Source organism: Onychomys torridus, chromosome 3, assembly GCF_903995425.1.
Source record: "Onychomys torridus chromosome 3, mOncTor1.1, whole genome shotgun sequence".
NCBI lineage: Eukaryota > Metazoa > Chordata > Mammalia > Rodentia > Cricetidae > Onychomys > Onychomys torridus.
In genome coordinates, this window is record NC_050445.1 from 143,751,500 (window position 1) to 143,823,588 (window position 72,089).

General features: G+C 38.8%; 1 protein-coding gene across 1 annotated transcript; it reads right to left on the bottom strand.

Moving 5' to 3' along the window:
• Positions 1-15,364: 15,364 nt before the first annotated feature.
• LOC118580302 (killer cell lectin-like receptor subfamily I member 1) lies at positions 15,365-44,410 on the bottom strand. The gene is made up of 6 exons (XM_036181965.1): positions 44,194-44,410; positions 31,955-32,047; positions 31,738-31,806; positions 16,596-16,747; positions 15,982-16,085; positions 15,365-15,476 (listed from the first exon to the last, which is right to left on the bottom strand). Exons 1-6 carry the CDS (start codon positions 44,408-44,410, stop codon positions 15,365-15,367), a joined length of 747 nt encoding a protein of 248 aa, XP_036037858.1.
• Positions 44,411-72,089: the final 27,679 nt, after the last annotated feature.

Genomic DNA, 72,089 nt, shown 5'->3' on the forward strand with positions numbered 1-72,089 from the left:
TTGTGTATGTGAGAGAAGGAGTAGGAGGTCTTTGGGAGGTTGGGACAGGACTGTAGAGGATCTGGGGAATGTTGAGAGAAATAGATAAGTATGGTGGGATTGAGGGGAGGACAGGTAAAAAATGTTAGTGATAAATGTTTGATAGCAGAAGTTTGGAGGGATGTAATCTGAGATGGTGGAAGATATTGGAGCTGAGGAAGATATTTGTAGGAATGTGTGAGGAAACCAATAGACTGTGAGAAGGGATCCCAGAATTAATTTGTTAGATTTAGAGATGAGAATAAGGGGTTTGAAGATTCTGGAGGGTGAGAGATTCTACAAACTGAAGCTGAGGAAAGAAGGAGGAGGGATGTAAGGGTGTGCTAGGAGCTGTGGTCAGGGTACAAGATACAGTTTATGTCAGTTCTGGAGAGGACATCCTTTTGTAGTAGGGGAATAGGACATGAGGGAATGAGGAGAAAAAACGTTGAAAGGAACAAATTAAGGGAAGAGTAAAGATGGAATTCTGAAGGGCTGGTTGTGTATTCTGAGTGTGGGTGTAAGAGAGGTGTTAGCATAGACAGAAGGAAAGAAACATAAAACAACTTTTTATGTACCTTAAATCCCTTTTTCAGACATGTAAATGACTTTTGCTCAAGCTTTTATATCTTTAAACATTAACACATTTTTGGAATTTCAATAATTTTAGACTCATCTTAGACCCTGTATCACTTATTTTCCCTGATGTATATAACTTATTTGTCTGTTTCTTATAACCTTCAGAAACTTTAGATCTTTATTAGTGTGAAGTTGCCAGCAAGGCATTCTGTACATGTGAAATGGACTGACCAGGGGTCTGGGTGTTTACTGTTGTTAAAGCTACAGTTAGTCATTGATGTCCTCAGAGACTTATGAACAATAAGTCTGAGTATGAAATATAATTTAAATGGTTGTTAAATCAATATAAAATGGTAGAGACCTACTGGATACCTGGACAGTTACCCTAGGCTCCTCTGTGGTTGTTGGGAGCAGAGGTCCTGGGGGCAGCATCTGTATTTGGCTACAGGCTCAGAAGATCTGACAGGCTTTCCTTTGTAGTAGGGACTTGTGGGGAATCAGCCTACCTTATCTAGGCAAGGTGGGGCAGTCAACAGAGTTGTTTTACATATTGAAACTGCTGAATTTATTCCTGATAATACAAAATGAACTTCATTATTCATACAATTGCAAAAAATCATCAGAAAAAGGGAACATCATATATATATAACACATATCAGATCCCATACAGGTCTGCCAGAACCTCTAGCACAAGGTAATGATGGGATTGATCAGTTACTAATAGGTAATGTGCTAGAAGCCTCAGAATTTCATGAGAAACACCATGTAAATAACAAAGTTTTAAAGAAGGATTTCTCCATTACTTGGCAACAAGCTAAGGATATTATGAAACAATGTCCTACTTGTTCCTTCTATAACCAAACTCCATTACCTACAGGGAACAATCCAAAAGGTATACAAAAAAAAATGAAATTTGGCAGATGGATATGTTTCATTTGGAACATTAAAATATGTACACCATACCATTGACACCTATTCAGGATTTCAATGGGCAACTCCTATGAGTTCTAAAAAGGCTGATTCTGTGATTACACACCTATTGGAAGTTATGGCCATCATGAGATTACCTGTACAAATTAAGACAGATAATGCCCCAGCATATATCTCCAATAAAATGAGATAGCTCTTTGTTTATTACAATATAAAGCATGTTACAGGTATACCACACAATCCCACAGGCCAAGCAGTCATAGAAAGATCCAATCGAACTTTAAAGGATATGCTAAATAAACAACAACAGGTAACAATGACTCCTAAAAATAGATTACATAGCAGTCTAGTCATCTTTGTTTTACATCTCCTCCTATAAGTGAGTACATACCATTTTTGTCCTTCTGAGTCTGGGTTACCTCACTCAGGATGATTTTTTCCAGATCCATCCATTTGCCTGCAAACCTCATGATGTCATTGTTTTTCTCTGCTGAGTAGTACTCCATTGTGTATATGTACCATATTTTCTTTATCCATTCTTCAGTTGAAGGGCATCTAGGTTGTCTCCAGGTTCTGGCTATTACAAACAATGCTGATATGAACATAGCTGAGCAAATGTCCTTGTGGTATGATTGAGCATACCTTGGGTATATGCCCAAGAGTGCTACAGCTGGGTCTTGGGGGAGATGGATTCCCAATTTTCTAAGGAAGCACCATATTGATTTCCAAAGTGGCTGTACAAGCTTGCATTCCCACCAGCAGTGGAGGAGAGTTCCCTTTGCTCCACATCCTGTCCAGCATAAGGGAGGCTACCTAGAAAACAGGACCCTAGGAAAGACACAGGGATCACCCAATGACAGAGAAATGGATGAGATCTACATGAACAACCTGGATGACAGTGGGAGTAATGAAGGGCATGATTTGAGGGAAAGAAAGCTTAGGGGAGCAGGAGATCCCAGCTGGATCAAGAACAGAAAGGGAGAATGAGGAATAACAGACCATGATAAGTGAAGACCACATGAGAACAGGAGTAGGCAGAGTGCTCGAGAGGTCTCCAGAAATCCACAATGATATATCCTCTGTAGTCTGCTGGTAATGGTAGAGAGAAAGCCTGATCTGACCTAGTCTGGTGATCAGATGACTAAACACCCTAACAGTTGTCTTGGAACTCTCATCCAATAACTGATGGAAGTGGATGCAGAGATCCTAAGCCAGGCCCCAGGTGGAGCTCAAGGTGTCCAACTGTCGAGAAAGAGGAGGGACTGAAAGAGTGTGAATTGTTGAATCCAAGATTGCAAAAAGCACAGGGACAAATAGCCAAATGAATGGAAGCACATGAATTATGATCCAAAGGCTGTGGAGCCCCCAGCTGGATCAGGCCCTCTGGATAAGTGAGACAATTGAATAGCTTGATCTGTTTGGGAGGCACCCAGTCTGTGGGACCAGGACCTGTCCTTAGTGCATGAGCTGGCTGTTTGGAACCTTGGGCTTACACAGGGACACTTTGCTCAGTCTGGAAGGAGGGGACAGGACCTGCCTGTACTGAATCCACCAGGTTTAAATGAATCCCCAGGGGTGTCTTGTTCCTGTAGGACATGGGAATGGAGGGGAGGGGCTGGGGGGAAGGTGGGAGTGAGGGCAGGACGGGGGAGGACAGGGGAACCCATGGCTGATGTATAAAATTAAAACACATAATAATCGTAAAAAAATAAAAATAAAAAATAGATTATATAATGCTTTATTAACCTTAAATTTTCTCAATGCTGATTAGAAAGGAACAAGAGCTGCGGAGAGACTTTGGACGACAGACAAGACTCCTGAACTAAACCAACCAGTTTATTTCAAAGATATATTGACCTCAGAATGGAAACCTAGATATGTCCTACGTTGGGAAAGGGGTTTTGGTTTTGTTTCCACAGGAGAAGAAAATCTATGGATACCAACAAATCTAATAAAAATTGGATTTGAATGGGAGAAACCCCTTGATGAGGAGAAATAAAAGATCATCTACCAATGTGACATCTCTTCAAGTTGTAAAAGAAAATAACAATCAAAGGTTGGGGTAGGGTTCTGTTTTTGACTTTCCAGGATAATGGAAATACCCATCTTCCAAAAATCATAAGGCCTGGGATATCTGGATGTTTACAACAAAAAGAAAGAATCTATTGGTACCAATCTACACAGGGTAAAATATCACTGTCTAACATCTATATCTCTATCAATCTAAAATAGTTATGGTTCCAATTCAATTATAAACCAAGCTGGCTTTGGAGATGGAATTGGCTCACTCCTTCTCTAAACCCAAACATATTGATTTAAAAAAAAGGTAGAGAGATTTTTCAGTCCCATATCAGAAGAGCCCTCTGAGATGAGACAAAAAAAAATATTAAGGGACCATTGTCTTCAAGATTCTAATTCTCACCATGCTTATTCTTGATTTCTTAGAATCCTTTCTTACATGTCATGTCATCTTTAAATCCAAACCTTCCATTCTGATAAAAAAAAATAAGTTTTTCCAATAGCAATCTCTGAAGTCTCAAAAAGGAAGATGGGGCCCCAACAACAACAACTCTACCCAATCCAGAATGATGCAATGGTAATCATCATCATACTATACTTCTTGCCAGAATTTCAGACAATCTTACCCATTACTCTGAGAGTTGCTACAGAATCTACAGTTAGTCTAACTGAGATTTAACTATCTGAGCTTTCTCACAATACCCAACAGAGATACCATCTCCCCCTAAAAAACAAGAAGCAATTCTAAAAAAATGACACTCCTTCTCCCTAAGGTTTCATATATCTCAGGATCATGGATAACGGTTCTAGGGTTGGGGGTGGAAAAAACTGTTAAACTCAATACTCTCCTTAAGAAAAAAAAAATATGTCTCAAAAAAAAAGGAAAAGAAGAAATGGAATGGATAGGTATAAGATATTATGGTAGACTATCATATACATTAATAAAAAATTTAGTAAAATAGCAGCCTTAATTTGCACTGTAATTTGCAGTGTTATGAATTCTTATATGTTGATACAAATATAAACTTTTTATATTCCTATTTAAGATAATTTGTATATTGATACAAATACAGAACTATGTTTATTATAATGTACACATATTTTTACTCTTATTTGAAATATTTGTATATTGATACAAATATAAATTTATATCTGTTATACTGTATGTATGTTCTACTTCTGTTTAAGATATTCTATATACTGATATATATTTAGGATTATTATCATAGTGCATATTGCACTATACATTCCTTCCTCTGTTAAAGATATTTTATGCATTGTCACAATTTAAAGTCATTGTCCTTTTACTGTACATTTGCTTACAGACTGTTTGCCTTATTTATATAAAGCCTTAGTCCTTAGGTTGTTTAGATAGATAAGACTTACAGATTTATTGTCACCTATGCTTGTTATCTCTATAATTATGTTAGTTAGGTTATCCAGATTTATAAATGCATAGGTCAGATGGACAGTTAATCTTCAAACTCTTCATGGACCTAGAGAATATGGCATTTGAATAACTTAGAATTCTGTTGATGTGAGACACAATTGCTCCTGGCAACACCAATTTGACATTTCCATTTGGACATTTGTCTTCTTGGCACAAAATGGCCTACTGGGCAAAGAACTGCCCTTGCCTCAACTGCTGACAGTACAAATGCTGTCCTTTCTGGACAAGCAGGCACAAGGAAAGTGACCACTGTACTTTGCCAAGACAGGGTAAGATGGTCTTTCAAAATTTCTGCTTCTGAAAATGGTCTGTCAGATACTCTAGACATGCAGCCAATTTGAATACACCAACGATGCTGAAAAACATTAGGTGACTGTCCAGGCTGCCAACTGTCTCTGTCTACTCTTACAAGTCTCCCAAAAGTTGCTTGCATCCTTCTCCCATTTCTCAGGTATTATTATATTCCTTCTCAGGTCTTTGATGAGGTTAAAGACTAGCAGTTATAGTTACAACTTAGTATATATACATATATAATATCTTAGATAGAATATATTAAATATTAGACTCAGGTTCTTTAGGATAGGACATCTTTTGAAATGATCTCTGTAACATGCCACCTGCCGATGCTTTAGACTTCCCTGGATCTTAGTATGTGTTTTTTGCTTGATATTGTTTGCATTTATTATCATTCCAACTTATCTAGGTCATTATCCCTCATTACTCCTGGACAATATTTGATAACCATTTCTTTGTATGTAGTCTTGTATTAGGTTAGAACCTTCTTATTTAGACAAAAGGGGGAGATGTTGTGGGTAGCCATCCCAGCCTTGGTCTGGAAGTTCCAACCCCCATTGAGGCTTTGGTAATGGTCACACACACAAGGCAGGGCTGAGGGAAGAAGCTGAAGACCCAGGATCAAGAGGAGAGGTCTTGCTTGGTTCTGGGACCCTGGGTGCTAGAGGTAGACCAAGCAGAGTTCTCCAGAGAACACCGCCGGACTGCGTCATACCTTTGCCAGACCCTACAACCTATCCCTTCATTTGTAAATTACCCCACAAAATAAACCTCCCTTTTAACTATGTGAAATGGCCTTAATAATTTCACCAATACTCCCCAGTGTCTTGCATGTCCACAATTTGGACAGAGTCATGGCAGCATTTGAGATAAAAGGCCATTTTACAACCAGTGGTGGCTTTGCCACATTTAAAGCAGGCTCCAGGTGGAGTTCTTTTGTGCCCATCATCTTCTTTGGAGGAGTTAGGGGTGCTGCTAGGAGCTGGCATATGTTTCTAATATAAAAAGCTTTTTTTAAATGAAACATTTAAAAAGCCATAATTATCAAATCTCTGAAGGGTTTGAGGACCATTGTCTACTAAATGTACCTGGAGTACACAAACTTTGTTTGTACTGGCTTGTTTTTAAGCTTAACTTTGAAAGGATATGTATATAAGTCTAAATGAAGTTTATTTCTGTAACTAATCATGACTGTAAATATAGTTGTGAACATTTTAAAGACTAGGATTATTTATGAAGTGACTGACAATTAACTGGTATGTTTTAATTATCTTTAACTATTTATACTGTAGGTAGTGTCAGGACAGAAAAGTATTAAAGCAGGAAAGTGACATGGAGGTGTTATCATTAGGCTGTAAATTGTACAGTTGTTTACTAGGTTATTTGTAGCTGGAAACCTTCTCTCCAGCCCCTGCCAAGCCCTGTTAGTCTGACAACCCACTTATAAAATAAACACACAGACGCTTATATTATTTAAACTGCTTGGCCATTAGCTCAGGCCTACAGTTGTCTAGCTCTTACTCTTCAGCCCATTTCTATTAATATATACTTTGCCATGTGGCTTGTGGCTTACCGGTACCTCACATCTCCCTTGTCATGGCGGTGGCTGGCAGTGTCTCCCCCCCTGCCTCCCTCTTCTCCCAATTCTCCTCTCTCTTAGTCCTGCCTATACGTTCTGCCTGGCTACTGACCAATCAGTGTTTTATTTATACAGAGTGATATCCACAGCACTTCCCATTTTCTTTTTTTTAAAACAATTATCAAGCAAGAATTACAGTTACAATATCTAGTCTATTTGTTTTGGCAAAATTAAACAAAATATTTTATCTATCCTATATTCATGAGTCTAAGGTTTCGTATCTAACTTATCTTTTATCATAACTAAGGAAAATTATACCTATCTAGTCTTCAACTACATCAAAGACCTCAGAAGGATATAATATTACCTGAAAAACAGAAGAAAGATGCAAGCAAATTTCGGGAGTCTTGCAGGGTTGACAGAGACAGCTGGCAGCCTGAAGAGCCACCTAATGTTCCTTTGTAAAGTTGGGGCATCTGTCTTCAGCCCACAGGGCTAGAGTCTCTCAGTCACTTTTCTCAGTGTCCTGAACTCAGTCAGTAGAGCATAAGACTCTTAATCTCAGGGTCGTGGGTTTGAGCCCCACATTGGGCACCAGATATTGGTGAAATTATTAAGGCCACTACACGTAGTTAAAAGGGAGGTTTATTTTGTGGGGTAACTTACAAATGAAGGGATAGGTAGGTTGAAGGGTCTGGGAAAGGTATGGTGCAGTCCGGTGGTGTTCTCTGGAGAACTTTGCTCAGTCTACCAGGGTTCTGGAACCAAGAGAAGCCTCTCCTTTTGATCCTGGGTCTTCAGCATCCTCTCTCAGCCCCGCCTTGTATGCGTGACCATTATAGAAGCCTCAATGAGGGTTGGAACTTCCAGGCCAAGGCTGGAATGGCTACCCACTACAGTTATTAACACTAAAGAATTTGGCTTTCGGAAGTGGGGAGTGGGAACAGGCTAAAAAGAGGGGGCTTTGTGGAGGGAGGAGTGAGGGAGGGTTTGCTGGAGCAGAATAACTGGAACAAGTGGTAGAGGAAGCAGGGGAGGAGGTATGGGGAGTTTGTGTTACAGTACCCCTGTAAGGGCTAGCAATGTTGTAGAGCTTCAAGGAGAAAATGGTGTGACTAGTTGTTAAGGAGTGTTGCATAGAAAGAAGCAGAGTGCTAAAGAGGTCCTCAAAAATCCTCAAAGATACCTCCACAATAGATTACTGGCAATGGTCGAGAGAAAGCCTAAGCTGACCTACTCTGGTGATCAGATGGCCAAACACCCTAACTGTTATGATAGAACTCTCATACAGTGACTGATGGAAGCAGATGCAAAGATCCACGGCTGAGCCCCAGGTGGAGCTCCAGGAGTCCAACCGGCAAGAGAGAGAGGAAGGATTATATGAGCAAGAGATGTTGAGCTAATGATTGGAAAAAGCACAGGGACAAATAGCCAAACTAGTGGAAACACATGAACTGTGAACCAATAGCTGAGGAGGCCCTAACTGGATCAGGCCCTCTGGATAAGTGAAACAGTTGATTTGCCTGAACTATTGAGGAGGCCCCCAGGCAGTGGGACTGGGACCTGTACTTAGTGCATGAGCTGGCTTTTTGGAATCTAGGGCCTATGCTGAGACATTTTGCTCAGCCTTGGCATGGAGAGGAGGGGACTGGGCCTGTCTAAACTGAATTTACCAGGCTGAGCTGAAGCCCAAGCAGAGACCTGGCCTTGGAAGAGGTGGGAATAGGGGGTGGATTTGGGGGAAAGGCTGCGGGGGTGGGAGGAGGGAGGACAGGGGAATCTGTGGCTGATATGTAAAATTAAATAAATTATAAAATAATAATAATAATAATAATAATAATAATAATAATAATAAAGTGCTGGAAAGGCTGATATGCTCTGTGCATTTGCACTGATGAACACAGGCAAAGAAGCTGGGACTTTGGCACCTGTGGGAAGAAGGCATGGTGACAATCACTGAAGTTTGGGCTAAGAGGCATGACCTGCGAAGTTGTGGGGTTAGGCCAGTCTGCAGCACTGTGGCCTGGACTGGAGGAAGCAGCAGAGGAGGAAGTGGGAGCCAAGGACATAGAGGCTGTTCTGCTGGGTCTTGGAGAATCCCAGATGCATGGGGGAGTGGGGAGGGTGGCAGATGAGGGAACTGACAGAGGAGAAGGGAGGAAGCTGGTAGCATGGACAGAGCAACAAGTGATGGGCCTAGAGTGCCTGACAGTCAGTATTCCTGCAGAGCATAGGAGATTAAATAGGGCATGAATAGCAGAACGGCCTACAACAGAATTTAGAGAAGTTCAGAGAGCATGGGAGTCATATAGATGGCTTGGAACAGACAGAAGAGAAAGCAGAGCCAGAAAAGATCTCTTTACATTTTCCTTTATATTTTGTGATTACAAAAGTTGTAAAGATCATAGATACTGTTAAGATCCAGAGACCTCTTGTGGCAGGGGGTCACTTACATTGGTTATCTAGTAGATACAGAGGTCAAGCCTGTGTACTATAGGGAATGAGCTTAAGAGATTTGATGTCTGAGTGTTGTAGCCATTTGAGATTCTGGAGGAGATATCCAAAAGTCGAGTTAGTCAGAATGGAGGAGGTAGAACCCATCACCCTTGGTGTTAGAGGGTCAAAGGGTGAAATACCAGGTGTTCCAAAGTATCTTGAGAGGCTGAGGAATGGTCTCTTGGAGACAGATGCCATCACCCAGCTTCTGGTCACCAAAAGAGGGAGCCCCAAAGATCAGAAAAGAAATTTGGGACCTGTGGACAGGATTTTTCAGAAAGGAGAAGGGCACTGGATTCTGGAAGTAGGACCACCAAGAGTGAAAGAGAAAAGTTCCCTACCAAACCACAGTGGATGGAATGTGCATGACTGGACAGTATGTGTATGGCTGGCAACCAGTCCTTGGGAGTCCACCATAATCAGTGGAGTTTGTGGTGGGGGATAATCTACCCAATCCCATAGGACAGAACAGAGACATTGGACACTCAATTTGTGTCATCTCATAACCTGAGGATGGTTTAGGACTGCCAGGGTGGTTGACTTACCAATTAGCCCCTGTTGGATGAGGGAATCAGGTGCCAGGGGGATTGGATCATGTGAAAAAGGTTTGAGGAGATATTGCTGGCCTATGTAGGTCATGGCACCAATGAAGACCACCTCTCCACCCACACAGTGAGGACTTCCTCTTAGATCCTGAATTATGAACAAACTGCACCCAAACATCTGTTTACACAGAGAGATCCTTTATTAAGGTGGGGAAGTTCTGACTCAGGCAGAAAACAGCAGCAAATGAACTTGCAGGTATACTTTTTAGGAGGAGAAGAAGGGGAGGTCTGTGTTAGAATGGGCTGTGATACAGTGGTAAAGGAGATAGATGGAGAAGAAGGGGATGGGATAGGAGAAATGGTGATGGGGTATTAGTCCTGGAGGACAAAGTCTACCTTTGGACAGATAGGAGACAAAGATGGCACATAGGCAAATGGCAGTTTATAAAGGTGGAGGGGAAACTTCATTTTAGGATTAGGAGTTTCATTTTAATTGGGCATCTTAATTAGGTGGAAAAAAAGGAGGCTTTTGATTGGTAGTCAGCCTCAAAAAGAGGAAGTAGCCAAATAAGGCAATTTTCCATTGTGACTAGCTTTAGGAGTGTAATCTAATGTTTTTTTTAGTAAGGCAGAGGGAATAAGGGAGAAGGGTAAGACCTGCCTGAGACATATGCTTGATTGGACTAGTGTCCCTTCACATGCAATATCCAGAAGACAGTTTCACAACAGTCCTCCCTTAAAACCATGGGCTCTGTGTACTTCTGTAATATTCCTTTGCTTCAAAGCATTTAGTGTCTTGTATCACAAATCAGAATGTGGTGATACTTTGTTTGTACTCTTAAGAAGTAAAATTTCTCTAAAGATCAGAGGACAGAGCCAGCCACTAGATTAACTACAGAGACCAGACAGTGGTGGCATACATCTTTAATATTAGTACTCCAGTGGCAAACTAAAGATCTGTCTGGATTTCTGTGAGTTCAAGGCTGTACTGTGCTACATAAGATTCATCTAGTTTAAAAGAGAATCAGAGCCAGGCAGTGGTGGCACACACCTTTAATTCCAGCACTTGAGATCACACACTTTATTCCCAGCACTAGGAAGGTTGTGACAGGAAGTGATATGGCTGGACAGAGAGAGTAATATAAAGTAGGAGGAGACAGGAATTTGAACTCTTTCAGGCTGAGGAGCTGGTGAGGTAAGAGGTGATGGCTGTGGCTTGCTCTGCTTCTCGAGTCTTTCAGCTTTCACCCTGATATCTGGGGCTTGGTTTTTATTAAAACCAATTAGGATTTATGCCATTCCAGAAGGCTGAATAGGTTTTTAAATTTACTAGTTTCTGATAGAAAATATCTATATTGTTGTTCTATTGACTATGACAATTTTCTTTGTCCATATGCCATATAGAGACATGATCTTTATCATCATCATCATCACCATCATCATCATCGTCATCATCATCATCATCATCATCATCATCATCATTTTATATGTATGGGCTTTTTGGTTTTGTCTGTACCACACATGTTCCTGAGAGCATCTGAAAGCACAGTGAGTGTTGGATCCTCTGTCCCTGTACTTACAGACAGTTGTGAGCTGTCATGTGGGTGCTGAGAACTGAAACCTAGACATCTGGTAGAGCAGCCACTGCACACAGGTATTGAGCCATTTATTTCTCCAGCCCCACATCCATCATCAGTAGTAGGACAATGGTGCTCATAGCTGTGGTTTTCCCTTCTAAAATTCTTGTTCATGTTTTCACAACTTACTTTAATAATTCAAACAGTAAATTTTAGAACTCCCTTTGGAGAACTGTTAGCCATTGTTTCTTCAAATATTTAAAATCTAGAATTTTAAATTTTCAGTTATAGACCTTTTAGCACAAGAACTTGCTCTTGTTTTTTTCTTTGTGGTTTTCATTCCTCTGCTGGGCTCTCTCGTCTCTTCTCTCATCATCTCTTATCACCTCGTCACCTTCTAAATGACTGAAAGTGCAGTCTTAGCTCCTCTCTAGAGAAGGTAATGACCTACAACTGTGGCCAGACTCTGAGTTTCTTTCTTAAAAATTAATTAATTACTGTATATTATAATAACTCATACAAGAAAGATACAGAAAACCATGCTGAGTAAGTCAAGTAAAAATATATGAGTCCTTTATTAGCTGAGGACTAAGAACAGGCTCATGCTTGAACATCTCTTGATACTAAAGATCAGGGGTATAGCATTTTTAAAGGCAAAAAAATCAAAGATCATGAATTACATTAATGTTAGATGAGGGTCAGAGTAAGCTTGAAACCTTCATTTCTGGCAGAGCATAGTAATTACATTAGACTCAGCATGACAGTTATTTTTGCACCATACCGTGTTCAGTTATTTTAACTTATGTTAGTTTGAATAAACATTAATTATTTTGGTTAATATTTCCAGACCATGGAAATCTCAAATTTTTTAAAGATAGATGGTGCAGATACATAAAGAGATAAGAACCGTCTAAGCAAACACAAAATGTAGTCAGGACAAGATGGTATTGCATTAGCTCCTGCAATACATCTGTGAGTGCATATATGAGTTTCTATGTGTATCATGCTCATGCAGGAGCTCAGAGAGATGAGAAGTTGGTGTCTGATCCAATAGAAGTAGTTACAGACTACTGTGAGATGACATGTGGTTGCAGAGAATTGAACCTCTGGCCTCTGAAGGAGCAGTAAGCATTCTTAACCTCTGACCCATCACTCTAGTCCCAGACTACAAATTTCTTAACTTTTCCAATATAAGTTGCATTTGTTATTTATTATTTTTCCATTCTTGCTGTCTCAAGCAGAATCATCAACATACTTTTTGAATAATCTCAAACAATATCTCCTAGTTTGGAATCTTACACTGGGTGAGGTGGGCTGCATTTCTGATCTATCCACTAGATACACTGAAACTCAAAAATGTTTGAGCCTTGGGAATACAGACCAGGCTGTACAACATAGTATGAGCATATTCCAAAATAAAAACAAAAACCAAAAATCCAACCAAGCAACATGGCTCACTGGGCAACAGCACTTGTCATGCAATGTAACCTGACTGAGTTAGATCCTGGAATCCACATAAATGTGGAAAGAGAAAACCAGCTCCAGCAGGTTGTCCTCTGACCTTCACATGACCTTTGCATGTGTACCTCCTGCTCCTTATATAGACAAATAACTTTTCAAAATACACTCAACTAATATGAGATCATTTTTTTTTAATTTTCAAATGTTTATATAGCTATTAATTGAATGAAAGGCCATTTCATCTCAAACCACCATCCCCTCAGTTCTTCTGGCAACCTGAGGTGGTAGAATTTCCTCACAATGTAATTTTTAAAGCAAAATGACATCCAGTTAAGAACAGCATGATTTTTACAACCATATACTTACAGATGGTTAGGGCAGCCTCCTAAATACCTCTGTAGTTTTAAAAACTGATCCCAAAAGACATTGGCTTCCCAATAGCTAGTTTCAATTATTATACATCTTTAAAAATAACAAAACTAAATTGTCTTTAAATTGCTGACAAATTTCTATTAAATTAGATTTTTTTTAAATGTCTTAGATCGTCTTAGGTCTTCTTTTTATCATTATATTTGTGTTCCAATTCTACACATCAGCCATGGGTTCCCCTGTCCTCCCCCCTCCTACCCCCATCCCCACCCTCCCCCCATTCCCATCTCCCCCAGGGCCAAGACACCCCTGGGGATTCATTTAAACCTGGTGGATTCAGTACAGGCAGGTCCAGTCCCCTCCTTCCAGGCTGAGCAAAGTGTCCCTGTGCAAATCCAAGGTTCCAAACAGCCAGCTCATGCACCAAGGACAGGTCCCGGTCCCACAGCCTGGATGCCTCCCAAGCAGTTCAAGCTATTCAATTGTCTCACTTATCCAGAGGGCTTGATCCAGCTGGGGGCTCCACAGTCTTTGGTTCATAATTCGTGTGCTTCCATTCATTTGGCTATTTGTCCCTGTGCTTTTTCCAATCTTGGTCTCAACAATTCACATTCTTACAGTCCTTCCTTTTTATCGATAATTGGACTCCTGGAGCTCCACCTGGGGCCTGGCCAAGGATCTCTGCATCTACTTCCATCAGTTATTGGATGAGAGTTCCAGCACGGCCCTTAGAGGGTTTGGCCATCTGATCACCAGACTAGGTCAGATCAGGCTTTCTCTTGACCATTGCCAACAGTCTACAGAGGATGTATCATTGTGGATTTCTGGGGACCTCTTGAGCACTCTGCCTAATCCTGTTCTCATGTGATCTTCATTTATCATGGTCTATTAAACAGAGAATTCTCAACAGAGGAAGTTCAAATGGCTGAAAGACATTTAAAGAATTGCTCAACATCCCTAATTATCCGGGAAATGCAAATCAAAACGACTTTGAGATACCGCCTTACACCTGTCAGAATAGCTAAGATGAAAAACACTGAAGACAGCTTATGCTGGAGAGGATGTGGAGCAAGGGGAACTCTCCTCCACTGCTGGTGGAAATGCAAGCTTGTACAGCCACTTTGGAAATCAATATGGTGCTTCCTTAGAAAATTGGGAATCCACCTTCCCCAAGACCCAGCTGTAGCACTCTTGGGCACATACCCAAAGAATGGTCAATCATACCACAAGGGCATTTGCTCAGGTATGTTCATATCAGCATTGTTTGTAATAGGCAGAACCTGGAAACAACTTAGATGCCCTTCAACTGAAGAATGGATAAAGAAAATATGGTACATATACACAATGGAATACTGCCCAACAATGAAAAACAATGACATCATGAGGTTTGCGGGCAAATGGATGGATCTAAAAAAAATTATCCTGAGTGAGGTAACCCAAACTCAGAAGGACAATTATGGTATGTACTCACTCATAGGAAGATACTAGATGTAAAACAAAGATGACTAGATTGCTACAAAACTTCAGAGAGGCTACCTAGAAAATGGGACCCTAGGAAAGACATAGGGATCGCCCAATGACAGAGAAATGGATAAAATCTACATGAACAACCTGGACTACAGTGGGAGTAATGAAGGGCAAGGTTTGAGGAAAAGAAAGCATAGGGGAGCAGGAGATCCCAGCTGGATCAAGAACAAAAAGGGAGAACAAGGAATATGGGATCCTTTAATCATTTTAAATCTATTGGATTTTACCAAGTAACTGAACATAAATGGTATTTGTTATTTCGCTAATTTATGAGAACATATATTTTATTAGAGAGGTGATCACCATCAAGATAAATAATACTCATTCTCAATACAATACAGAAAGTTAAAAAAAAGTTAATCTATACCTTCTCAATTCAGTAAAAAAAAGTTCAAAACTTAAAAAATTATCCCTTATCAGCATTCTAAAACTCAAGTGTAACAAGTATAGAACCAAAAAATAACAGACATATTTTTGTTATTTATATAGTTTAATAAAAATTGTGCTAATGAAATAGGTGTCAGAACATTTTAAACTTACAGGTATATGGTTTCTTAGTTGAACAGTCAACAGAATAAATTTGTGTTCCTTTTAGATAATGACAACTATGATTCTTTTCTGAGTCATTAATTCTGTGTAAAAAGAATAAAAAGAAAATCAGAAATCAAGAATTGATCACTGCAGATACCATTTTTTTGTTTCAAAGTTAGAATTAGCTATAACAAACACAAGTCAAAAAGAAGAATCAAAATATTGTTACAGGAAGAAAACAAAGACATGAGGGGAGTCAGGAGACGGCGTTTAGATGCAAAACTCTAAACATCAGACACAACTAATCCTACCCTGTCTGAAAAAGTGGGATTGTGATTCAAATGAAAAGGAAATGGTACAGGCTTTAGAGTTACAATTTTCCTAATGTCTCCAGGGAGTCTTGTAGAATAAAACACAAATATTCCAAAGGTGAAATTACTTAGGGCTAACGTGATTTCTCTTCTATGGTCTCAGACTGCTCCTTCCAAAGCAGAGCTCTTTCCTTCCTTCTGAATGCTCCTTCTGTGCCACACATAGGCAGGACACACATGCACAACAATCTCACTACCCTCAGCAAAGCCCACATTATCCAAACATTGTACTTACCGAGTTTTCTCTATTTTAGTGGTGTTTTCCCACAGCCAGGAAACCTCTGTTTCATCTGTTTTGAGGAGAATCCACCCATCAATTTCAAACAATAGTATGTTTTCCTGTAGAAAATCACAACCCATAACTGAGTATATAGTCCTAATCCCTTTTTCTTTTAATTTGTTTTTTTAAAAATATTTGTTTAAATGTATGCATATATTTAAAATTTGAGACAGAATTATTTCACCCCATAGTTCAAGCTGGCCTGGAAACTCACTGTAAAAATCAAACTGGCCTCAAACTCATGGTGGTCCTCCTGTCTCAGCCTCTCAAGTGCTGGGGTTCTAGGAATGAGTTATTAAGCTGCGTGATCTGCTCCCTTTACTAAATTTGGGTCTTCTAAGGGCCTGTACAGGACTGCTGTGCAGAACTTGCCACCTGGAGCTCATTTGTTACTTTTGTTTTCTAACACATTAAGCATTGTAATAGAATTTTCCTATTTTTCACTAAAGATAATAATAAATTGCCATAAGCAGCTATGTCCTTCCTTCTATAACATTCGGTTTTCTTCATGACCCATGCTTCTGTGCAAAAAGTTACAAAGATACAGAAAAGCAGAACACGTCACCTACCAGCTCTGCTTTGGAGTCAATCTCCAGAAGATGAGAATTCAGTTCCTCACATGCAGACTGACTATCTACCCAGCTTTTGAGTCCATGAAAACCTCGATAGAAATTGTTTCCAAAAGCAATCCAATCATGTGAGCAAAGATCACAGGAACTGTCTAGGAAACACACATGTGTGAAATGCATACTCAGCACTGGAATAACCATTAATAATTCAACTGTGAGAGCCAAAGTTACTTTTTGAGTTTCAATTACTATGCCTAAGAGATCCATGAAAGAAAAATGTCTCTGATCTGCAAGTCACTTGTTCATGGGCAGTTCCTGAAGTGCTGGAGGCTATGGTGTATGGATGATAACAGCCACATATTTTTCATTTTCTTAAACAGCTTTGTTTGACCCACCTGCACAGATGTGCTTGATCACATGTGGGCAGGAGGTTCACAGGCAGAAAATACGTCAGGATGTAAGCTTGTCCCCGAAAGTATGTAGGCTAGAGGTATATCAGGATGTGTGCTTGCCCCTGATCAGACCTAATGGAAAATGCAATGAATTATGACTTTTCCTTCTTATGCTGCTGCAAACTGGGATTTGGGCCATTTCCAGGGAACCAGTTATAGACATGGCCAGAGTCCATCTGCCTGGCCAGCATTTAATTAAAGCTTGCTTCAAATTTAACTTTAAACTGTTGTAGTGGTCTTGTTCTTGATTGGTGGGATTAACATAACTATTAGGCTTTTGTAAGTCTCATGAACACTACATAGAGAGACAAGTTTCATCAATGTCCTTGCTGGTGCTAGAGGTTGATAAAGGCCACTAGGATGCTCAGCCAGCCTCTTGCCCATGAGCTTCACTCTGGTCTAATCACTGTCTACAAATGCTGAGTAATATTTACACAATCCTTATATCATAAAAATTAATAATGACAAATTTTGTTTTAAAAATTTATACATAAAATCGATATAAATTGATTCTTATAAGGAAAACAAGTTTCAGTATTATTTTTGTCATAATATGTATACATATGTAAATGGTTAGTGACATATAACTATATGAATAGAAAAAGCAGTTACTGAAATGATTCTCAATCTGTAGTTGGTTTTATGAAGAATGGCTCTGAATACACAAAATTAAAATACATGGAAGCTTTAAACTAGTATTCTAAGTATTTAAGAAATGTACTTGTCATTTTTCATTTATGTAACATTTATAATCATTCAAGGTCCAGTTTGTTACATTTGTCCTAAGAAAAATGAGGGCATTTTACTTCTCTGTCTCTCATGTCATATGTTTATTTCCATAGCAGCATGTATTTATGAAACATAAATTACATTTCTTTATTTTGTTAGTTTATTGAAATAGCATTGTCCCACTCAAATATTTTGTGGGTAATATATGTCTAGGAAAATACATGAAAGTTGATAAAGCTCCCAGGTAAGACATCAGACATTAACCACTACCTACTAACACTCCTTAAAGCCTGCCCAACAGCCACAGACTGCACTCCTTCACCTGGCTCCATATTCTGGCTACAACTTCAGCAGAAGACTACTGCTTTATCCAAGGCCAGGGCGATTTTAGGGACCCCAGGTAAGCCACTGCCTACAGCCAGTGAACACTCCCTAAAGCTGACCCAAGAGCCCCCAACTGCACCTTCCTTGAGCTCCATCCCAGGCTACAACCTCAGCAGACAACTTCTGCTGTATGGGAGACAAACCATACTAGGAATTTCAGAGAGCAAACATGTCACAGACTGATCCCAGAGGCCACACAGGTATATAGAATCACAGAGGCAACACTGGCAACCAAAACTGCCAAAGTGTTACAGGATGTAAAAGCCCCTAGAGACACTGTACTGCACCTGAAGACTTGCTGGTCACCAGAAGCCCTAGCCAGCTAGGCCAGAAGACCAAAGAGATAACAGAAACTAAGGAACAAAACATCCATTGAACAAAGACAAACTCAGGAATCACACCTAGACCTATAATTAATGCTAGTATAAGAACACAATCAATAATACAAAAGTCAATATGGCACTACCAGAGCCCAGCTATCCTATAACAGTGAGACCTGAAAATTCTGATGCAGCTGAAACACTAGAAAATGATCTTAAACCAAATTTATAAAGATGGCAGAGGTCCTTAAAGAGAAAATTTTAAAAAATCCCTTATATCAATTGAAAATTTGAGAAACAAAAAAAAAAATCAATACATCCCTTAAAGAATGACAAGAAAGCTAATAAAAAACAAACAGGTAAAGGAAATTGTTCAAGACCTGAAAAAGAAAATAGAAGCAATTTAAAAAACAAACAACAGGGTTGGGGATTTAGCTCAGTGGTAGAGCACTCGCCTAGCAAGTGCAAGGCCCTGGGTTCGATCCTCAGCTCCACATAAAAACAAAATAAAACAAAAAACAGATGGAATTCTTTAAATGGAAAATCTGGGTAAGTGAACAGAAAATACAGGTGCAAGCCTCACCAATGGAATACAAGAAATGGAAGATTTATCTCAGGCATTGAAAATATGATAAAAGAAATAGATTCACCAGTCACAGAATATATTAAATCTAAAAAAAAAATTCCTAATGTAAAACATCCAGAAAACGTGGGACACCTATGAAAAGACCGAATCATAAGAATAATAGGAAAAGGAGAAAAAAACCTAGCATTAAGGGCCAGAAAATATATTCAACAAAATCATAGAACAAAAATTTCCTAAACTAAGGAAGAACATGTCTATAAAGGTATATGAAGCTTATAGAACACCACAAAATTTGGACTAGAAAACAAAAAAGTCCTTGCACCACATAATAGCCAAACACTAAACATACAGAATAAAGTAAGAATATTAAAAGCCTCAAATGAGAAAGGCCAAATAACATATAAAAACAGACCTATTATAATTACACCCGATTTTTCAATGGAGACTCTAAAAGTCAGATGGGGCCTGGACAGGTGTCTTGCAGACTATAAGAGACAATGCCAGCCCAGACTACTATACCCAACAAAACTTTCAATCATCAAAGATGGAAAAAAGATGTTCCATGACAAAGTCAAATTTAGCCAATATCTTTCTACAAGTCCAGCCACACAGAAGATACTAGAAGGAAAACTCCAACCCAAGGAGGTAAAATACACCATGAATACACAAGCAATAAATAACTTCACACCAGCAAAACCCAAAGAAGGGAAACACACACACACACACACACACACCACCACCACCACCACCACCACCACCACCACCACCACCACCAGGAGCAGCGAAATAACAGGAATTAACAATCCTTGGTCATCAATATCTCTCAATATCAATGGACTCTCTTTACCCCCCCAAAGAAAAGATACAGACTAACATAATGGATACAAAAACATATTCCATCCTTCTGCTGCACACAAGAAACATACCTCAACACCAAGGAGAGCCATTACCTCAGAGTAAAGGGTCAGAAAAAGATTTTGCAGTCAAATGAACCTAAGAAGCAAGCTGGTGTAAGCTATTCTAAAATTTACAAAATAGACTTCCAACCAAAATTAAGCAAAAGAGATGGAGAAGGGCATTTCATACTTGTTAATGGAAAACCCTACCAAGAGGACATTGTAATTCTTAACATCTATGCCCCAAAGGCCAGGGCATCCACATTTGTAAAAAAAAAAAAAAAAAAAAATCACTAAACTTTACATCATACATTAAACTGCATACCTTAATTTGGGGAGACTTCAATACCAGACTCTCACCAATGGGCTGGTCATCCAGACAAAAACTAAACAGAGAAATAATGGAGCTAACATACTTATAATTCAAATGGACACAACAGATATCTACAGAGCATTTCACCCAAGCACAAAAGAATATACCTTCTTAGTACCACGTGGAACATTCTCCAAAACTTGCCATATACTGGGTCACAAAGCAAGTCTCAACAAATACAAGGAAATTAAAATACCTCCTGTACCTTATCAGACCACCATGAATTAAGGGTGGATTTCAGAAACAACAGAAAGCCTGCCAACTCAAGGAAACTGAACAACTCTCTACTGAATCATCCCTGGGTCAAGGAAGGAATATAGAAAGAAATTAAAGACTTTCTTTAATTCAATGAAAATGATTGCACAACATACCCAAGCTTATTGGACACAATGAAAGTGATGCTAAGAGGAAATTTGATAGCACTAAGAGCCTTCATAAAGAAATTGGAGAGATCTCATACCAGTGACTGACAGCATATCCAAAAGCTCTAGAACAAAAAAGAAGCAAACACACTCAAGAGGAGTAGAAGGCAGGAAATAAACTGAGGGATGAAATAAAATAGAAACAGAGAACAATACAAAAAATCAATGAAACAAAGAGTTGGTTCTTCAAGAAAAATCAACAAAATCAACAAACCCTTATCCATATTAACTAAAATGCAGAGAGTGAATATCAAAATTAACAAAATTAGAAATGAAAGGGGATATATAACAACAGACACCTAGGAAATCCAAAGAATTTTAAGGTCATACTTCAAAAATCTGTACTCCACAAAACTGGAGAATCTAAATGAAATGGAAAATTTTCTGGATACTACTTACCCAAGTTAAATCAAGATCAGATAAGCAACTAAATAGATCTACAACCCACACGGAGATATAAACAGTCATTAAAAGTCTCCCAACCAAAAAAAAAAAAGACCAGGGCCAGATTATTTTAATGCAGATTTCTACCAGACTTTCAAAGAAGAGTTAATTCCTGTACTCCTCAAAAGGAACATTGCCAAATTCATTTTATGAGGCCACAGTTACCCTGATACCCAAACCACACAAAGATTCAACAAAGAAAAAGAATTACAGACCAATTTCCCACATGAACATTGATGCAAAAATACTCAATAACATACTTGCAAACCAAATCCAAGAATACATCAAAAAGATCACCTACGAGGATCAAGTTGCTTCATCCCAGGGATGCAGCAATGATTCAACATATGGAAATCTGTCAATGTAATCTGGCTTTAAAAAAAAAAAAAACTGAAAGAAAACAAAAACACATGATCATCTCATTAGATGCTGAAAAAGCCTTTGACAAAATCCAACATTCCTCCATTATAAAAGTCTTGGAGAGATCAGGAATACAAGGAACATACCTAGAAATAGTAAAGGCAATATACAGCAAGCCAGTAGCCAACATCATATTAAATGGAGAGAAATTCAAAGAAATTCCACTAAAATGAGGAAAAAGACAAAAAGACAAAGCTGTCCACTCTCTCCATATCTATTCAATATGATACTGAAACTTGAAGTTCCAACTAGAGCAATAACACAACTAAAGAAGATCAAAGGGGTACAGATTGGAAAGGGAGAAGATAAAGTATAGCTATTTTCAGGGGATATGATAGTATACATAAATGACCCCAAAATTCTACCAGGGAACCCCTACAGCTGATAAACACCTTCAGTGAAGTGGCTGGATAAAAATAATCTAAAAAAGAAATCACATTAGCCCTCTTATATACAAATGATAGATGGGCTGTGAAGGAAATGAGGGAACATCACCCTTCAAAATAGCCACAAATAATATAAAATATATTGGTGTAACTCTAACTAAGCAAGTAAAATATCTGTAGGATAAAAACTTCAAGTCTTTGAGGAAGGAAATTGAAGAAGATATCAGAAGATGGAAAGATCTTCCATGCTCATGGATCAGTAGATTAGCATAGTAATCTTACCAATTGGTCATCTTACCAAAAGCAATCTACATATTCAATGCAATTCCCATCAAAATTCTATCACAATTCTTTTCAGAACTTAAAAGAACAATATTACACTTCATATGGAAAACACACACACACACACACACACGCACATACACACACACACACATACACACACACACACACACACACACACACACACACACACACACACACACACACCAAAATAGCTAAAACAATCCTGCACAACAAAATAACTTCAAGAGGCATCACTGTCCCTGATTCCAAGGTCTAATAGAGCATGATATGGCATAAAAACACACAGGTTGATCAATGGGAAACAAATTAAAGACCCAGACATAATTCCACACACCTGTGGACACCTGAACTTTGATAAAGAAGCTAGAAATATACAGTGGAAAATAAAAGAAAGGATCTTTCAACAAATGATGCTGGTCTAACTGGATGTTGGCCTGTAGAAGAATGCTAACATCACCTGCACAAAATTCAAGTCCAAGTGGATTAATGACATCAAAATAAATCCAGTTACAGTGATTCCAGTTGAAGAGAAAGTGGGAAAAATCTCAAATTCATTGGTACAGGAGACAACTTTCTAAACAGAACACCAATAGCACAAATACAATGTTGAAAATTAATAAATGTGACCTCACAAAATTGGAAAGTTTCTGTAAGGCAAACGAAACCATCAGCAGGACAAAATTGCACATGACAGAATTGGAAAAGATCTTCCCCAACCCCAAATCCAACAGAAAGCTGATTTACAAAATACATAAAGAATTCAAGAAACTAGATATCAACAAACCAAATAATCCAACTAGAAATGGTGTACAGATCTAAACGAAGAAGTCTAAACAGAAGAATCTTAAATGTCCAAGAAAAACTTAAGGAGATATTCAACATGCTTAACCATCAGGGAAATACAAATCAAAATGATTCTGAGATTCCATCTTGCACCTGTCAGAGTGACTAAGATCAAAACTGGAGAGAATGTGGAGCAAGGGGAACACTCCACCATTGCTGTTGGGAGTGTGAACTTGTACAGCCACTTTGGAAACCAATATAGTGGTTCCTCAAATAATTGGGAATCAACCTACCTTAAGACCAAGCTATACCATTTCTAGGCATATACCCAAAGAATGTTCTTCCATATCACAAGGGCACTTGCTCAACTATGTTCATAGCAGATTTATTTATAATATCCAGAAATTGGAAACAGCCTAGATGTCCCTTAATATAGGATTAGATAAAGAAAATATGGTATATGTACACAATGGATATTACTCATCTGTTAAAGAGATGATACTGTGAAATTTGCTGTCAAATGTATTGAACTAGAAAAGATTATCCTGAGTGAAGTAGCCTAGACCCAGAAAGACAAACATGTTATGTACTCATTTATAAGTGGATATTATCTGTAAAGTAAAGGATAATCATTCTATAACTCACAGATATAGAGATGCTAAGTAACAAGAAAGGCTCAAGTGGAGGATACATGAATCTCAATGTGAATGGGAAATAGAATAGAGATCAGAGATAGATAGGGTGTGTGACTGATTGAGAGGTGGGAATGTGTCTGGTTAATTCTGATAACAAATAAGACTCTAGCATGCTAACTAGTTATGTGACACCCAAGCGGTTAGTGTCCCCCAACTTCTTAGGGGGACAAGTGGCATTCAGCCACCTGATATTGAGCAATAAAAGGTCTATGATGCCCTTAGATGTCCAGGGCTGCACACACACTACACTGACTAGCTCAGCATGTACCTACCTCATGCCAGCACATCCGGATCTCTAGTCTTAAGGGCTCCGATCTTGTCCCCCCTCCCAGGATAGGCATGGCACTTACCAGAAGCCTCACTGGGGTAGTATTTCTAGGTCAAAGCTGGAACAGATACCCACTACAGGAAAAGGAACAGGAGGGATCAGTTGTGGGGAGGATAGAGGAAAAGAGTACTGGGAAAGACAAGTGGAATTAGGGGGCATCTCTGGGAAGAGCTAGAAACCTAGTACAATGGAAACTGAAAGGAATCTATGAGGGTGACCCTAACTAAGACTTGTAGCAATAGCAGATATGGAGCCTGAACCAGTCATCTGTAACCAGACAAGACTTCCAGTGAAGGGACTGGCATCCCAACCCAGTCACATCATCTTTGACCTACAATTTTCCCTGTCTACAAGATATGCTGGGGCAAACATGGCACAGAAATTATGGGAATGGCCAACCTATAATTGGTCCAGCTTGAAACCTATACTATAAGAGGGAGTTAAACCCTGATAATGCCTGGGGAGCCACAACTCAGCGACTGGACAGCCCAAAGACCAGAGATAGAACCAAACATGACTAGCAAAAAAAGTCAATGAAATGATTCCTAATGTTATTCTGCTTTACTCATAGATTATTGCCTATCCCAGATATCATCAGAGAGGCTCAGCAACTGATGGAAACAGATTCAGAGACCTGCAGCCAAACATTAGGCAGATCTTAGGAAATACCATGGAAGAGGGGAAGGAGAGGTTATGGTAGTCAGAGGAACCAAGGACACAACGATACCAGAGTATCAACTAACCTGACCTCATAGGGGCTCACAGATACTGAACCAGAGAACTTGCATGGGACTGACCTAGGCCCTCTGCACATTGTGATGGCTGAGTAGCTTGGTCTTCTTGTAAGCCTCCCAACAGTGAGAATGGGCTGTCTCTGACTCTTTTGCCTGCTTTTGGGACCCTTTCTTACACTGAGTCACCTGGTTCAGCCTTAATAGGAGATGAGATGCCTAGTCTCACTGTAACTTGATATACCATGGCTGGCTAATATACATGGAAAGTCTGCCCTTTTCTGAAGAGAAAGGAGGAGGAGTGGATGAGGAGGTTGTGGGGGGGGACTTGGAAGAGAGAAGAGAAGGAGGGGAAACTGGGATTGGGCTGGAAAACAATTAATTAATTAATAAAAATTGATAAAGCTAATGCTTTCTAAGATAGTACATATATAGCACAAATCCCTCATTTTTAAATTTAGGGCTAATATAAAAATATATTTTGACCATTTAAATGAATACTATGTAAATATCCTATTAGGCTTTGCTAGTTTATCTCTAGAAGAATTTCTGAAAGTATATTTTGAAGTATGAAAAGGGAAAATGTAGTGGGTAGCCATTCCAGCTTAGATCTGGAAGTTCCAACCCTCAATGAGGCTTCAGTAACTGCCACATCTACAAGGCAGGGCCAAGAGAGGACCCTGAAGACCCGAGATCCAGATGCACCCCACTCTTGGTTCCTGGACCCTGGACGCTGGGTATAGACTGAGCAGAGTTCTCCAGAGAACACCTCCAGACTGCGCCACACCTTTCCCAGACCCTGTTACCGATCTCTTCACTTGTAAGTTACCCCACAAAATAAACCTTCCTTTTGACTACATGGAGTTGCCTTAATAATTTCACCAATAGAAAATTTTTAATAAAGTCATACATTGTGTAAATCACTATTTTACCAGGAGTATATCATTGTTTACCCGTTTATTTTTCTCACATTTAATTTTCCTACTTTAGAAACATCAGTTTTCTGGGTATGAAACGACATATCATTAACTTATTCTATGCAGATATGAGTAATTATGGCTGCTTTTACTGAATACAACATTTCAGTGACGAAGCAGCTTTAGGAAACATTAACACCCTATAAAAGTTTACATGATAGCTAAAAGAGTTTTAAGTCAGACACAGACATGAGCAGTGGAAGGCTATAAAAGAGACTCAAGGTAGCCCCAAATAATTTGGTTCTGAAATGGTAACAGTATAACTCTCAACAACCATAATGTTTCAATCAATTAATCCACTTCATAGAATGTATCACATAGATATGTCATTTTTTTTTTCCTGGAAACTTTAGTTTACCAAATATTTTCATGACTTTTGTATTTTGACTTTCTCTTTCATGGTTGATATATTCTTATCCTTTACCTGTATTTTCTTGTTTGGGGGGGCGTTTTGAGACAGGGTTTCTCTCTGTAGCTTTGGAGCCTGTCCTGGATCTCACTTTGTAGACCAGGCTGGACTTGAACTCACATAGATCCACCTGGCTCTGCCTCCAGAGTGCTGGGATTAAAGGCATGCGCCACACTGCCCAGCCTCTATTTTCATTCTACCAGCTGTTTTTTTTTTTCTTCCTATTTTCTTCCTTTCATCCCTGGATTACCCAAATCCATTCATTTTCCATGCAGCCTTTCTCAAAATATTAACTATTCTAATCATTTGCTGTCTTTTATGAACAACATTTTACTTCTGTGCCCCTGCAGTCTTATTTTTGCTTCTTCATTACTGTGATAAACACCATGACCAAAACCAAGTTGGGAAGAAAAGAGTTCTTATAGCTTACAGGTTACAGGGCATCATCAGGGAAGCCAGGGCAAGAACCTGGAGGCAGGAACTGAAGCAAAACAGAGACTATGGAGGAAAGTTGCTTGCTGGATTGCTTCCAGTCTCACAAGCAGTTATTCTTCCTGGCTTATCTACATGGGGAAACACCACCTCAGAGGATCTAGGCCCACCTACACCATTCAGCAATTAAGAAAATGCCTCACAGACATGCCCAGAGACCAATCTAATGAAGGAAGTTCCACATTTCGGATTTCTTCTTCCCAGGTTCTTCTGTTTGTTTCAAATTGACAAAACTGAACCAGTACCTTTATCTGTCCTTGCTTCCCCTCACTGACTTGGAAGCTTGAAATTTTTAAAGGTTTTCCTTGCCTCAGCATCAATTACTTAAAAGAGTGAGTCAAAGATTAGCTTTTTATTCTGTCATTTTCAAAACATCTGAGACAAAGGGAGGCTGAGCTTCATTTGAAAATACAGAGGTGCCTAAGCTGGGGTCAGGTCAGTAGCAGGTCTGGCTCCTAGTTCCTCCCAGAATCCTCTGCTCTCTTAGGTAGGTCAGGTTGGCTTGTGTCTACTAATGTCAAGGTTCCCTATGCAACTATCATAGCAAAGGAGTAAGAAGTAAAAGGAAAAACCAAAGGAAGAGAATAAAGGAAGAAGAAGGCTGAAAATGAGAGGAAAGAAGCGTGAAGATTCTGCACATTGGATGGATGTGAAGTCAACTCAGTGAGATGGAATTTGTGCACATAAGCTAACCAACTACCTGTGGCTGGAGTGGTCATGGACCCTAGACGAGAACCTACTACTGCCATGTTCTTAAGCCCATATAATTTCAAGCTGTATTCTAAATGCTTATCCTGACACCCAGATATTAGTACAGCTCTCCTCCTCATCAAGTAAGTTTCTTTTTATAGTGGATAGAGATTGTTACAAAGTTCCACAGCCAATCAAAATGCAGAGAACAAGTGGTTGTGCAGAGTGCAATCCTAACAGATATAAATACAATGTAACCATACACCTAAAGCCCAAGGAAATTTGCAGAAGAGGGCCATAGAGATAATAAGAGCCAGAAGATCAGCACATCCAGTGTAAGGTGCTATCTATGAGCCATACCAAATAAGCTGTGCCCATGAAATCTCAACATTATGATGACCTAAACAAGACCCACATACTGACACCAATCAACATTTCAACTTGGATGAGTGGAACTTCACAAGGCCCCACTCCTTTATGAAACACTGCAGGAAATCAATGGTTTGCTGAAAGAGAGAATCAGTCTTCACCAGGGATGAATCCCCTGATAGGTTATTCAAACTCAACTGATCAGCCCAAATGCTGTGGATATGGCTCTGTATAAATAAAATGCTGTTTGGCCAGTGGCCAGGCAGGAAGTATAGGTGGGACAAGAGAGAAGAGAAATCTGGGAGGTAAAGGCTGGGGTGGAGATATACTGACAGCCACGACCATGACAAGGAAGATTTAAGGTAATGGTAAATGACAAGCCACGTGGCAAAATATGGATTAATAGAAATGGGTTAATTTAAGATAGAAGAAGTAGATAACAAGAAGCCTGCCACAGCCATACAGTTTGTAAACAATGTAAGTTTCTGTGTGTTTACTTGGTTGGGTCTGAGCATCTATGGGCCGGGCAGGTGAGAGAGATTTGTTCTGACTGTGGGCCAGGCAGGAAAACTCTAACTACACAGCCCTAAACACATTACATAGGAATAGGACTGAATAGACTCAGTAGCTTATATATATACATATATACATGTAGCAACAATAATTAAAGAAGAGATGAGAATTTGAGGATTTAATGGCATTGAGAAGTTGGAGGAGGGGAATAGAGGAGTGGATATGATGTAAATAGAATACCTATACATGAAATTGTCAACAAAAATGTGTAAATAAAAAGACATTAAAATGAAACCCCATTTAAATGGGTAGAATCTGACAAACAAGATTATTCAGTGTTTGAAGACATTAGGAAATGGCAGTTATAAAATACGGTAGAGGACAAGCTTCACATCTGAGGCATAACCAAGGTACGGAGTGTGTGCTCAGAAATGTTTTTTGCCCATATTGCTATCCCCTCTACTCCGACATTCCCTTATCCTTTAAGAAAAACAGAGCTTAATTTTCAGGTAGCTGAGATCAGCAAGTGTATGAACTCAGGGTGCTGAAGAAGTGAAGCACAAGCCCAAAGGTTACAGCCAGGTTTCAGCATGGCTATATATGTGTCCTCTGGTAATTGTCATGCTGTGAAGAACTGTGCTCTAGAACAACAACAGACAGGTCTGTATTCTCTGAAACAAAAATAACCTACTACTTTTCAAATGCTGCATTTTCTAGAAAGTAACCTATGGTGGTGGTCATGGGATGATGTTGCTCACAGCAAAATTTGTGACTATGTAGCAACAATACACACACAACAGTAGACACCAAGAACACAATAACTACTGGTATAGTAGTTGGAAATGTAGACTATTGGATCCTCTAGTAAAGACCAACCCTGAGACTACAGAAAAGAAAAAGATTCATGCAGGGTAAATCATGCAGCAAAGGGCAACAGAAGTCTCCTGTGGCTAAATGTGGTACTTTGAGATTAGAGCTGAAGACCAAACAGTTTGAGGAAAATGGTTGTTATGTCACCATGACCGATGGAGACAAAGTGGGAGAGGAGAATGGTGAGCCACATCTGTTGTGTCCATGATGATCATGACAAGAAAAGACCTCAAACTATCTAGAACAAGTAACTTAACAAATGGTGGTGAGAACACAGAATATTGAAACATAAAGGTGCTGAAGAAAACTTACAGGTAGGAACATTTGAAACCTCTTGAGAGCAAGACCAAGTGATAAGAAAAGGAAAGACAGCTCATTATTTATAATTATTTCATTGTAAGCTCTTTTTAACAGTTGGTTCAAAACATTTAGAAAAACTTTTGTAGCTGTTTCCTAGTTGGAGTTGGAAGGTTTCTTGTTCCAGGCTCTCACATTATACCCAGTGTAAGCTGACCAGTGCCTCCTCAACACTTTAATCAAACATGGATCAAATACATAACACTGCCTATTTCTGTTGCCTTACTAAACAGTAGATAAAAATTTTCAGCATGGGCTGACTTTTTTTTTCAAGTCAGAGTTTTTCTGTGTCGTTTGGTACCTGTCCTGGCTCTCACTCTGTAGACCAGGCTGGCCTCGAACTCACAGAGATCTGCCTGGCTCTGCCTCCCGAGTGCTAGGATTAAAGGTGTGCACCACTACAACTTTTATCATATCATTTGTTCCATTCAGTATGTTTTTCAACATATCCACATTGTAGAAGCACTTAATTTGTTTATTATTGATTCATACCCCATGGCATGATGAAGCAATACCTTGTCTTACACAGGATTCCTATTTCTCTGATGAAATACTCTGACCACAACAACTTGGAAAGGAAAGGGTTTATTTAGATTACACTTTCATATCACTCTTCTTCTTTTAGGGAAGTCAGGAAAGGAACTCAGGGCAAGAAACTGGAGATAGGAGCTGATGCAGAGACAATGGAGGGATATTGCTTACTAGCTGGCTATTTTTTCATAGATTTGCACAAGAGAGATTCCTAATAACCACAAAACACAGTCAATATTAAGCGGTCTTAAAATCTCCTTTGCCAATGCCATTAATTTAAAACTATTCAATTTAAACCCCAGCAGATTTTAGGACAAGGGCAGAAAATAGCCACATTCTTTGCACAAATACCATAAGAATGGTCCCTAGGATGTTTACTAATATTACGCCTCCCGAGACTTTCTGTACTTGACCTCCACTGTTCACATCACTCTCAGTACCACTGTCCATGTTCCTACAAATATGACCCATTAATCTCTGCTTAATACATTCAGCTGCTTTCCTAATTTAAATTCCCAAAGTCCACATTACCCTAACAAGCAGCATGGTCAGACCTATCACAGTAATATACCACACTCCCTTGTATCACTTCTGTCTTAGGGTTCTCTAGAGGAACAGAACAGATAAAATGGTTATATTTATATGTATAATTTATTAGAGTGGCTTACAGGCTGTGGTCCAGTTTTTCCAAAACTCATTGTCTTCTAATAAAAACTCCAAAAATTCAATAGAACAGTCCAGAAGGCTGGATGTCTCAGCTGATCTTCAGTATTCACAGAAATACTGAAGAAATAGGCTCAGGTGCCAGTGAAGAAATGGACTTGCCATCAACAGTGAGGGCAAGTAGGCAAAGAGAAAAAGCTTCCTTCTTTCATGTCCTTGATATAGGCTGCCACCAGAAATTGTGCCCCAGATTAAAAGTGGATCTCCCTACCTCAAAACATCTGGATTAAAATTGTGTCTTCTCACTTCAAATGATTTGATTAAGAAAAACTTCTCATACCAGACATATACCCAGCTGTTTGGGTTTTATTTAATTCCAAATGTAGTCAAGTTGATAACCAAGAATAGCCAGCATACATATATATATATATATATATATATATATATATATATATATATATATATGACATATATAAATGTCAACCTGATGACAGCTGTCTTGAATGCTTACAGTTAAGAGATGTTATAATGAAATGTTTAGAAATATCTGTATACAGTCATTGGAAGACATGGTTTTCTTTCCCCCTTGCTCACATGTATAATTGTAGAATTCATGATAATGTACTTTGTACTAGGAATAAACACACACTGGTATATATTTCCTAGGATTATTTTCTGTTTCATTGATTTTTTTTATTTTTAAGAAACAATAAAATGAGTAATTCATATTTAGTATTCAACATATTTAAATCCCCCTTTTCTCCTAATAAGAATTTAAAAAAAAAACACATATACTTGTAGTCTTTGAGGGTTTTGTTTTTCAGATTCTCCTTTCTTAGTTTTAAGCCATGTGAGTTCTTCCCTGGTAAGGGACTGAGTAAATAACACTGTGTCTGCCTATCATGACTGATCAGCATTTGTGGAAATAAGAAGATCTTCTGGCTTAGTAATGAAAAATCCTGGAAGTGACATCTACAGAGTTGATACTCACTAACATTCTTAGAGTTAATACTCACCATTCTCCCTAGGACACAGAAGAAGATGAAGCAAGCTTTTTCTGCTTTGTTCTTCTTGGCTAGAAAATACTAGGGCAAAAAATCAAAACAGTAATCAGTAGTGTTTAGGGATGATTGCTTGGGTGTGTGAAATATAGTCTCCACAGGGAGTCATGCTATCATGATACTGCTGAAAGCGTAAGTGCTACAACAATGAAGTAATTCCATAATTGCTTACATTTTGGAAGTAAGATCCCCACGACTGTCATCAGCACCACACACAAGGCTCCAAGGATGCCTGTTACCATTCTCCATACTGTTGCTTTGGGGCCTGAAAAGAAAGGGAAACAGTGACAATGACTGAGTTTCTAGCTTCCAGGAAGGTAGTGAAGAACCAGCCTGCTTCTGTTTTAGGATTAAAAGTCATCTTATAGTAAAGCCAAACTAGATTTATTCCTGTTTATGAATAAAATTTCTGTTTCTCAAGGATTGGACTATGCCCCACTTGTAAACTTAACTACAAATGGTCCTGTACTGCCTGTTCTAGAAGTGGTAATCATGTCTTGGTTTCAAAAAGTTGTTTATAACCATCTTGCAACCCTACCTGTGTTTTAAAAGGTTATGTGACCACCTATGACTACCTTGTTATGCTGTGGGATGTCCTGTATGCTGTGAATATATGTTGCTATGATTGATTGATAAATAAAATGCTGATTGGCCAGTAGCCAGGCAGGAAGGATAGTGTAGGTGGGACAAGGAGAGAAGGGAATGCTGGGTGGAAGAAGGCTGAGGGAGGAGACACCAGCCTGCCATCCAGGGAGCAGCATGTAAAGGCAATAGGTAAAGCCATGGAACACATGGAGACATACAGATTAACAGAAATGGGCTGGGTTTAAGTGCAAGAGCTAATCAGTGGTAGGCCTGAGCAGTTTAATTAATATAAGCTTCTGGGTGATTATTTTATAATTGGTTGCAGGGTCTGTGGGGCTGGGCAGGACTGGAGAAAACTCCAACTACATTGTTATGACTACTGTTCTTATGACTACATTGTTATGTCCACTTTGTAACCAGTCATTGTTTCAGGAGGTTATTAGGACTAATACATGTGTTTATGCTCTGTGCCTGTGACCCCACCTAATTTGCCTTCCAAATCTTCCATTTGAAAACTTCCTACTCCTGAGCTATAAAAACCTTGTTTTCTTCACATCCAATGTTGACATCTCTAACCACACCATATGAGGAGGCAGCCCATGTAAATTAATAAAAATGCTTGCTTTAATTAATTTGGTTGTGGTGATTTGGGTTGGTGGTCACTCTCTTCCCATCTTTAGGATCATTAGTCCCTTAACTCCAGTTTCTTTGAGGACATGTGCTTCTTAGCTACCAAGAGACATTCAAATAGCATGTGTCATCTGGCTTTTACTGGGTACATCAACTGTGATGAATGTCTTTCTAAGTGTGGGAACAGTTAATAATGACTAATCACTTAAGGGAACATTAAAAAACTTTGTAATGGATCCAAAGGGTGGCTTAGCAGATAAAAGCACTTTCAGTGTAGGCCTGGTAACTTGAGTTCCATGCCTGGAACCCATGGAAAAAGCCCATGGTTTTCCTTTACATCTGTATCTGTTATCCCAGCAGATGGAGACCAGATAATTGACAAGTGAAAGCTCAAAGGCCAGCCAGCTTGGGGTAGGCTGCAGAAACTAAAAAGACTTCAAAACAAGGTGGAAGCAAAGAACAGATTCCTTCTCTGTCTCTGTCTCTGTCTCTGTCTCTGTCTCTGTCTCTGTCTCTCTCTCTCTCTCTCTTTCTCTCCACCCTCACACATCTATAAAGAAAGAAAAAAAGAGAAAGTTTTTTTAAAAAACTTCTTAATTTCACTTCTGTTATCTGGTTAAATATAACATTATAATTTTACCTCTAAAATATTATGAAAATTATTTCTCATTTATCATTCCTATGACACTAATATGTTATTTCTTTCAATCTGGTGGCTATTTCTCCTTCATCTCTTTGGTCTACTGCATGTTTAGAGCAGACCCCTTGGGACTGATTTAGACTGAACTGAATAAAGGTGGTGACATCAGTCACTAATTAGCTAATTTCAAAATGTCAGGGAATGAAGCCAGTCATGTTTGCTCACACCTGTATTTCTAAAACTTTAGGAGCCTAAAACTAAAGGATTGCTTTGTGTTTAAGCCCCTCTAGAATACAGTATAGGGCCTGTATCATAAAAATTGGGGGAGTAAATAAAATATATTTTTTTATTTAAAATTTATTTATTTTACATCCTGACCACAGTTTCCCCTACCCCCTCTTCTCCCAATCCCTCCTCTAACCTCCCTTTCTGCCTCCCCCATTCATGCCTCCTTTACTGTTCAGAAATGGGCATCCACCTCTGATGGATATATAAAAAAAAAAAACAAAAAAACAAAACATGGCATATCAAGTTGCAGTAAGCCTAAGCACTTCCCCTTGTATTAAGGCAGGACAAGGTAACCTAGTATGAGGAGTAGGGTCCCAAAGTTCAGAGAAAGAGTTGGAGACAGCCCCTGCTCCCACTGTTAGGATTCCCATAAGACGAACAAGCTACACAACAGTTCCATATATGCAGAGTGCCTAGTTGGTCCCATGCAGGCTCCCTAGGTGTCAGTTCAGACTCTGTGAGCTCCTATGAGTGAAGGTTAGTTGATTGTGTGGGTTCTCTTGTGATGTCCTTGACCCCACTGGCTCCTATAATCTTTCCTTCCTTTCTTCAGCAGGATTCACCAAGCTCTGCTTAATGTTTGGGTATGCGTCTCTGTCACCATTTGCTGGGTGAAGCCTCTCTGATGGTAATTGAGGTAGTCAGTCACAGGAGATGGCCAGTTCAGGCTACATACCTGCTATGGCTAAGAGTCGTATCTGGGGTCATCCTTGTAGATTCTTGGGAATTTTTCTTGCACCAGGTTTCTACCTGACCCTGAAATTCCACCCTCTTCTGGTCATCTCTTCAGCGCTCACTCCCTTCATCCCCCCAACCTGGTTCCTCATGTTCCCATCCCCACCTGCCCTCAGTCCACCCATGACATTTGTTCTCCTTCTTCCAAGAAAGATCCGAACAACCCCCTTTTGCTCTCCTTGTTACTTAGCCTCTCTGGGTCTGTGGATTGCAGCATAATTATCCTTTACTTTATTGCTAATATATACTTATAAATGAGTGCATATCATGTTTGTCTTTCTTGGGTCTGAATTAGCTCACTCAGGATGATTGGGATTTTTTAAAATATCATTCAACTGTGTTCTTAAACACAATGCAATTCTTTTGGAATATGCTTCAGTGTAGTGGGTAGCCATCCCAGCATTGGCCTGGAAGTTCCAACCCCCACTGAGGCTTTGGTAATGGTCATGCCCACAAGGCGGGGCAGAGGAGGAAGCGGAAGACGAAGGATCAGGAAGTACTCACTCTCTTGGTTCCCGGACTCTGGACGCTGGAGGTAGACTGAGCAGAGTTCTCCAGAGAACAACGCCGGATTGTGCTATACCCTTGCCAGACCCTGTAACCTACCCCCTCATTTGTAAGTACCCCACAAAATAAACCTCCCTTTTAACTACGTGGAGTGGCCTTAATAATTCCACCAATATCTGGCGCCCAACGTGGGGCAAATTCCAAAGGCCTAGGCGGCTCCCTCCCTCAGCCTCCTCCCCGGCTGGCGGGTACCTAAAACCGCCTGCAAAGTTCCATTTAACCAGGGGACACCTACATGGTTCCATTCCCGAAAAAGGGAGCAGCTAGTCCAGTCTCAGTTCCCTAGCTTACCCCCAGACCAGCGAAAACCGCTGTGAGTGAGATCTTCCCACTCCTCCGAGTGCCGTTTCCCCGCCATCTTGGCTCCTGCCTTCAGCTGCCGCCAGCCAAGGTCACCAGCAGGCCCTGCTTTGGAGCTATACCAACGCCTCCTGCTGGCTGAAAAGTGCTATTGCACCCCTGAAAACCACGGAAAGGTAAGCTTCTTTCAAGTAAAAGTACTTGATCATTTTACACCTTAAAACTGACTAACAAATTTTGAGTAATTCTTGTAATATGGCTGACAACATTACCTCACAAGAATTTAATAACCTTTTTGCCTGTATGCTGAATGACATTTTCCTGGAAATATACGACCTCCCTAAGACATATCTGGCCTGTACCATTTTGACATTCATTGTAATAATTCACACAGTGTTCAAACACTGGTTTAATAATAAGAACAAAGATGAGTCATTATTGGGACTGATACAGGCTTTAAAAGATAACAATGAAGGCTTACAGAAAAAGATTCTGTCTATGGAATCTGCTGACCAGGACTTACATAAAAAGATTCTCTTTCTGGAATCTGCTAACCAGGATTTACAGGCTTTAAAAGTTAGCAATGAAAGCTTACAGAAAAAGATTCTGTCTATGGAATCTGCTGACCAGGACTTACATAAAAAGATTCTCTTTCTGGAATCTGCTAACCAGGAATTACAGGTTTTAAAAGATAGCAATGAAGGCTTACAGAAAAAGATTCTCTTTCTGGAATCTGCTAACCAGGATTTACAGGCTTTAAAAGTTAGCAATGAAGGCTTACAGAAAAAGATTCTGTCTATGGAATCTGCTGACCAGGACTTACATAAAAAGATTCTCTTTCTGGAATCTGCTAACCAGGAATTACAGGTTTTAAAAGATAGCAATGAAGGCTTACAGAAAAAGATTCTTTCTCTGGAATCTGCTGGCCAGGACTTACATAAAAAGATTCTCTCTCTGGAATCTGCTAACCAGAATTTACAAAACAAGCTTGTACCCAAAATTGCTTTTATTGATAATAAATATGAGTATTTAATGGATAGAACACTAACTCTCCAGAGTGAAGTTGTAGCTACTCAGACAATATATAAGGAAGAAAAATTATCATTACTTGATAGGATAAGGTCCATGGAATCATGTGTTTCAGAAGAACATAAAAACTTCCATGATTCCATGAAAAATCTGGAATCCCTTACAAGAGAGGAGGTTTACTCCCTGGAACAGACCCTAGGTGCTCGTTTACAAGCCCTGGAGGAAACTCTAAATAAACATGACAAGGGACCTAATAAGCAGAAGGGCAAGACCATACAGGTTGTAACATCTCCAAATGGCTCTCATACAATGGCTTATCCTGTTATCATCCATGAGAAACCAGCAGATGACACACACCCCGAGCCATATACGACATATACATTACAACCAATTTCAACAAGGGACTTTAAAAATATAAAGGAAGCAGTAGTTACATATGGGATACACTCCACATATGTAAAACAGATGTTAAATTCGTGGTCTACCTCACATAGAATCATTCCAGATGACTGGCATCAGTTAATTTCAGCTGTTCTAGAATATAGCCAGCAGTTACAGTGGAAAAGCTGGTTGAGAGAAGAGGCAAGAAATTTAGAACAACAAGGTAAACTCAGAGGTTTTGAGATCTCCCAAGATCAAATACTTGGTGAGGGATGTTTCGCTGACAGGAATGTACAAGCCATTTATGATGAGCATACAATATCCCTATGCCGTACAGCAGCTCTAAATGCTTGGGAAAAAATTCCAGAACCTGGAAAAGCAACTGAGGTATACACAAAGATATTTCAGGGACCACATGAACCCTTCACTGATTTTTTACAAAGGCTGAACACAGCTATAACAAAAGCTGTATCAGATAAAGAATTAAGAAAAGTATTAACTGAGTCCTTGGCATTCGACAATGCTAATGCAGAATGCAAAAGAATACTTACACCATTAAAGATCAGATCAGCTCCTTTGGAAGAATGGATTCAATATACTAATAGTGTTGAATCTCTTAACTACAGTAATGAGGCTTGGATAGGAGAGACAAATCCCAGAGGTGTAAGAAGGCCCCGTGGTACCAAATGTTTTAAATGTGGTACACCAGGTCATATAAGTAAAAACTGTACATGGGGTAATCCTAGAAGTAATACTCCTTCTAGGAATAGCCTAAACAGAAGACCCCAACTACCTCCTGGATTATGTAGAAGATGTGGCAAAGGCCGACATTGGACCAGTGAGTGCAGATCAAAAATAGATATACGAGGCAACCCTTTAGTAGCGGGAAACGCCTCAGGGGGCCTCTTGCAGGCCCCCAAATCAAATGTGGTAAGAACATTCCCAGCTACTGTGGAAGACATTCCTCTCCAGGACAACTGAATAAACCAATGTCTAATTTAAAAACGGATACTGCAATGGATGATAAAACAGCTCTGATAGATGAATCACAGTTTACAAAGAACACAATAAAACAAATATTTTGGCAGACTTCCATAAATGAACAAAGGCCAAAGCTTAGAATTCGAATTAATGGCTTGGTTCTGGAGGGCCTGGTAGACACAGGTGCGGATGTGACTGTAATTACACCAAAATCATGGCATCCAAATTGGCCTCTTCAAGAGGTAGATGTCCAACTTTTAGGAATTGGCACCCTATCTCAGATAAAACAGAGTTCGAGATGGGTTGAATGCATAGGGCCAGAAGGACAGAGAGGAATGCTGAAGCCATATGTAGCAAATGTAGCAGTAAATCTATGGGGCCGAGATCTGTTACAACAGTGGAATACCCAGATTAAAATTCCTACACTCTCAGAAAAGGAATACAGGCCAATGCATGTTTCTAGGAATAATATCATAACATGCTATAAAAACCAGTCACCAAACATTCAGGCTGTACACAAACAGAGCACAACTGCTGTTGAACTCTCAGAAGTACCAACTGCCTTACCTTTAAAATGGCTAACTAATAAACCTGTCTGGGTTGGACAGTGGCCTCTGACAAAAGAGAAGCTACAAGCTTTAGAACAGCTGGTTCAAGAGCAGTTAAATGCTCAACACATTGAAGAATCTACCAGCCCTTGGAATTCTCCTGTATTTGTTATTAAAAAAAAGTCTGGTAATTGGAGAATGCTGACAGATCTGAGAGCTATTAATAAAGTAATTCAGCCAATGGGCTCCCTACAGACTGGGATGCCCTTGCCCTCTCTGCTACCCAAAGAATGGCCTATAATAGTTATTGACTTAAAAGACTGTTTCTTTACCATACCCTTACAAGAAAATGATAGAGAAAAATTTGCCTTCACAGTTCCTAATTATAACAATTCTCAGCCAGTCAAGAGATATCAATGGAAGGTCCTCCCACAGGGAATGTTAAACAGCCCTACCTTATGCCAATACTTTGTGCAAAAACCATTGGAGTTAATTCGTGTAAAGTTTCCACAATCCATAATTTATCACTATATGGATGATATCCTATTAGCTGATCCAAAGTTAGACACATTAGAAAGCATGTTTGAAGAAGTAAAAAAAGTTTTGCCTCGCTGGGGACTGCAAATTGCTCCTGAAAAAATACAAAGAGGAGATTCTATTAATTACTTAGGATATAAGATAGAGTTACAAAAAATTAGACCCCAAAAGGTACAACTGAGGAGAGATCGATTAAAGACTCTTAATGATTTTCAAAAGTTGTTAGGAAGCATTTCCAACTTATTGGGTATCATGGGAATACCCAAAGATGGACTACAAAATTTGGCTAATACTCTAGAAGGGGACAAAGAATTAAATAGTCCAAGAGAATTATCAGTTGAAGCTGAGAAGGAATTGGCTCTAGTAGAAAAGACAATTCGAGAAGCACATGTGGATCGTGTGGATCCAGAACTTAAATGTATTCTTGTCATATTCCCCTCCAGACATTCCCCCACAGGTATTTTGATGCAGAGGGAAGATATTATATTGGAATGGATATTCCTACCACGTAAACCAAATAAGAAATTAAAGACTTATATAGAAAAGATCTCTGATTTGATTCAAAAAGGTAAATTAAGACTTCGTCAGTTGACAGGAATGGACCCAGCAGAAATTGTAGTACCTTTAACTAATGAGGAAATTTCGTCACTATGGAAAGATAATGAATACTGGCAGAGAGCCTGCAGTAACTTTTTGGGAGAGATTAACAACCATTATCCCAAAAGCAAGAGAATAGAATTCATAAAGAAGACTGAATGGGTCCTTCCTCACATTGTACGACACAAGCCAATTTCTGGAGTCCTCACATTCTATACAGATGCAAATAAATCAGGGAAAGCAGGATACAAATCAGGAGACTTAAGTAAAGTGGTACAAAGTCCATACAGCTCTGTACAAAAGGCAGAACTGTATGCCGTTCTTATGGTACTGATGGACTTCACAGAACCCCTCAATATAGTCACTGACTCTCAATATGCAGAGAGAGTTGTTTTACACATTGAAACTGCTGAATTTATTCCTGATAATACAGAATTAACTTCATTATTCATACAATTGCAGGAAATCATCAGAAAAAGGGAACATCCTATATATATAACACATATCAGATCCCATACAGGTCTGCCAGGACCTCTAGCACAAGGTAATGATGAGATTGATCAGTTACTAATAGGTAATGTGCTAGAAGCCTCAGAATTTCATAAGAAACACCATGTAAATAGCAAAGGTTTGAAGAAGGATTTCTCCATTACTTGGCAACAAGCTAAGGATATTGTGAAAAAATGTCCTACTTGTTCCTTCTATAACCAAACTCCATTACCTGCAGGAAGCAATCCAAAGGGTATACAAAGAAATGAAATTTGGCAGATGGATGTGTTTCATTTTGCAGAATTTGGAAGATTAAAGTATGTACACCATACCATTGACACCTATTCAGGATTTCAGTGGGCAACTCCTATGAGTTCTGAAAAGGCTGATTCTGTGATTACACACCTATTAGAAGTTATGGCCATCATGGGAATACCTGTACAAATTAAGACAGACAATGCCCCAGCATATGTCTCCAATAAAATGAGACAGTTCTTTGCTTATTACAATATAAAGCATGTTACAGGTATACCACACAATCCCACAGGCCAAGCAGTCATAGAAAGATCCAATCGAACTTTAAAGGATATGCTAAATAAACAGCAACAGGTAACAATGACTCCTAGAAATAGATTGCATAGTGCTTTATTAACCTTGAATTTTCTCAATGCTGATGAGAAAGGAACAACAGCTGCGGAGAGACATTGGACGACAGACAAAACTCCTGAGCTAAACCAACCGGTTTATTTCAAAGATGTGTTGACCTCAGAATGGAAACCTGGATATGTCCTACGTTGGGGAAGGGGTTTTGCTTTTGTTTCCACAGGAGAAGAAAAGCTATGGATACCAACAAAATTAATAAAAATTCGATTCGAACAGGAGAAACCCCTTGATGAGGAGAAATAAAAGATCATCCACCAATATGACATCTCTTCAGGTTGTAAGAAAAAATTAACAATCAAAGGTTGGGGTAGGGTTCTGTTTTTGTCTTTCCAGGATAATGGAAATACCCATCTTCCAGAAATCATAAGGCCTTGGATATCCGGATGTTTACAGCAGAAAGAAAGAATCTATTGGTACCAATCTACACAGGGTAAGATATCACTGTCTAACATCTATATCTCTATCAATCTAGAATAGTTGTGGTTCCAATTTAATCATAAACCAAGCTGGCTTTGGAGATGGAACTGGCTCACTCCTTCTCTAAACCCAAGCATATTGATAAAAGAAAAGGTTGAGAGATTCTTCAGTCCCATATCAGAAGAGCCCTCTGGTGTGAGACAGAAGGAAACCAATTATAAGGGACCATTATCTTCAAGCTTCTAATTCTCTCCATGCTTACTCTTGCTTTCTTGGAATCCTTTCTTACATGTCATGACATCTTTAAATCCAAACCTTCCATTCTGATAAAAAATAAGTTTCTTCCAATAGCAATCTCTGAAGTCTCCAGAAGGAAGATGGGGCCCCAACAACAACAACTCTACCCAATCCAGAATGATGCCATGGTAATCATCATCATACTACACTTCTTGCCAAAATTTCAGACAGTCTTACCCATTACTCTGAGAGTTGCTGCAGAATCTACAGTTAGTCTAACTGAGATTTAACTATCTGAGCTTTCTCACAATACCCAACAGAGATACCATCGCTCCCTAAACAGCAGGAAGCAATTCTAAGAAAACGACGCCCCTTCTCCCTAAGGTTCATATTTCTCAGGGTTATGGATAATGGTTCTAGGGTTGGGGGTGGAAGAAACTGTTAAACTCAGTACTCTCCTTAAGGAAAGAAAATATGTCTTAAAAAAAAAAATGGGAAAAGAAGAAATGGAATGGATAGGTATAAGATATTATGGTAGACTGTCATATACATTAGTAAACAAATTTAGTAATATAGCAGCCTTTGCACTGTTATGAATTCTTATATGTTGATAAAATTATAAAATTTTTACATTCCTATTTAAGATAATTTGTATATTGATACAAATACAGAACTATGTTTGTTATATTGTACACATATTTTTACTCTTATGTGAAATATTTGTATATTGATACAAATGTGAATTTATATCTGTCATACTGTATGTATGTTCTACTTCTGTTTAAGATATTCTGTATACTGATATATATTTAGGATTATTATCATATTGCATATTGCACTATACATTCCTACCTCTGTTAAAGTTATTTTGTGTATTGTCACAATTTAAAGTCATTGTCCTTTTACTGTACATTTGCTTACAGACTGTTTGCCTTATTTATAGGAAGCTTAGTCCTTAGGTTGTTTAGGTAGATAAGACTTACATAGTTATTGTCACCTATGCTTGTCATCTCTATAATTATGTTAGTTAGGTTATCCAGATTTATAAATACATAGGTCAGATGGACAGGTAATCTTCAAACACTTCATGGACCTAGAGAACATGGCATTTAAATAACTTAGAATTCTGTTGACATGAGACATAATTGCTCCTGGCAGCACCAATTTGATCCCGAGAGAATGTTGGGCTTCTAAGACATTTCCATTTGGAAATTTGTCTTTGTCTTCTTGGCACAAAATGGCCTACTGGGCAAAGAACTGCCCTCGCCTCAACTGCTGACAGTACAAATGCTGTCCTTTCTGGACAAGCGGGACACAAGGAAAGCGACCACTATACTTTGCCAAGACAGGGTAAGATGGTCTTTCAGAATTCCTGCTTCTGAAAATGGTCTGTCAGATACTCTAGGCCTGTAGCCAATTTGAATGCACCAACGATACTGAGAAACGTTAGGTGACTGTCCAGGCTGCTAGCTGTCTCTGTCTACTCTTGCAAGACTCCCGAAAGTTGCTTGCGTCCTTCTCCCATTTCTCAGATATTATTATATTCCTTCTCAGGTCTTTGATGAGGTTGGAGATTAGCAGTTATAGTTACAACTTAGTATATATACATATATAATATCTTAGATAGGATATATTATGTATTAGACTCAGGTTCTTTAGGATAGGACACCTTTTGGAATGATCTTTGTAACACGCCACCTACCCATGCCCTAGACTTCCCTGGATTTTACTATGTGTTTTTTGCTTGATATTGTTTGTACTTATCGTAATTCCAACTTATCTAGGTCATTATCCCTCATTACTCCTGGACAATATTTGATAACCATCTCTTTGTATATAGTCTTGTATTAGGTTAGAACTTTCTTATTTAGACAAAAGGGGGAGATGTAGTGGGTAGCCATCCCAGCATTGGCCTGGAAGTTCCAACCCCCACTGAGGCTTTGGTAATGGTCACGCCCACAAGGCGGGGCAGAGGAGGAAGCGGAAGACGAAGGATCAGGAAGTACTCACTCTCTTGGTTCCTGGACTCTGGACGCTGGAGGTAGACCGAGCAGAGTTCTCCAGAGAACAACGCCGGATTGTGCTATACCCTTGCCAGACCCTGTAACCTACCCCCTCATTTGTAAGTACCCCACAAAATAAACCTCCCTTTTAACTACGTGGAGTGGCCTTAATAATTTCACCAATACTTCAGTGATATTTGAGAGAAACAGATCAAAAGAAAATTTATTCTACTTTAGTATCCTAGACTAGTTGGGAAGGGTCTTAAAAGATATATAATTAATGTATTGTGATTAATTTAGCATGGTTATGTTTCCTTTTCATTCTGTTGCTGTGATAAAATACTCTGAAAAAATGGTACATTAGATGTGAAAGAGGTCTGGTCGGTTTATGATCCCCATTTATAGTTCATCAGAGAAGTGCCATCAGTGCAGGAACTTGAAGCAGCTGGTCACATGAACAGTCAAGAGCAGAGAGACATGAACACACTCATGCTTAGGGCTTGCCTAGCTTTTTCTACTCTTACACAGTTCAGAGCTCCAAACTTGGGAATGGTGACTCCTACTTGCTGGCAGTCTTCTCACATCACTTAGGGTATCAAGACAATCCAGTACAGACATGTTCACAGGCCAAACTAATGCAGACATTCCATTCATAAGACTCTTCCCAGTTGACTCTGTGCTTTGTCACACTGACAATTAAAAGTAGTCATGACAGGTATTGAGAGCTGCAATCTAAACCCCAGTGTTGAGATCTGTCAGTTACATATTGGATACACCACTGTACCTTGTCTTTTTCCTCTGACAACCCGTTTTTGGGGCAGGAGCTGAGGCGATCTGTGGAATGTCAGTTCTGCATAGTTTACCTGCTCTTCACTTAGCAATACTGGGCTCTTCCCGGCTTTAGGTACTCTTTTCTTCTGTGGAGGCTTAGTCGTCTTTATCTCTGTGAAAGCAATGTCTTGCTTGTTTGCTGTATATTCATCGTGTTTACTGTGAGGCATTTCTTTCTGCTTCACCCCTGTCTTGGCAGCTTCCTTGTTCTGGAATATCTCTGCAACAAAGAAACACATGTACACAGCATTGTTGAGCTATCTCTGAGCCTTAGCTATCATATGGGAATATTTGCTAACAAAATTGATGGGTGAAATTGAGGAAATAAAACTACAAATTCTTCACTGAATGTAATTCTTTCTCTGATTCAGAAGAATGATTTTGAATGCCCAGTAATGGGTTTCTCCATTGATGCAATAAGCCAAATGAACTCGATTTACTAAAACCAGGTTTAATCTGAGCAAAGTATTCCTGGGTGATTTCATGGGAAGGAATGAAGAAAAAAATCACACAACAAGTCTATGAACCAGAGCTTAAATATCCTGTAGGTGTGGCTTGAGCAGCTTTTGGGAGGAAGCACCACTTGGCAGGCTTTCTGAGGGGCGGGGTTTGGAGAAGGAGGTGGTGGGGCTGAGCCAGATCTTCCAACTGAGCAGTTCTATGGTCTCTTGAAAAACTTAGTCACTTTTCCCTCTCTGAACCTGTTTTTAAAGGTTTCAACCTGGGATTTTATACAACATTCCTTCTTGACATTCCATGTATAATGACTAAAATCCATTATAATAAAACTGACTAGCAAGGGGAAGTCTTTTGACTTTGATCTAGCAAGTCTTTTGTCCTGCCCCTTGTCATTTCTTTAAAAAGCTCTTTAGAAGGGGCTGGTGGATAAGGATCCAGGCTCTCCTGAGCTATCCTGTGTTTCTATCTGTCTCTCTCCCCTCTGTCCTTCTATCTAAATATTTCTCAGTTTTCCCTCCTCAAGAGTACCCTGGGGTAAAAGTGGAAGCGAGTCTCCCATAAGACAGGGAGAATGTATTCCACCCTGGCCTTCAGAGGCAATGGTAGTCTCTGTCAGATGGCTAGCAGATATATTCCATTCAGTTTGGCTTAGTTGGACATTTTCCTTTCACTTTTGGTGGCTGTTCTCCATTCCCAACCACCTGAAAATCCTGTTGACATGTGCCCAGATTTTTCCCGAGACCATTGCAATTCTCTCTTGATGATATAGCTTGGGTAACAAGCCCTCCCTCCCAGCGATCTCTTTATTAGCCACTAGAGACCTTTGGGGATGGCCCTTGGCTCTTGACCTTGGCTCATTGGCTGCCATTAACAATGAGATCAACTCCCTTCATCCTGACTGATTCACCTCTCAGATGTCTCCTAAAGACCCAACTCATACTAGACACTGCTGGTACATTTTAGCAGTCAAGAATGGCCCTTGTACCCTGCCCCCAGGGCCCAGATAATCAAACATATTAGCACCTTTTACAGTTGGTGGGTGTATGGAATGATGGAAGGAGATCCTCTCTTACTCCTCTCCCTTCTGACCTCCCCTCTTCAGAGACTCCCTATGTCTATCCCTTCTTTACCTCTACTCCAGACCTTCCCCTTACACTTGTCTCATGCCCTATTGACCATCAAAACCTTGTTACTTCACAACTGCCTGCTGCCAAGGCCATGCAGCTCTAGAAGCCTGCAGCAGCTGTCCAGACTGAGTCACTTCAGGAGTCTGCAGCTGCAGCCCACCTCTGGAACCTGCTGCCACTGCTACCATCCTCTCCCTCCTCAAACTGACGCCAAACTTGTCACCTTTGATCCTGCGAATAAACCTACTCTCTACTCTTATCCTCTCCCCTCTTCATCAGTCACTTTCCCTCTAGTTCCTCATCCTTCTCCTCTGCCTCTAATCTTGGTCTAGGCCACCCTTCTTGGTTGCCCATCCCCATCTGTCTCCTCACATGGTTCAGCTCTGGTTCATGTTTACTCTGGACTCTCCCAGATATCTCTGCCTCTGACTATGCTCTTCCTTTTATCTATAAGAACTTGGCCTCTCTGAACCAAGCTGTTGATCTGACTCTTCTGAGGTACATAGAGATCATTTGTTTCTGCCACTCACAATGTTTAATTCCCAATTCTAGAATCTGGTTCTTCAGCTCCTCCTTCCCTCTGTCTCCTCTAGCCTGCCTTGCCCTCCATGTGGACACCTCTACACTCGTACATGTTACTCTGGCTCCTGTAGCCTGCTATGCCTCTGGCCTGCTATGCCAACATGGACATCTCCCCTTTTCCTGCCCTCTCAGCTCTCTCTAGCTTTCTCTTACCTCCCATCAGGAGCTGAAATCCTTCCTGCAGCAGCTTGGGATTCTTTTCCTTGCTTCTTCCCACTTGAAGCTAACTACTCTATCTCTCTTTGTGCCTTCCTGCGCCTTGTCACCCTAGGAACTGCAGTCCTGTTTGCTCTTTTGCTATGTGACTCTCTGCCTGTGATCCTGCCTGTCACTTATGATACTTTCCTTTTTGGCTCCTGTCATCTTTCAGCTCCCTCCCACAATATACTGCAACCCTTTTCCTCTTCTCCCATTAGGAGCTGTCTGCAATCCTAAAGCTTCCTCGAGCTTGTCCAGACCTATGTGACCCTGTTCTCTCCTCTCTGCTCCTGCCTGCAGTCCCACAGCTTCTTCTGGTCTTCCCATTAAAGTTCCCTCTTCCTCCTTGAGCTGCCTGCTTTGCCTCTTCCTTAAGAACTTAAGAAGCCCAGGCCTCCCCACTCCCTGCAGCTTTGCTATGCCTGAGCCCATTTGGCCACCTACACTCTCTCTCAGCTTCCTCTTAGAGCTTATAAAAATTTCCTTCAACAGAATTTTGTTTTTAACCCTTATTCTCTTCTCTCACAGATTCAGATTTCGTTACTACAAATGGCGTGGCCTCAGTATTATCAAATTCTCTCATATGTTAACAATTGCCACTGCACAAACAAATGATAACAACATCTCTTACATATAAAGTTAGTCTTCTCTACACTTCCTCAACTTCCCACTCTTAAAAATCTTTTATCTCTAAAGTTGCTCCACACTCTGCTTTAAAAAATCTCTTAAGACTGCTATAAACTCTATCTCAGAATTTGTAAGTTCATAAGATATGGTTTAAAATCTATAAAATCTGTATCAAAATAGTGACTAAACTCTCATTCAAAAATTGATCTACTGTATGTATAACTTAAATTAAACTTGTTTAATATATATATATATATATATATATATATATATATATATATATAAAACTTTATAATTGGCAGCCTTCTTTACTAAAGTTAAAGAATACAAGCCATATGACTGTAACATCTTAAGATGACCCCATGGCACATTACATCAATCATAAAATTTCTCAATTTATCATCATATCGCTTCTTAGACTAAAGAAACAAGTCTACAAAAATAGTTTGGATTGGTATAAAATTTTACTCAGGTTAACAAAAGTGGACCTACCTAACTGCTTATTTCTTTGTTAACTGTTCAACACCAGGTTTCTCAAGAAATTTAAATAAATAACAGCATATATTTGGTAAATAACTTGCTCCTTCAAAGCCTTCTTCTCTCACTCTTTCCTTCTCATACCACCATGCTGAATTCCTTTACTAGAAAGATACACCCTCTCCAAAATTGGCATAAATTTCACCTTCTACTCTGACAACAGCTCCCAAGAAATCCATTCATCCCTTCTGTTTCTTTTTTCTGCATCCATTTATACACTCTCTCACTCTCCAGAACCCCACACCCTCTCTTGCCCTTTGCTCTTTTCTTTTATTAATTCCACTGTATGGAGTACTACCTCTCCTTCCTTTGCTGCACAGCAAAAATCCCTCTCTACTACACTTAAAAGTTCCTTCTGCCTACATATCCAAACTCCAATTCTCCCACCCTTAACCAGCCTCAGAGGCTTCAAACCCATCAATCAGTCTCTTTTATCCAAGCAATTTCAATATTCCACCTCTTCACCCTAATACACCCACTCCAACAGAGTACATTATTCACTACCTACATCACATAGTTCACTCTAATACAATACTTCCATTTTTTTCTCTAATCTCACTTGGCTCTCACCTTGGCAGATAAGACCTTTCTACATAACCTGGGGTGTATGACAGTGGGCTAACCTCATCTACACTGTGTGACCCCTCTACCAAATGCAAGTTTAACATTAATTAAAGTTTTGATAAGCTATCAGTCTAGCCCTTATAAACTACTGCTACTACCATCACAATCAAAAGCTCAAAATTTTAAATTTCCTTTGGTTGTCTTCTGAAAATAGACTTAAAAATGATTCTTATCATGCTGCAAACATCCCTGTCCAATTTATATATCCAGCCCTCTAGAAAAGTGTTAACTCTTTTAAGCCAAAATAATTTTGAGATTCCCAAATTTTTACTATGACTCAAAAACATGTCTACTGATTTCTCTGCAATGTAGATTTCAGCACAGATTACAAACAGTGGTAAAACTTTTATCTCATTTTATAAACTTAAAATATCCTTATAAGCTTCAAGAAATATACTTGGATCCATGTGTCACAGGTCAAATGGATTCCAGACAAATATTCCTATCAACCAACAGCCTAAGTTTCTTGATATGTTGATGATTCCTGAGAGTGAGATCTCTCCCCCCTTCCCTAGTCTTGGGACTCCCCTCCTCCAGCTACCAAGGCTATGGGCCTAGATGTTTCAAATGTATACCCAAGATAAGTTTTTCCTATAAACTGCTTGTATTAGTCAGAATTCTCTAGAGTCACAGACATTATGGAATAAGCCCCCCTCTCTCTCCCTGCATATACAATATACATACATACATTCCATATATATAAAAATTTACCGGAATGACTTATAGGCTGCAGTCCAACCAATCCAACAATGACGAGTTGTAAAAATAAAGGAGAATATAGACTGGGTGTCTTAGCTGGTCTTCTGTGTATGCTGGAATTCCAAAGAAGCAGGCTGCAATGCCAGTGAAAGAATGGATGTGCTATCAAGGTGAGGGTAAGTGGGCAAAGAACCAAACCTTCCTAGTTTCATGTCCTTATATAGGCTTCTAGCAGAAGGTGTCTTACCACTTCAAGATCTGTATTAAAGGCATGTGTCTTCTCATTTCAAGATACAGATCAGAGTGTATCCTCCTACCTCTAAGGTCTAGACTAGAAGTGGATTCACTCACTTCAAACCAAGCAGAATATCTTTCACAAGTATGCCCTCCATTTCTGGATTGTAGTTTATAGTCAAGTTGACAAGGAAGAGAGCCATTACCTTTTTGTCTGTCTATCTTTCCTGGCAGGTTTCAAATCAAGTACAAACTCTTCCAGCAACTAAACAGCCCCAAAAGTTCCCTTGGAATCTGCATCCTAAACATCTCCAAAGGGGCTAGCCCCAGATGGTCTAACCTCACAAGTGGCTCCAAAGCTGCCTACACTTCCCTAACCCCAGATGGTCCCACCAAGCCTAGACAGTGAGTTATACAGCCCATTCTTTCCAAACTTTGCCAACATTCCAGTTTCCTTGGGTCCTTAACAAGGATGCCCAGTGTCAGCAAAAAGCAGCCGGAGTGAGTGCCAACCATCCCCCCAATTCCAGCTTTGACCTAAAACTTACTGAATTTTGTACTCTTGTGACTTTTACTCTTTGTACCTCCTCCCTCACTGGCCCCACCTTTAATCCCTTTAGACTAATAACTCTCTTCTCCTTGATATTTGCTCATGATCATCAAGAAGTAGCCAGAAGAATGACATCCATTTCCCTAACACCTGACAAACCCAAAATAAAATAAAAAGTTGAGACTGAAGGGCTCTCCAACAGGCCCAAGTACTGCAAACATGACACTAGCAGGTCTTGCCCTCTCCTCTTCCTCCCTTACTGGACCATTAGATTATGTTCCTAATGCTAGCTACCAGGGTCCATTCCCTTATTTGGCCACTTCCTTATGCCTAACTCATTCTTGAGGCTGATCAGCAACGACGAGCTCTCAAAACACCAAGGTCCAGCAATAAAATTCATACTTTGGCTACATTAACTAATGTCCAACCATAACCTACAAACTCATCCTAACACAGATTTCCCCTATTTATTCTAAAACCACTCCTCCAGAAATACCTGCTGTTGTCTTTGTCTAATCCACAGGCACACTTCCACCCCCCTGCTTGTCCCCTCTGGGGTAATAAAATTTTTGTGCTGAGAATTTGGTGTCTGGATGTGTTCTGTGGAAACTCTAAGGCCCTTTCACTTAACACACATAAAAAAATAGTGGAGTTGCAATACACTATGTTTGCAGGGTTTTGTGTGAATTTGGAAAGGTTTCTACTTCATTGGAAATTAAAGCATGTATTTAAAAGCTACCTAGAGATGTAGTTACAAAAACTATAAAACAGTGGGAAATGTCTTGATACAGAAACATTTTTGATATCCATGATTTTTTTCTAGGAGTAACTTTATAAAAGGAGAAAACTGAAGTACATATTTTAAACTGAAATAAATATTTTTAAGATGGATAATTTCTATATTTTTTAAAAAATGCATCTAAAAATTGGGTGAATTCATTTATCCACATGTGTTGGTAGCCATATGCATCCATTTTAAAGGCCTGGTAAGATATTAAGGAAGCTGTGTTTCACAACCAATCAAAATGCAGAGCTGTGGAGGGCAGCCCTACTAGATACATCCACAGAACACTCCCATCTAAAGCTCAGGGAACAGTGTGAAGAAGCCTGTTTCTTTTCTAATGAGAACAGAAAGCAAGTGGATCGAGTTGGAAGGGAGGTGGTTAGGAACTTGGAGCAGTGGAAAGAGTGGAGACTGTAATCTGGTTATATTTTCTGAGAAAAACAATCTTATTTTTCAATAAAAGGAAAAAAGAAAATTATTTAAATTAGATGATGCAATGTCTAAGAATTATATATGTAACTCAATAAATGAATATAGTAAGAAACATATAAAAATAAACTAGTTCCAGAAAAAAAAAACAACAACTGAAAAATGATGATTTTAGACATGCAGAAGTGAGGAAACTAGTGGGCAGGGCTATAATTACATAACTTTACAGATAATGCCAATTTCATTACAAAGAAACACATAAGACTTTCACAACTAATCACATAAATCTAAGTAATTACATGCCATTTCCCCCTATAAAGCCAGTACATTTTACACAATGGTTACGAATGTACAAATCAGACAAAAAGGTATAGAATATCGCTCTCACACACACTCAAAAAGAGAGAGAGAGAGAGAGAGAGAGAGAGAGAAAAGGTAAACTATTATTCACCTGTTGAGAAAAAAATTTGTCACTACCTATAAAAAGGAAAATGATATATTTACCTATTTATAAAACACTTTAAGATAGTGGGAAGATAAAGACTTATTAATTAATTCAATTTGAGATAAGATGCTAGATAGTTAGCAAAATGAAATTTCTAATACAAAGGAGAAATCACATGGAAAGGCTAGCTAGATTAACTTTACACTATTGCTTATAAAGCAGAGATATATCACATTCCACAGAAATTATTTTGCCTCCAAGCTAACATTTAAATTGTTTTGTTGAGATGTAAATTATCATCCAAGAGCTGCACATGCTCACAACTTGAAAGAAACGCACAAGTAAAGGCAATTTACTCACCTAGAGTGACTCACTCTAGTCTGCTTGTTTTATCAAAGAAGCCCGGGCCTTAAACAGTGCCCCAGTGCTTCACTAGATGCGTGAAACTGCACAACAGATGAGGTGTTGCCCAAAAGACCATGACAATTCTGTGTTGCAAAAACTTTAAAATGCTGTATATTTGTTTTGTGAATTAGTCTGTGAGAATAAAGAAAGGAAGTGCCTTTTTTTTTCACTGCTAATGTATTAAGCACTGCCCTCACCAGATACATTTCAGGAAGAGAGTATGTGATTTTATCGCTCCACTGAGTATACTTTGAAAAACATTTCACATGTCACAGTTCATTCCTTTTAAAATGTATGAAGGAATGTTACATGTAAAAGCTCTTGAGTAGGAATATACCAAGTGTGGGGCCTTAAAGAAAAATAACAATCCAGGGTTACATGGAAGTAGAGTTTCACAAAATAAATAATGGGAAGAATTATCACAGTAAAAGTTACTTTTGTGCCTTTTTATAGAAATTATAATGTGTACTTTTCAGTGCCAAATTACAGTGTTTTCATGTAATTATATATCATGCTATACACTGGTATGATATAATAATTTTATAATTTAGAATTAGAAAAGAATACGAATAAGAAAAGTATAAATAAATCCAAGCTCAGTGCCACAAGCCTGAAATCCAGAGTATCTGGGAAGCTAAGGCAGCTGAGTGGCAAGTTCAAAGGTTTCCTGGGTTACAGAGTGTGTTCAAGTCCAACAACTGAGACCACCTCAAAGTTTTGAAAAAGTGAAGAGAGCTGTTATGGCAGAATGTTTTGCTAGCATGAGGTAGGCCTTTGGTTTTGTGCCCAGTAACCATAAGAAAATGGCAACAATAACCTCTCCCTCAAAACTTAAAGAATTCAAATTATCAAGATAAAAACATATGATGAGTCATCTCCTGCACATTGTTTATGGCAGGAAGACACACTATATTTCCAAGAATCTATCCCTTTCCTAGCAATCATTTAATACAAGCAGTGATCACAAGCTTCTGAGTGTAAAAACATAGTAACATATTTTATACCTGATTTAGCTCCTTGGCTGTATCTGAAGTCTCAGTTACATAATACGTGCTCCCTCTCTGCTGTAGATGAGCCTCTTTAAGCTATTTTCTCTCTCATGAGTCCCATCTCCCCTTAGAATTCACTTCTTTGGTCAGTGACGATGGCAGTCTGCCTGTTTGTGCATCCGAGCCAGTTAGTTTATTGTCCTTCACCTGAGCATTCAGTAGCTTTCCTTCCCTACCCTGGAGAATTCCCCCTGCTTTGTAGGTCAGCTGCACATGCACATTTGTCCTTAATTACTGGACCTTTTTATCTAAAAATATCTTACCATAATCTGGGTAGCACTTACTGACCTGATGTAATAGTCCCTTGTTTTGGGTCAAATTTTTTAAGATTTAAAAATACTCAGATCGTTATCTTAGAGTCTCTCACCCTTTCCTCGCTGTCACTCTAAACTGCACAGGCTTTGTTTTCCCTCTGAGATCAAGGCTGTGATTTAAGAAGTGTCTCCATGGAGACACTGCTGGGAAAGGGAGAGACAGTCATCTCTAACAGTGAAGCCCCTGAGAAGTCAACCACATGCCTGTGGAAGATCACGCATCCAAGAATATTCAGGAAGCACAAATTCATCTTGAAGGCTATAAAAAGCAAAAGACAGAAAGTTGGACAAGTTGGAGATGGGAGTGGACCTGGGAAGAGTTGGGGGAGGGGAGTGAATATGATCAAAAAACTCAAGATCACCGAAATGAGCTTGTCTCGACACCGACAGGAGTCCTGCTTTACTTTTTTGGTGCCACCCGTGACTCTTTCATACACATGGTATGTTTTATTGCACATTCTCCATTCTTGTCAAAGTCCTCACAGTTCTATATCCTCCTTGTAATCAAAAGAGAACATTGCAAAGAAGAGTCAGCAGACTGTCAGTCTGAAAATCTCTTAGCTCTTTCCCTGAGTGAGGCTCCCTAACTTTACTTTTACCTCAGAGAAGGGGGTTCTTCTTTACACTGGGATGAAACCCTGTTTCACTGCTGTTTGGATCCATCCCCTCCAGCCGTGGAAGAATGCTACGGTTATCTTTCCCCCTTTCTTTGCAGTGTTCAGTGTACCTTAGTGAGATATTAGCATCATCCTAGAAACACAAGCATAGCTTAGGAATACAGCTGGTATCAACAACTGCCTAATGTGCGAGGAGCTAGATAGATAGTTCCCCTGCACTAAAGGAAAATCATATTAAACAAAAACTCTTCAACATCATCTTAACTCAAATACGAAGTGTACATTATTTAAAGATGAACACATAAAACTGCCTGCCTCTTCTCTCTCTGCCTCATCACCTGTGTGATGCAGGCCTGCTGACCTTTGCCGGATGTGATGGTGGCAGTTTTCAGCTATCACAGTGGTGAATGAAACAAGTTTACTTCTTGAAACACTGCCTAACATCAGATATTTTGTTATACTAACTCAGAATAGAGTGTAACACATTAACAAATAATGGTGGAGCAAAGAAAGCTCATGAAGGAAGAACTGTATGAAAACTTCTACAATTCACTGAATCTGTGAAGGTTTATTTGGTGTAGCTGAAGACATTATAAGATCCATTTGTCAAAAGTATTATGCTGTAACCTCAAATTTCTACTGTGATCATTAATATTCTCCTATATGTTTTCCAATGTGTTTACCCAATTTTATTAATTTAAAAGGAAACATCCAGAAGGAAATACCCAAAATTACTTCCATTTAAATTAATAAACCAGTATAGATTTTTGGAATGATATTCAGGAAACTGTCTGGAAAGTGACTCCAGCTTTCCACATCCAAGAGGAGAACATCCTGAATTTTCCAGGGATCCTCTTATGTACAGACCAATAGGTCACTGCTTATTTGGTGCTAAGTATTATTCCATCCTACAGGCATGACATCAGTTGTTTACCCATCTGCCTATGGTTAGTGAGGTTATTTTCAGTTTGGAGTATTACAAAGAAAACAATTAGATCATGGTGCATACAATGCATCATAGTCACATATGTTCTTTGGGAGAGTGGACATCTAAGCCAAGACATAATTCTACAGGAATGAGTCTGATGTTTTCAGAAGCCACCACACTTTCCTAAATACCTGCCATTCATGTTTCTGCAGAAGTGTCCAAAACCTAACACTTCCCCCAATTGCCTATCATTTTCAAGACTGAGTTTTCAAGCTTTATACATTCTGTGTGATGTTAACTCATTATGATTTTATCCTGATTTTTTCCTTTTAAAATTCATTTTATCTTTCTACATACATAGACACATGTGTAAGATATTTACGTGTGCATACATATGCTGCAATGTACATACATATGCTGCAATGTACATGTGATGGTCAGAGGACATTTGGAGTCACTTTTTTCCTCTATCTTTAAGTGGGTTCTGGGGACTGAACCCAGGTCATCAGGCTTGCATGATGAATGTTTTTATCCACTACTGTCCTGTCACTGGTTCCTAGCTATTGGTGAAACTATTAAGGCCACTCCACATAGTTAAAATGGAGGTTTATTTTGTGGGGTAACTTACAAATGAAGGGATAGGTAGGTTGTAGGGTCTGGCAAAGGTATGGCACAGTCCGGCAGTGTTCTCTGGAGAACTCTGCTCAGTCTACCTCCAGCGTCCAGCATCCAGGAACCAAGAGAGCCCTGGCATCTGGAACTGGGTCTTCAACATCCTCTCTCAGCCCCGCCTTGTAGGCGTGACCTTTACCGAAGCCTCAATGTGGGTTGGCACTTCCAGGCCAAGGCTGGAATGGCTACCCAGTACACCTAGCATATATTTTTCTAATTTATAATGATGGTGCTTCTTGAGCACCCATAAATATTCTGGGGAGTTTCGGTCCAAGTCTTCAATGATTTTTAAATGCCATGGACCTCTTCTTACTAAACTTGCTCATGGTGGTTTGGGGTGGAAATCTTTCCTCTGTGCAATGACTTTCATTCAGTAGCTTCTCTCTCTCTCTCTCTCTCTCTCTCTCTCTCTCTCTCTCTCTTGACAGCTTCTTGTGTCTATGAACCAATGGTTCTCTTTAATTTAATTTAGAAAACAGTCACTATGATACAAATTATCCCTTTGGTCTTCTATCCTTTGTAATTATCACAACTCTAGGACACTATACTACCATTTTTCTCATTCTTTTATGTCCAGACCAAGTATTAGGAAGATATCAATTATAGCTAGTTTTTTTCCTTTGGTTTTTGTTTGTTTTTGGTTTTTGGTTTTTGAGGACAGGGTTTTTCTGTGTAGCCCTGGCTGTCATAGAATTCACTCTGTAGACCAGGCTAGCCTCAAACTCACAGAGATCCACCTGCCTCTGCCTCCTGAGTGCTGGGATTAAAGGTGTGTGCCACCACCACTACCACCTTCAGAATCTTAGTCTCCCTTGAATGATATACTAACACAGTCTGGGTAATTTATTTTTAAAAATATTTAATTTTCAGAATTGTGAATGTTGGAACTCTGAGAGCATGATTCCAGCCTCTGATTGGCTACAGGAAAGGGTATGGAATTGGACACAGATGTCTCCAGTAAAGACCATCCAGTAAAGACCATCAATTTCATTCACAGATCTTAAACTTTCCGAAATATCTCCCAAAGGCCTTTCATTCTAACACAATTACTCTGAAAGCTAGGATCTTACCATGATTTTAAAGGCCCTGCAAATATTCATTTCTAATGCAAGACTGGCATGTGCTTTTAAGCTCCTACTCCTTTAAGGTGGTACCATATTGCTCTCTCTCTCTGGTTTTACTTAGATCTATGAGTCCGTTTCCCTGCAGATCAAAGGAGAGCATTATTATTATTATTAGTATTAGTAGTAGTAGTAGTAGTAGTAGTAAAAATAGATACTTCCCTCATACAATACATCCCAACCACAGGTTCCTCTCCCTCTAATCTCCCTAGTTCTCGGCATACTTCCTCTCTCCCCCAGATCCATTCCTCCTCCACTTCCTCTTCAGAAAAGAGCAGGCCTCTAATAGATGACAGCAAGACAGGACAAAACACGATACAAACAGAGAAGGTGAAAGCAGTCATATCAAAGCTGGACAAAGCATCCCAATAGGAGTAAAAGAGCAGGCAAAAGAGTCAGAGATCCATCATTAGGAGTCTCACCCAACACCAAGCAAACAGTGATAACACATATGCAGAGGACTTGGTGCAGATCCATGCAGGCCCCATGCTTTCAGCTTCAGTTTCTAGAGTTATTGATTCCCATTGAAATCCAATGAATTTCTCTTTCAGCTTTTTCTGCTTTGAACTAGGTAGGGGCAGCTCCTAAGTACCTTACATTTGGGGCCAGAAATCAGAAATCTGAATATATTTTTTATAAATTTACTTCCATTTTCACCATAGCTCCCAGGTCTTTCTGTCTGCATTGTTTCCAACAGAAAATGTCAACAATCACCTGAATCATGAGTTGAAGAACTCTCTAACAGGTCTGAGAAAGGCAAACACGGCATCAACAGGTTTTGCTCTTTACCCTTCTCTCTCCCTTTCCAACCATGAGATTACTTTCCTAAAGCTAGCCTCCAAGGTCTATTTCCTTGTTTGGCCACTGACATATTCCTGAGACAAAACAGGAAGGCCCAACAATCCAAATTCTTTATTTGGCTAATATGTCCAATTAGGACTTATCAACTCACCCTGACACAGACTCCTCCTTTTTCTCCTAAAAACCCTACTACTTCATCATAACTGTGACCAAATGTCTGACACAAACTAATTTAGAGAAGAAAAGTATTGTTTTGGTTTATAGTTTCTGAGGGATTTCAGTTCATCAGTGAGGACATGATGTTGAGAGCAGCTTCCCCAAGGTGGTGGAAACATGTGGTGCTTGATTATTTATGTGATTGCAGAGTAAGCAAAGAAAACTGGACCAGGAACAGAAAGGCGTTCATCTAGTGGCCACCTTCCCCTGCCTGGAGCCATCTTCTTAAAATTCCACAGCCTTCAAAGTAGCACCAGAAGCTGAGATCTAAGCATCCAGGAACAGGTGTATGAGGACATTTGAGATCTGAATTATAGCAAAGCTAGACTCAGAGATCCTTAATCTTATTTGCCTTGATTGTTATTAATCTCACTGACTTCAGTAGCACCTGCCTAAAGTTCCAGAATGATCTCAGAAACTCTTCACATCATATCAGAGTTCTAAGTTGTATTCACTTAAGAGTCCTGGTTACTAGAGGTACTAAGCCCTGAAAACAGCTTTAGCATTGGGTCTCAGATCTGTCCTGACCCACCATGTGACCTTTCATCCTCCTTCCCTCCTTCCAGACTTATATTTTGTAGATGTCTGTATGTGTGTGCTGCATGAGCTTATTGTACCACATATCTGCCTAGTGTTTCCAGAGATCAGAAGAGAATGTAGAATCCCATGTAATTGCTGTTACAAAGAGCTGTGACCTGACATATGAGTCCTAGGAACTGAACCTGGATCCTCTGTAAGAACAGAGAGTATATTTAAGCAGTAAGTCATCTCTCCAGCCAGTGACCTTGTTCCTTAAAATCTAATAACAAAGAAACTTTTCTTTCCTTCATAGTCTTGCTCAGTTGCTTAGTACTTAGATGACATTATTAACTTTGTTTAATTTATGTCAATATGAATTTTTAAAGGGACAGTCATTCCCCCCAATATATTGTACATAGTAAATTTCCACATTTGTGATATCATTCATTCATTTTTACACATATTTGTGTGTGTGTGTGTGTGTGTGTGTGTGTGTGTGTGTGTGTGTATAGGGTGTGTATAGTGAAGGAATATGCCATGAGAGATAAGAGGACAACTTAGGGGTATCAGTTTTCCCCTTTTTTGTCTAAAATAATAAAAGAAGGTTATAGCTAATATAAGAAAAACTATATACAGTAAGTAAAATAAATATATACAATATATATAGTCAAGAATTACATTAACAATGTCCAGTCCATTAACATTTGACAAATTCAGAGAAAATACTCTTTTATTTATCCTATTTTGGTGAGTCCAAAGTGTTCTACCTAATTCACTCTCTATTAAACATGTATTGTCAACTTAAAACTATCTTTTGATGTCTTTCAAACTTACACACTTTACATCTCTTAGTTTCTTTTCTGAATTTGTTAACAAGGAAAACTATAATTATAAATATCTAGTCTTCAACTCTCTCAGACTGGACAAGGAAGTAATATTAACTGAGTAATCAGGAAGTGCAAATAAGCAGCTTCCCAAAAAATATGTGAGAAATGACAAAAACAGCTGGGTGCATGGACAGTCACCCAAGATCCCTCTGCAACGTTGGGGTATTCAGTCTTTGGCCTACAGGCCTAGCATACCTGACAGACTTTTCTGTGAAGCAGGATATTGTGAAGGGTTGTCCTACCTTATCTTGGCAAAGTTTGGCCGTCCTTTCTTTTTGTCCTGTTTGTCCATTTTGGACAGCATACTGTTAGCAGTCAACCCAAGGGCATTTTTACCCCAATGGCTAACTTATGCCACAAAGAAAATAAATTCCATGTGGAGTTTCTCTGATAGCTATCATAGTCTCTGAAGTAGATTGGTGCTGCCAGAAGCAGATATGTCTCATAGTCATAAAAAAACTATGTTATTAAAACATCATGAATGCCATATTTTGTAGAACTCTGAAGGGTTTGAAGATGACATGTCTATCTAAAATATATTTGTTTCACCTTGAAAATATACCTCATATAACTACAAGTTCTACCATAATAGATGACTAATTACTAACCTGCATTTCCTTATTATCCTAAGTAGTTTGTAATAATAACTTTCAAGGACTAGCAATTTATATTACATTGCTAAATGAGTTGTATAGGTACAATACCTTGAACATCATTAGAAGTGTATGCACAGTATGCTCTAACCAAAATAGTCTCAACTTTGTATCAATATACAAAATTTGTATGCAATATTCAAAAGTCCAATCCAATGTAAAATATTTAAATCTAGTAGTTTCTTTATAAAAGTAGACTTAATAATCTACCTTTTTTTTCTTAACATATCCATATTCCCCCTTTTTTCCTTACAGAGTAGATTCAATAATCTACCCTTTTCCCCTTTAATATCTATATCTCTTCTTTTTTTCAAACAAGAATCCTGAAACTAATCTCCTTGTTTAGCTTTTTTCCTGACATTTACCAATAACAACTTGTAACCATCCACCCTAAACAATGATAAATATTCATAACCCACTGAACTGAATGACCAAAACCCACCCTCCCCACCTCTTGGGAATGTGGACTTCCTGTTTTTAAATTTACTTCCTGCTGTCTGTTGGTGAAGGCATCTTTAGCGAATCCTGAAAAGAAAAATTTTGGATTAATTGTCAAGTCCTGGGAGAGGTAGTTGTATCATTTGTTGTCATGTCTCTACATAATGAGAAAGTACAGGGCTTGTCTCAAGTCCTGGCTAGAGTAGTCTGTGAGGCTGGATCATCACAGCTAGCCATCTTGAAATTGTCCTGAGCAGTTTGTTGTACAAAGCCAATCTTTAGGTGATGTTTATCAGTTTAATGGCCTTATCATAGTCCTGATGGAATCATCATTGTGGTGCCCCATCATCCTTTTGGAGATGTCAAAGGTCAATGTTAAGCGTGGTCATGATTAACTGCAGAAAACTGATAGATGTGGTCATATTTTATCTGTGACCTAACAAATAAAGCTTGCCTGGGAATCAGAGGAAAAAGCTAGCTGCTATATTAAACATAGAGGTCAGGCAGTGGTAGCATAGGCCTTTCATCCTAGCATTCAGGAGGCAGAGATTCATCTGGATATCTGTGAATTTAAGGCCTCGCTGGGAACAGAGCCAGGTGTGGAGGCACATGCCTTTAATCCCAGCACTAGTTAACCATAGAGGTCTGGAGGTCCATACAGACAGACAGGAAGTGATAGAGCTGGGCAGAAAGAGGAAGTAATGTAGCTGGGTGGAGAGAGAAAATATGATGACAGGGCACAGAAAAGGATATAGGTGTTAGTATACAGGAAGTAGATCTCTCTTGGGCTGAGAATTTCCTAATGGTAAGAACTTGTGGCTTGTTCTATTCTTCTGATCTTTCAGCTTTTACTCTAATATCTGGCTCCAGGTTTTTTATGAATAAGACCATTTACCAATTTGTGTTAAAGATAGAGACTCAAACCTGAAATCATGTACAGGAAGCTAGATGAAGCCGTTTTCTAGGTTTAGTTAGTATTCTATGTGACCATTAATATCAAGACAAAAAGTTATGTGTATAGATTGAAAATGTCTCCTAGCAATCTTTGAAAGTCATTAAGAGTCCATAATTGACTTCTCCTAATTTGCACCTTTTGGGGTCTAATTTTTTGGTAAACCTATTTTGTATCCTAAATAATTGATAGAATCTCCTTTTGTATTTTTTCAGGAGCAATTTGTAATCCCCAATAAGGCAGAATTTTCTTCACTTCTTTGCACATCTTTTCTTAATTATCTGCATTTGAATCAGCTAGTAAGATGTCGTTCATGTAATGGTAAACTATAGCTTGAGGGAACTGCTTACTTATCATGTCTAATGGCTGTCATACAAAATATTGGCACAGCGTGTGGCTGTTTAATATCCCATGTGGGAGAATCTTCCATTGATATTTCTTAACAGGTTGAGAATTATTATAAGTAGGCACTGTGAAGGCAAATTTTTCTCTGTCCTTTTCTTGTAAAGGTATAGTAAAGAAGCAGTCTTTTAAATTGATAACTGTAAGAGGCCATTCTTAAATAATGCGAAGACAAAGGAATTCCAGACTGTAGAGAGCCCATTGGCTGAATCACCTTGTTAGCAACTCTTAGATCTGTTACCATTGGACATCAGATGCAGCATGAATCCTACATGGTCTTATAATAAAAACCTGGAGCCTGATATTGGGGTAATGCTGAAAGACTAGAGGAAAAAAAACACAGTCACTTCTCACCTGACCAATTCCTCAGTTGAAAGGGGAAGATCCTGCCTCCATGAATCCTCAGACTGAATGCCCCCCGAGTCCTCAGCCAAAAGAACTGATTTCCTGTCTCCTCATGTCTTATATGCCTTTCTCCACCCAGCCTTATTATTTCCTGTCTCAACCTTCCTAGTGCTGTGATTAATGGTGTGTGGGCTCCCCAAATACTGAGAGCAAAGACATGAAACCTCAAGTGCTGGGATTAAAGGTATATGCCACCACTGCCTGGCCTCTATGTTTAATCTAGTGGCTGGCTCTGTCCTCTGATCTTTAGGCAAATTTTATTTGTTAGAGTACATATAAAAAAATCAACACACAGTTTCTCTCTTTCTACCTTGTGGGTCTGAGGAATTGAACTCATTTCATCATACTCAGTGGCAAAGAGTTTTACCTGTTTAATTATCTCAGCATACTTATTTGTTCATTTAAATAGAATTTAATACAGTCCAGACTGGACTCAAATTCACAGTCCTTACGTCTCAGTCTTCAAAGTCTGAGCCTTATACACCACTTCCAATACAATTTACAAAAGTAAAATTTTAGAAAAAATTGGCATTCAAGGAAAAAATGTTTAGAAATAATTTAAGATCACAAAATCAGCAAATAATCGATGTAATTTAAAAAAATTTATTTTGCACAATCCATTAATGACATGTATTACTAAAACAGGCATTATACATTAACTTCACAAGTATGTACGTTTTTTAGAGAACAAGTATGCAAGACAAATATGATTTTCACTTAGATAATGACAACTAATAGCTCTTTTCTGAACCATGTAATCTGTGTAAAATAAAACAATATGTTTATGAAATCAAGATGAGGAATCTGCAAATTTTAATTTTATCTCAACTGTAGTACTAGCTAAAATGAATATAAGCCAAAAGGAATAAAATAAGAAATACTTACAAAAACAATAATAAATCCTATTAGAGTTACTCTTTTAATTACAGAGTAGAGGACTTCATAGGAAATACTGGGCCTGTACTGTGTGCAAATCAAATTATGGGCCAAATGACAAGAAAGTATAATCGAGAATTTTAGATTAAAATCTTACTCCAAACTATGCACAAATACTAGACAAAGGCTAATAAATTAAATGTGTAAAGGGTATAAAATGGAGTTAACTTAAAAACTGCAGACAAATCTTTTCTAATTGTATGTGTCTACCTACCCACCCACGAAAATCCCACCTTTCTCAGCAAAGGACAGTTTATTCAAACACTGAACTTTCTGAGTTTGCCATTCATGTAGGATGCTGCCCCTCCCACACCAGGACTCTTGTACTTCACAGACATCATCCAAACAGTGCACTTACCAGGTTTGCTGTATTTTAGTGCCATTTTCCCACAGCCAGGACCAATCTGTCTTATCCATTTTGAGAAAAGTACTTCCATGAATTTCAAACAATAACAAGTTTTCCTATTGAGTACAGAAAATCACAACTTATAACTGAGTGTATAATCATATTTTTTCTTCCCTTTTGATTCTTAAAATTTTTAATTTTTAAAATTTACACATATATTTAAAATTTGAGACACAATTTCACCCCATAGTCCAAGCTGACCTGGACACTCACTGTATAAACCAAAATGTCCTTGAACTCATGGTGGTCCTCCTGTCTCAGCCTCTCAAGCGCTGGGGTATTGGGAATGAGTCACTAAGCTCGGTGATCTGCTCCTTCTTTACTAAGTAGCAGCTTGGGTCTCCCAAAGACTTGCACAGGCCTGGTGAGTAGAACATGCCAGTGGGAGCTCATTTGTTACTTTAGTTTTCTTGTAGCATTAAACACTGTAATGCTGCAGAGTCCTCCCGATTTTCTCATCAGGGACAATAATAAGTCACCATAAGCAGCTATCCCAGGCCCTCCAGAACATTCAGTTTACTAAATCATGGTCTTTGTGACCAGTGCTCACAATGCAAACAGTTACAAAGAACCAGAAAAGCAGGAGCCTGTGTTCTACCAGCTCTGCTTTGAAGTCTGTCTCTATAAAGTAAGAATTTAATTTATCACAGGCAGACTGACTGCCCATGTTGAATTCCACAAAAGACATGATAGAAATTGTTTCCAAAAGCAATCCAGTTATGTGAACAAAGATCACAGGAGTCATCTAGAGAATGTACATGTGTGAAATGGGTGCCCAGCACTAGGATAACTGTTAGTCAACTACTAAATGCACACATTTTAATGATTTATTCATTTTTATTTTATGTGCTTTGGTTTACCTGTATGTGTGTTTGAGTGAGGGTGACAGGTCCCCTGGAGCTGGAGACACAGACAGTTGTGAGCTGCCATGTGGGTGCTGGGACTAAACCTGGGTCCTCTGGAAGAGCAGTCAATGGTTTTAACTGCTGAGTCACCTCTACAGCCCAACACATGCATTTTTAATAGAAGAGAATATTAGACTTTTTTTCTAGAAAATTTTAAGGATTTTTGTTTTGTTTTGGCTTGGTTTAGTTGTTTCTTTTTTCTGCAAATATACCTTCTAAAATCTTGGCAAACATTCCATTAAAAAATTATGTACTCAGGTGGCTTCCTAATAATTCTATGTAAATTTTACATAATCTATATCTTACAATATTGTTAGTCTGATATTCATAATGAAATTTTCAATATAAAAATCAGTGCAAAGGAAAACTCATATGGAATATATTTAAAATAGAATTATAAGTTGTATGTGACAGAAATGGATGAGGTAGCATTCATGACTGTTTGTCATCCTCCTTTTTTGTACTTCATGTCTTATTTTCTGGATTCTTCGTCTCCTCATCCAGGCTAATGTTTCAATAACTCACCTAATAGACATTTATAAATATATGCATTCCAAAGGCATTTTCCATTTAGTCTTCAGTTCATACACCATGTCACAGCAAGTAGCTTCTCTGAAGACCCCAACTATTCACTACTTAAATTCAGTATGTCTAAAAATAACCAGAGGCAGTGTAGTCAAAGAGCATTTGCTCAATAAATTTCTGAGTTAAATTCTTTAGAACTATAACATAAAAGTAAAGTATTTATATAATAATAATAATAATAGAATAGAATAGAAAAACAGTATGATCCCTTGCATATATCTATGTCCCCTCTTTCCAGACTGAGCAAAGTGTCCCTGTGTAAGCCCGAGGTTTCAAACAGCCAGATCATGCACTAAGGACAGGTCCCACTGCCTGGATGCCTCCCAAACAAATCAAGCTATTCAATTGGTTCACTTATCCAGAGGGCCTGATCCAGCTGGGGGCTCCACAGCCTTTGGTTCATAATTCATGTGCTTCCATTCGTTTGGCTATTTGTCCCCGTGCCTCTCCAATCTTAGTCTCAACAATTCACACTCTTACAGTTCCTCCTGTTTCTCGACAATTAGAAACATTTGCAAAAAATCTGTAAGTCAGTTTGAGTCATTGACTCAAAATCATAGGTGAAGCAGGTCCCACATAACTCAGGCCATACTTTAGCCAAACAGAAATGGCACCTCTGACCATGCTGACATCATAAGTGGAGTTTCACATCCTCTAGAAGCCACAGATTCCACCACACCTCTGGCAACAATGAGCTCTTGCTGTGTGTTGCTAGATGTGAGAAGAAATTTCAAGAGCATATTTTTCTGTTGACATTTTGGTTCTGCACATATTTTTTTTTTGGTTTTTACACATTGGAATAAATTCTTTGTTTTTCAATTCTGTTTCCTAAGCAAGCATAGGCCCATACTTAGTTTTTAAATTCTGAATAGACTCTAAGAGGGAAAAATATGTAGTTGATGATGTTGCCTTTCTGGAGCATATAGAAAACACTGAAATGGGAAATAGTGCATTTTGAACTCAGTGTATTGGTGAAATTATTAAGGCCACTCCACGTAGTTAAATGGGAGGTTTATTTTGTGGTATAACTTACAATTGAAGGGATAGGTAGGTTGCAGGGTCTGGGAAAGGTGTGTCACAGTCCAGTGGTGTTCTCTGGAGAACTCTGCTCTGTCTACCTCCAGCGTCCAGCGTCCAGGAACCAAGAGAGCCCTGGCATCTGGAACTGGGTCTTCAACATCCTCTCTCAGCCCCACCTTGTAGGTGTGACCTTTACTGAAGCCTCAATGGGGGTTGGAACTTTCAGGTCAAAGCTGGAATGGCTACCCATTACATCAGTTTCTTGTTTCATATATTTGTTCCCCACTTCCTCTTGGTTTAATATTACATAGTCCAGAAAGCTACTTTGAAACATCTCCACTCAACACCTATCTGGGTGAGGCCACTTTAAATATCCCTACACCTGCTCACATAAATGGCCACATTCTTACTGTGCTTTTGTCCCATGTCCTCTGTTCTGTGTATTGCAAGTTCCTTGATAACCTACAACCCTAGGACAGTGGAGTCACTGACTACAAGAGAAAAACCAACAGAAATTAAAATATATTTTCAAAAAACAAAAATGTGACTTACTAAACAAAGGTAAAGGTATCAGCTCAGGATATACCAAGACCAAGTTCTCAGCACAAAGAAGAATTATTTGCCCCCAAAGGGGAGGAATAAGAGACAAAGACTGTCAAAGATACAGAGGAAAGAGATGTGGCCCATAGGCAAATGGCAGTTTATTAAGGAAAAGGAGAAACCCCATGTGAGGATGAAGTGTTCAATTTCAATTGGGGTCCCCACACTAAATTTCATGAAATAAAGAAAACAACAACAACAACAAATAGTGCTAAGAAAAAAATGGAGTACATTTTAGAGGATTTCATGCCTTCTTCTACCCTGGGTGGAAACTGCATGTACATGGTACCTGACATGAAAGAAAAAAATACATAAATAAAAATTGGAAATAAAAAAAAAAATGTAGTCCCAGTTCTTTCTTTGAACCACCAGCTTCAAAATAATGACACAGAGACTTTTATTAATTATGAAAGCTTGACCTTAGCTTAGGCTTGTTCCCAACTAGCTCTTAAAACTTAAATTAACTCATTTATATTAATCTACCTTCTGTCACATGGCTCATTACCTCTCCTCAGGACTATACATCTGACTGCCTCTGCATCTCGCTAGCAAATACTCCACATCTTAGATTCTTCCCCAAATTCCCATCTCTTCCCAGAAGTCCTGTCTATCCTCTCCTGACTAGCTATTGACCATTCAGTTCATTATTAAACCAATGAGCTTAGGCATTGGTTTAATGCATTAGGGAGGTGAGGTAGAAGAGTGACATATCTTCACACAGTGTGGTCAAATGTCTTACAACATTTTACCTTTTATTTTGTTTAAATGAAAGGAAAGGTTTTAACTCTAACAAAGTAAAACTATATATAATAAGAATAATTATCAGGTAAAAATTACATTCACAATGTCCAGTCCATTTGTATCTGGCAACTTTGGAAAAAGTACACTATTATCTATCCTAGATCATTCTCTATTGTAACTTGTATTACCAACCTAAAAATATCTTTTTAGACCTAAAACATTTTCTTAGTTAAACAATTTAAGCTCTTATGTCTCTTAACCTTTACAGGCTTTACAGCTTTTTTTCTTTTTAGTTTCTTTTCTGAATTTAGTAAAAAGAAAACTATACAACTGTAATTATCTAGTATTCAATCCCATCAGAAATCTGAGAAGGATAAACTATTACCTAAGGAAACAGGAAGTGCAGAGCAAGCAACTTCCAACACTATAAAAATGAGAGAGACAGTTGGCTGCCTGGACAGTCACCCAAGGTTTCTCTGCTGTGTTAAGGCATCCATCTTCAGCCTACAGCCTAGGATATTTGACAGACTTTTCTGTGAAGCAGGAATTTTGAAGGACTGGCCTATCTTTCCTTGGCAAAGTTGGGCAGTTGACTTTATATGTGTGTTGCTTGCACAATTTGTATAGCATACTGTCAGCAGTTGAGGCAAGGAGAGTTTCTTATCTAGTGGCTAGCTTGCCAGATTGAAAGCAAGTTCCATTTGGGGATTCATTGATGCCCATTTTTTTTAATTAAATATTCCTTTAAACTGTGTAAAGATATGTCACTGCAATTAGTTTAATAATAGGCTGAACAGCCATTAGCGAGGCAGGATTTGAAAGCACAGAGGACACTGGGAAGAAGAAGGGCAGAGTCATGAGTAGACACAGAGGAAACATGACATGTAGGAGATGAGGTAATAAGCCATGAGCAATGTGGTAGCATGTAAATGAATAGAAATGGACTAATTTAAGTTATAAGAGCTAGTTAGAAACAAGCCTAAACTATTTGTCAAGCTTTCAAAATCAATAATAAATCTCTGTTATTATTGGGAGCTGGATGGTGGGCCAGAGATATATGACTACAAATGGAATGTGGGAGCATGTATTTTCATATAAGACCCAAGGAAGCTAAAAAACAATGGTTCCAAACACACAAAACCAGCCAAACGTAGCTTCAAAGTCCTGCCGTCTCTAATGTAGGCCACAATAAAGAGACATGTCTCCTGACCACTTCCTGTGGGATTAAGCAGCCAGCATGTGATGAGCCAGTTGTGCAGTGGCTTAAGTTTTGCTCACACAGACAGAAAGGTTACAAAAATGCAGTAAAGAGGGTGAAGATGGAAAAAAGTCTCTGAACAGGTTAGTGCATTTAACAATGTGCAGAAGTTTAAGGACAAAAAGAAAAAGGGTATAGAAAGTCATTAAAATAGTTAAAATAATAAAATAAAGTCTTTAAAGAGAGTAGTAATTACAAAAAGAATAAGCCATGCAGAGATGGGAAATACATAAGGACTCTGGATCCTGTACAATGTTGCATTGACTTTAAACTTTTGGATTGCAAATGAGAAACAATGGCTGTTGAGAAATATTGGATTATAAAAACCACTAAATTAAACCAACTTATATTTTTTAAATGTCTTAAATTCAAAATGGAAGTAAAAAATGTTATGTTGGGGAAGAGGTTATGCTTTTGTTTCCACAGGGAGGGGAAAAGGCTATGGATTCATTCAAGGTTGATAGAGATCTGACCTGATCTGATCTGATCTGGGAAGACCCCCTGAAAATCCTGGCTGCAGACACAAAGAAATAAACCTATAAAAACTACAAGATAGGTGATGTATATTTTACCTGCTCAAACATAAAACAAAAAACCATCTTTGGCTGGCTTCTGCACAACACATAGTCCATACTTGTGATAATGCAAACATGTATGTTACCTTTGAAAGTTTGTGTTTTTTTTTTTACCAAGGGGACCAGACAGAAATAAAAATGGGTGGACCCAGGTTATTCAGCCTCTCGGAGTGCCTCTGTTACAGTTTTCTCAGAGTTCTGTATCCAGAACAGCTTCAAGGCTGTTGGCTGAGTATGTTAAACCTCAAAGACTATTCTAGCTGGGGCTTGACCATTATCCTAATTTTCCCTCAAAGATTCTACCACCCCCAGACAACAGGAAGAAGTCTAGAGAACACAAGACCTACATTCTCAAGAGGGTACGGATGTTTGTCATCACTTACAAGGGTTCGTTACAAGTTGTTATTGGTTATTGTCAGGAAGAAAGCTAAACAGAAGAGGTTAGACTCAAGGATCTTTGTCAAAAGGGAAAAGGGAAAGATATAATATAGAAATGATGAGATAAAAGGGTAGAATGTTGAATATACTTTTAAACTGAAAAAGCAGTAGAAACATATATACAGTATAAGAAGAATAACCTTAACTTTGTATCAATAAAAAAAATCCCTACCAATATAAAGTATTTAAGATTAATAGCTGCTTTTTCAGTTTAAAAGTATATAGAATGACTCTTGCTTAAAGTATTGTACCTTAACAGTTCATTTATTAATGTAATGTAAATTCCTAGTCCTTGAAAGTTATTATTACAAATTATATAGGATAATAAAGAAATGCAGTTTAATATTTAGTCAACTATAACAATCAAACATAGTCATGCTAGGTATGTTTCTGGGGTTGGAGATATATTTTAAATAGACAGGTGATCTTCAAAAACTTCAAAGGTCTACAGAATATAGCATTTAAAATGTATTAATAATATAAGTCTTTTCATGACAGTGAGACACATCTATTCCTGACATCACAAATTACTTCAAAAAGTGATGATGGACATCCTAAGAACCTACATTTGGAGTTTGCTTTCTTTGTGGCAAACGTTAGCCACTGGGCATAGAAACTGTCCTTGCCTCAACTGCTGACAGTATGCTGTCCAGATTGGACAAGCAGGACACAAGAAAAGCATTTGCTGAGCTTTGCCAAGACAAGGTAGGACAGTCCTTCAAAATTCCTGTTTTCCATAAAAGTCTGTCAGATATTCTAGACCTGTAGGCCAAAGATGGATGTCCCAACACTGAAGAGGAAACTTGGGTGACTGTCCAGGCCACCAGTTGTTTCTGTCATTTCTATAATTTGGCAGTTGTTTGCTCTGCACTTCCTGTTCACTCAAGTACCATTTTACCCTTCTTGGGTCTTTGATGGACCTGAAGATTAGGTAGTTATAGTTGTAGTTTTTCTTAGTTATAAGAGAAGGTAAATTAGGTACAGAGCTTCAGACTTACTGAGATAAAATAAATAATGTGGTATTTTCTCCAAATACGACAAATGCAGATAGATTAGATATTGTAAGTGTAATTCTTACCTGATAATTGTTCTAATTATTTATAGTTTTATTATCTTAGAGTAAAACCTTTGCTTTTCATTTAGACAAGAAGGGGGAAATGTTGTGGAATGTTCCTTTACAGTGTATGAAGATAAATCAGTGCTACTGGTTTAATGAAAAGGCCGAATGGCCAATAGCTTGTCAGAATTTCCAGACATACTGGCCAGGCAATGGTGGTGCATGACTTTAATCCCAGCACTCAAGAGGCAGAACCAGGAGGATCTCTGTGAGTTTGAGGCCAGCCTGGTCTACAAAGTGAGTTCCAGGAAAGGCACAAAACTACACAGAGAAACCCTGTCTCAAAAAAAAAAAAAAGAATTTCCAGACACAGAGGACTCTGAGAAGAATGGTGGAGTTATGAGGAGAAATGAAGGAAGCATGATATGTAGGAGATGAGGAAATAAGCCATGAGCCATGTGGAAACATTTAAATGAATAGAAATGGGTTAATTTAAGTTATAAGAGCTAGTTAAAAATAAGCCTAAGCTATTCGCCAAGCTTTCATAATTAATAATAAGTCTCTATGTGGTTATTTGGAGGCTGGATGGTAGGATAGAAAAATCTGCCTACACCCATCATCCTTTTTTCTGAAGTAAATTTATGCTGCCAGGAACAAACATGTCTTATTGTCATGAAAAGCCTTTTGTTTCTAAAACATCTTAAATGCCATATTCTGTAGTCCTCTGAAATATTAGAAGACCATCTACCTATCTAAAATATATCTCTATCTTTGAAAACATACCTAACATAACTACAAGTTTGATTATTATAGATAAACTACTAAGGTGTATTTTTTAATTATACTAAACAGATTGTAATAATAGCTTTAAAGGATTAGAAATTTACATTTTATTTTTAAATGAGTGGCATAGGTACTGTATCTTAAAGAACAATAGAAACATGTATACAGTGTTATAAAAATAACCTTGAATTTGTATCAGTATACAAAAGTCCATACCAATATAAAATGTTTGAGACTAGTAATTGCTATTTAGTTTAAAGTTTGACTTAAAAGTATTTAGATTCAATAATCTATCCTTTTATCCTATATATCCCCCAATCCCTCCCTTTTTTACCAGATAGGAGAGAAAGAAGGATAGAGGAAAAATAGAGAGAAAGGAATCCCTTAATCTAACTTCCTTTGCTTAGTTTCCTCCCTGACTATGAAAAATAGTAACTTGCAACTAAATCCCTTAAACTATGACAAACATCCTTAACCCACCAAATGACCAAAACCCACCTACCCCACCTCTTGGGAATGTGGATGTTATGTTCTTAAAATTACTTCCTGTTGTCTAGGGGTGTTGGGATCTTTAGAGGACCCTGAGAAAATTGGGATAATGGTTAAGTCCTGGACAGCTTGCTGTATCATTTGTTGTTCAGTTTCTGTATGATGAGAAAGTACAGAAGTCTTGACTGGAGTAGTCTGTGAGCCTGGACCATCTCAGCTAGCAGCTTTGAAGTTGTCCTGGATGCAAATTTTTGAGGAAACATTGGTGGAGACATTCTGAGAGGCTGCCCTACTTGTCTTGTCTTCACTGGTGTCTGGGCAATTTTTATGCAAACACACACATACTTTTAAAGGTAACATACATATCTGCATTAATACAAGT

Bases quoted from the DNA above. Each gene is read 5' to 3' on its own strand.
- LOC118580302 (XM_036181965.1), bottom strand. From the start codon at position 44,410: ATGCCTCACAGTAAACACGATGAATATACAGCAAACAAGCAAGACATT. The intron at 16,748-31,737 runs GTGAGTATTAAC...TGTGTTTCCTAG, and splicing joins TCTGTGTCCTAGGGAGAATG to ACAGTTCCTGTGATCTTTGC. The intron at 15,477-15,981 runs GTAAGTACAATG...CTTTTTACACAG, and splicing joins ACTAAAATAGAGAAAACTCG to AATTAATGACTCAGAAAAGA.